The sequence below is a fragment of the Delphinapterus leucas genome, chromosome 20 (genome assembly GCF_059928025.1).
Source record: "Delphinapterus leucas isolate spDelLeu-1000000601 "Yukka" chromosome 20, BTC_Dleu_Yukka2, whole genome shotgun sequence".
In the NCBI taxonomy this organism is placed as follows: domain Eukaryota; kingdom Metazoa; phylum Chordata; class Mammalia; order Artiodactyla; family Monodontidae; genus Delphinapterus; species Delphinapterus leucas.
In genome coordinates this window covers 15,723,828-15,795,916 of record NC_143148.1, presented here as the reverse complement: position 1 = coordinate 15,795,916, position 72,089 = coordinate 15,723,828, and the positions used below count along the sequence as shown (strand labels likewise).

Sequence of the window (72,089 nt, the reverse complement as noted above, 5' to 3'; positions counted from 1 at the left end):
TTCCATGATTGCTCTTAACCTGTCATGGTGTTTTTAATTTGCTATACAATGTCATGCTCCCTAGAGTAAGGGATACCCTGGGGTGAGTACAAACTCTCACAGTCACCTGGGGGACCTGCCTTGCAACTTTGTGTGTGCGTACACACACGGCTGCTGGCTGCTGGGTTCTCCTCCTCTCCCCACCAGCCACTGGACCAACTCGTGCCCTGGCCAGAGGTGGAGAAGTCAAACAAGGCATCTCTCCTTCCCACGGGCTTGCTCCCTACAGGGTGATGCAACTTCCCTTCCAAGAAGAGCCAGAAACCTGGATCAGAGGTGGGCAGGACCCTCGCCCCTGCCGGGTCACCTGCTAAATGTGCCGTGGAGTGCCAACTGAGGAGGGGGTAGCTGCCACTCTGCCCTATCCTCAGAGGCCATGGGATGTGTGTGGTGGACCTTGACCCTCCCTACGCCCAGGCCCCCAGGAGGCAGAAGAATAGGCAGCTAAGAGCCTGTCTCAGGGAGGTGGAGAGTGGCGGGAGGAGAGAATGCACACGGTTCAGGCTCCAAGTCCCTGGCGCCTGCTCCATCGTCCCAGCCGACTTCACTTATAAAACACAAATTCAAAGATAACGTGAAGAATTACAAGATGGCAGCCACAGAGCATAAAACCTCATGCTTCTGAGGGGAATTCCCTGGAGGTCCAGTGGTTAGGACTCTGTGCTTTCCCTGCTGAGAACTCGGGTTTGATCCCCTGCTTGGGGAAGTAAGATACTGCAAGCCTCTCAGCCAAAGAACAAACAAACAAAAACCTACCACACTTATGAGTGTGGGGCTCTGTGCAACTGCACTGGACATATGTCTTGCTTTTAGGCTAGTCCTGTAGGAATGAGTCTCAGGACCTAGGAAAGCTGTTCTCTGATGCTGCCCCTGCAGGGATGGAGTCCAGAACACACCCTGTAACACTGACCTTGGTCAGGAAGCCCTAGGCAAGAAGCTGCTGCTGCCATCACTCAGGTCTCCTTTAGGAATGGGTTCATCCACTTGCAGGACAAAAGGGCTCAACTTCAGGATAAAGAACCAGCTGGGGGACGTAAGCCCTGCTGCCCTGTGTTAGCATGAACACTTACTGCTATAACAAAAAGGCACCAAAATTCTGTGGTTTAAAGAACACAGAACTTATATACCAACCAATCTCAACATGTGGACTTTATTTGGATCTTGATATGAACAAACAGTAAAAAAAAAAAAACCCAAACATTTTTAAGACAATTGGAAATTTGGACAATGATTGACTTTTCCCTCAACATTTTATGAAAAATTTCAAAGATACAGAAAGGGTGAAGAAACCTTCTAGTAAACATTCATGTCCCCATCACCTAGATTCTATAATAAATATTTTGCTACATTTGCTTTATCACAGAACTAGCCATCTATGCCTCTATCAATCCATCAAGCCACATCTTTTTTTTTTTTTTTTTGGTTGTGCTGCCCAGCATGTAGGATCTTAGTTCCCTGACCAGGGATCCAACCCACGCCCCCTGCAGTGGAAGCGCGGAGTCTTAAACACTGGACTGCCAGGGAGTCCCCCATATCATTTTTTGATCCATGTCAAAGTAGATTGCAGATATCAGTGTGTGCTTAACTAGACTGCTTGGATATTTTATTATGGTAAATAATTTAAAATTTTATAGCTGTTGTGGTTGTGTTTTTAAAAAATGAGTCTCTACACTTTAGAAATACATACTCAAATATTTTTTGGTGGAATGGTACGAGTTCTAATATATAAATGCCAAGTGACAAATGTAGCAGCTTAAAACAATAAACATTATTTCACAGTTTCTGTTGGTCAGGAGTCTGAGGGTGTTTTAGCTCAGCTACAGTCTCACAGCTCAGGATAGAGGTGGGCAGGAACCCACCAGGATTTACCTGTCATGAGTGGGGAGAGAGACTGATTCCAGCCAAGCAGCCTTCCAGAGTCCAGAACCAAGCTTTGGTATCTCTCTGCTGCCATCTTGTGGCAAGTCTGGAAAAACAGCTCCTCCCACCGCTACCTTCCCACACACCAATTCTTTTTGACGATGTTTTAGGACTTGCTTTTTAAAAACTTCTTACTTTTATCCACCCAGTTGCTGAATAGATCATGAGCTCAAGATGGTTTAAAATTCGTTAAGTGTGAATAGGAAGAAAAGTCTTCTTTCCTCTGAGGACTCTCTGCGTTCCTCTCCAGGGGAACCATTCTGTGTTGTTTCTTGTGTATCCTTACAGGGAAATTTTATGCATATAAAATAAATAAATAAACCCTCCAAATACAACAACAAAACCACAAAAATATACTCAGCCTCCCCCAGTCATAAAAGGATAATTTGTTCCTGAAATCAGCAAATTCATTCAGTAATACTTATTGATCCTGATTTGAACAAGCAATGTGTATATGTTTTCAACAAACAAAAAATTTAAAAATAATATGACCCAATGGGGAAATGTGAACACTGCCTGAAAACTTTATTATATGAAGGAATTAATGTTAATTGTTTAGGGGCGATATGGAGCTTAAAACCATATACAAGCCCCTGTGTCCCTGATTTTTTAAGTAAAAGGCTTTTGCTTTAGTCTCTCAGTCCTCCCTAGAGCCCCAAAAGGCTGACTCAAGAGTTAAAAATGATTAGGAGGGCTTCCCTGGTGGCGCAGTGGTTGAGAGTCCGCCTGCCGATGCAGGGGACACGGGTTCGTGCCCCTGTCCGGGAGGATCCCACATGCCGCGGAGCGGCTGGGCCCGTGAGCCATGGCCGCTGAGCCTGCGCGTCCGGAGCCTGTGCTCCGCAACGGGAGAGGCCACAGCAGTGAGAGGCCCGCGTACCGCCAAAAAATAAAAAAATTTAAAAAATGATTAGGAAATGTGAAGATGTAGAAATAAGAAATAGTTGTTGGGCTGGGAAACTGGTAACAATTTAGACTATAAATCAACCATGTAGCAGAGTCACTGAACTCCCAGTTTCCTGAAAGACAAAAGGTCTGACACACATTCCTAAGTTGTTCCTGTAAGGAACCAGACTCCCACCAGATGAAAACTGCTGGCCTCAAGAACTTAGACCCCAGACCGGTTGAAACCAGAAGACTGACGATGTGTAGAACTTCACCTTGATGCCAACCAATCAACAAATTTCAGTATCATAGCTCCAGTGTCTGAACAAAATATATTATTTCATTAATTCAGCTCTTTGATGAGCTTCATTTTAACAATTCTTGCTGCATTTTTAAATGCATCTAATAAGATTCAGAAGAATCTCTTTGGGTGCCAAAGCTTTGTTATATAAGATATTATTCCTATAATTCTTCCAACAATTTAATAGCTCCACTATGTTTTCTGGTCATACTTGTAGCTCCATTGCTTGTACTTCCTTTACAAATTTTTCAGTTTAATGTGTACTGATTAACAATGCATTTTAATAATCCTGTTAGTATGTTCAATCCTGTGAGTATAAAGTTAAATTTAAATAAAACTAAACTGGGACTTCCCTGGTAGCGCAGTGGTTAAGAATATGCCTGCCAGTGCAGGGGACACAGGTTCGAGCCCTGGTCGGGGAAGATCCCACATACCACGGAGCAACAAAGCCCCTGCGACACAGCTACTGAGCCTGTGCTCTAGAGCCCACGAGCCACAACTACTGAGCCTGCGTGCCACAACTACTGAGCCTGCGTGCCACAACTACTGGAGCTTGTGCTCTGCAACAAGAGAAGCCACCACAATGAGAAGCCCGCACTCACTGCAACTAGAGAAAGCCTGCGCACGGCAACGAAGACCCAATGCAGCCAAAAATAAATAAATAAATAAATAAATAAATAAATAAATAAATAAATAAAACTAAACTTTCATAAAATTATCTTTTTTTTTTTTTTTTTGGCCATGCCATGCAGCTTGCAGGATCTTGTTCCCCCTGACCAGGGATTGAACCTGCACCTTCAGCAGTGAAAGCATAAAGTCCTAACCACTGGCCCACCAGGGAATTCCCAGAATAAGTTTTTTGACTGATACCGTGCCACGCCAAATGTAAGTACAATAAAAATAATGCTGAGGTAAAAGAACCCTCCTTAAACAATGCAATCAAAACAGATTACCCCACCAGGTAAAGAACCTAGCTGAGGTTCTGGCTGAGGGTAGTGGAAATGCAGAATGGGTTGTGGAAGAAGGAAGATACCAATTATGACCTGGTGACCAGTTACAAAAATAAGGATTGTAGTGACTTTGCATATTTCCTGTTTGCCTATTATTTGTATATGCTAACTGTTTTCTTCTCTTTCCTTCATCCATTTTTATTTTATATGCAGGTTGTTGGAAGTTAATTTACAATTTGGCCTTAAACTAGTATTTAGTCAGAGTGACTGAATTTGAGTAGTAATATAGCCAGCGATGGATACAATGACTGGGTCTGTGCATCTCCTTATTTGGGATCTGTGCATCTTGGGTCTGTGCATCTCCTCATTTGGGGGAAAGGGTGAGAATTTCTTCATCTGTAAGGAGGACAACTGTATCTTGTTAGATACAACCATAAAGTTTTTCTTGTTTTTGCTGTTGTATAGAGGTTCACACCTGTGTAGAGGGTGCATATGGATGATAATTAGTCAAAGGGGTAGATTGTGTTGATTATTGATTTATTGCCGTTTAGCTCTAAATTTGCCCTTTTTTTTAACATCTTTATTGGAGTATAATTGCTTTACAATGGTGTGTTAGTTTCTGCTTTATAACAAAGTGAATCAGTTATACATATATATATATCCCCATATCCCCTCCCTCTTGTGTCTTCCTCCCTCCCTCCCTATCCCACCCCTCTAGGTGGTCACAAAGCACCGAGCTGATCTCCCTGTGCTATGCGGCTGCTTCCCACTAGCTATCTATTTTACGTTTGGTAGTGTATATATGTCCATGCCACTCTCTCACTTTGTCCCAGCTTACCCTTCCCCCTCCCCATATCCTCAAGTCCATTCTCTAGTAGGTCTGCGTCTTTATTCCCATCTTGCCCCTAGGTTCTTCATGACCACTTTTTTTTTTTTTTTAGATTCCATATGTATGGGTTAGTATATGGTATTTGTTTTTCTCTTTCTGACTTACTTCACTCCGTATGACAGACTCTAGGTCCATCCACCTCACTACAAATAACTCAATTTCGTTTCTTTTTATGGCTGAGTAATATTCCTAAATTTGCCCTTTTGTCTGCTTTGTGAAAACAAACATGGACCCATTAAACAAATATTTTTCCTTTGCCAGCTGGCATGATGATAAGCTTCATCCGTAGAGGTTGATGGAGAGAGACTGCAGAATGAAAAAGGGTTCTGCATCCTGGTTCTGGTGTGCTCGATTGCCAGGCTCCTGACAGTGTGCTTGGCTTCCCCAGTGCCCAGCTCCTACAGTGTGGGCAGTTTCTCCAGAGCCAGGGCCTGCACTACAGCGCATAGCAGCCACGCAGCACCTGGTGGCCTGCAGCTTTCTTTAGTACCTCCCTTGGGAGGTTTTATAGCAGAGTGCCTCGGGTGAGACACTTCCCCTTGAACACACTAGAGTGGATTTCCAGCAAGTTCCAAAGGGCAAATTTCCAGCAAGATCCCCAAGCACTTCTCTGCCATTTGGTGAGCCATAGCCATGCCCTCTCCAACAAGGTCTGGATCTCAGCCCCAGGAGGGCCTCTTCCTTGGGTGCTCTATATCAGACCTTGGGGAGCTGTGGAAATTGGATGGCCTCTAAGAGTTTTCCAAATTGGGACAATGGGGCTGGAATCCCCAGCATCAACTAGTAACTGGGGACAGGCATACCTCGTTTTATTGCGTTTCACTTTATTGGGCCTTGCAGATTTTGTGGTTTTTACTAAGTAAAGGTTTGTGGCAACCCTGTGTTGTCAGATGAAGGTTAGCATTTTTTAGCAATAAAGTATCTTTAAATTAAGGTATGTACTAAAAAAAAAGATATAATGTTCTCGCACACTTAATAAATTACAGTATAGTGTAAACATAACTTTCTTCTTTTAATTTTTTTTTTTTTTGCGGTACACGGGCCTCTCCACTGTTGTGGCCTCTCCCGTTGCCGAACACAGGCTCCGGACGCGCAGGCTCAGCGGCCATGGCTCATGGGCCCAGCCGCTCCGTGGCATGTGGGATCTTCCCGGGCCGGGGCACGAACCCGCGTCCCCCGCCTCGGCAGGCGGACTCTCAACTTCTGCGCCACCAGGGAAGCCCAATATTTATTTATTTATTTGGTCGCGCCGGTCTTAGTTGCAGCAGGCGGGCTCCTTAGTTATGGCATGTGAACTCTTAGCTGCGTCACGCATGTGGGATCTAGTTCCCTGACTAGGGATCGAATCCAGGCCCCCTGCATTGGGAGTGCGGAGTCTTAACCACTGCTCCACCAGGGAAGTCCCTAAACATAACTTTCATATGCACTGGGAAACCAAAAATTGGTGTGACTCACTTTATTGCTGTATTTATTATGGTGCTCTGGAACCAAGCTCACCATGTCTCTGATGTATGCATGCTATCTCTGGGAAGGGGATATTACATGGAAACCTTTACTTTATTTTATTTTGTTTTTCTTTTAAAAAAAATTTTAAATTTAGATATAATTGATATATAATGATTAGTTTAGGTGTACAACATAATGATTTGGTATTTGTATATATTGCAAAATGACCACCACAATAAATCTAGTTAACCTCAACACTACACATAGTTATAAATTGAAACCTGTCTTTAGCTGAGAGCATGCACTAGGAGGAACTCAGATGCAAGGCATTGCTAGCCAGTGCTCTAAGCAGATGAAGGATTGAGTGCCTTGGTCCTGAAACAGTGATCTGGGCAGCATATCAAAGCATCCATCCTCTGGACATATCATCAGGTGGGTGTGCTGTATGTCCATGTATGTTTAATTAAATTCTTTTTGCAATAGGGACTTCCCTCATGGTCCAGTGGTTAAGACTCTGTGCTCCCAATGCAGGGCGCATGGGTTTGAGCCCTGGTCAGGGAACTAAGATCCTGCATGCTGTGCAGCATAGCCAAAAACAAATCAATAAATAATAAATAAAAATTTTTTTGCAAGAATATAATTATAGAGAAATATACTGTGGCATGACATTTTCATTGAATTTTATACATTTGATAAAACCATTAAAAAAGTAATCTTCATTATATAGTCTTGTATGTATTTCCTTTTATAATGTGGCTCCAAGAAGTCTGCTGAATCAACATTTTTCTCAATATTTCCATTATTTATGTCTCCAGATCCAGCAGTGGAACTTGAACACATCTCTTCATTTCATCACTCTTTTTCTTCTAATAATAAAACCATCCATTCTAAGGATAGTTAATATCAGTTCAAATAACATGTACAGTTGGATTTTTTAGAAGTCTCATTTGATAATGTCCTTTCAAAAAATGCACTGAAAGTTGGTAACTGAAACTCAGTGGAACGTTTGTTTTGCTAGCAGCAGATAAAATTCTCTCAAATTTCACTTCATAACTAAGCAGAAGTGCCAGTATGAAGTTAACCTCAGAACTTTGACTAAAGGGGTGAACTTTTCTGCAAATTTCCAAAAAGCATATTAGTAGTCACCATTCCCTCCTTCCCTTCCTCCTCATACCCAGGAATGGTTGTGAACCTTGTGGTCAAAAATAAGATGATAGAGTAAAGTGCAGTGCCAAGAGCATCCAGTGGGGGAAAGAATGGTATTTTTTAAAATGGTGGGCTTCCCTGGTGGTGCAGTGGTTAAGAATCCACCTGCCAATGCAGGGGACAGGGATTCGAGCCCTGGTCCAGGAAGATTCCACATGCCATGGAGCAACTAAGCCCGTGCGCCACAACTACTTAGCCTGCGCTCTGGAGCCTGCGAGCCATAACTACTGAGCCCACGTGCCACAACTACTGAAGCCCGAGAGCCTAGAGCCCCTGCTCCGCAACAAGGGAATCCACTGCAGTGAGAAGCCCAGGCATCGCAATGAAGAGTAGCCCCCGCTCGCTGCAGCTAGAGAAAGCCCACGCGCAGCAACGAAGACCCAATGTAGCCAAAAATATAAATAAATAAAATAAATAAATTTATTTTAAAAAATGGTACTACTGGATATCCACATGCAAAAGAATTAAGTTGGACTCTCCCTCACACCATATACCAAAATTTTTTTTTTTTTTCTGCATTGGGTGTTCGTTGCTGCACACGGGCTTTCTCTAGTTGTGGTGAGCAGGGGGCTACTCTTCGTTGTGGTGCGTGGGCTTCTCATTGTAGAGCACGGGCTCCAGACGCACGGGCTTCAGTAGCTATGGTGTGCGGGCTCAGTAGTTGTGGCTTGCAGGCTCAGTAGTTGTGGCACACAGGCTCAGTAGTTGTGCCTCGCCGACTCTAGAGCACAGGCTCAGTAGTTGTGGCACACGGGCTTAGTTGCTCCACGGCATGTGGGGTTTTCCTGGACCACGGCTCGAACCTGTGTACCCTGCATTGGCAGGTGGATTCTTAATCACTGTGCCACCAGGGAAGCGCTGTGCAGTAGCCTTTTAAATCAGGTATGGAAAAAGAGGAGTTACAAACAAAAAAATACATTTTATATTTATCTTTGTAGTTATCTTTACCAGTGTTCTTTACTTCTTCCTGTGGATTTTAGTTACTGTCAAGTGTTTTTTCATTTCAGCTTGAAGCATTTCTTTTGTGGTTTTTGTAGGAAGGTCTGCTAGCAATGATCTCTTGGTTTTTATTTATATAGGAATATCTTAATTTCTCCTTTATTTAAAAGAAAATTTATTTATTAATTTATATTTTTTACTTTTTTTGGCTGTGTTGGATCTTTGTTGCTGTGTGCGGGCTTTCTCTAGTTGTGGCGAGCAGGGACGACTTCATTGCGGTGGCTTTGCTTGCTGCAGATCATGGGCTCTAGGTGTGCACGCTTCAGTAGTTGCAGCATGCAGGCTCAGTAGTTGCGGCGCATGGGCTTTAGGGCACATGGGCTTTAGTAGTTAATGCCCGTGGGCTCAGTAGTTGCAGCTCGCAGGCTCTAGAACACAGGCACAGTAGTTGTGGCACACAGGCATGTGGGATCTTCCTGAACCAGGGCTTGAACCCGTGTCCCTGGCACTGGCAGGCGGATTCTTAACCACTGTACCACCAGGGAAGCCCTCTCCTTTATTTTTGAAGGATAGTTTTGTCAGATATAGATTCTTTTTTTTTTTTTTTTTTTGTGGTATGCGGGCCTCTCACCATTGTGGCCTCTCCCGTTGCGGAGCGCAGGCTCAGCGGCCATGGCTCACGGGCCTAGCCGCTCCACGGCATGTGGGATCTTCCCGGACCTGGGCATGAACCCACGTCCCCTGCATTAGCAGGTGGACTCTCAACCACTGCACCACCAGGGAAGCCCATAGATTCTTTTTTTTCTTTCAGCACTGTGAATATGTCATCCCACTGCCTTCTGATCCTCATGATTTCTGTTGAAAAATAAGCTGTTTATCTTACTAAGGCCTCCTTATACATGCTTCTCTTTTTTGCATTCAAGATTCTCACTTTGTCTTAGGCTATATATACCAAAGAACTATCTGTCTTGCAATTTTGTAATAGCTAATGTTCAAAATGCCTGCTAGGATTTTATAAATTAGGTCTATATTTCTGATAGTGTGTGCATTTCTGATGCTTTTCCAAGATAATGTTAATGTTTCCTAAAGGCAGGATTTCTACTTTTACTTATGTATTTTGAAAAGAGAGTGAAAATTGGGTTTCCTTCAGCTTTTTCCTTGTTTCCTTATTCTGTATTTTGAAAACATGGAATGAATGAATTTTCCTTGTTTCCTTATTCTGTATTTTGAAAAATGCTAATTTACACTAGCATTTGTGAGCTTTTTTTTTTTTTTTTTTTTTTTTGCGGTATGCGGGCCTCTCACTGTTGTGGCCTCTCCCGTTGCGGAGCACAGGCTCCGGACACGCAGGCTCAGCGGCCATGGCTCACAGGCCTAGCCGCTCCGCGGCATGTGGGATCTTCCCGGACCGGGGCACAAACCCCTGTCGGCAGGCAGACTCTCAACCACTGCGCCACCAGGGAAGCCCTGTACTATATTTTCTACTTTTGTATATGTTTGAAGTTTTCCATAATAAAGACAGCATGAATTTTTAAAAACGTAGAAGCTAGAAATTTGCAAAAATGATAACATTTATATTTAAGGTACCACAAAAATATTTTTCCCTCTCATTTTCTATATTCTCTGTATTCTATTTGAGCATTTTTACTTTTTTATAAGGACAAAACAAAAACAAAAAACCAAAACCCCATTCTTACTAAGCTCTTTCATCCTTTTGATCCTAGCATTGCCACTTTCTTTGTTATGGCCATGAACTGACTGCAGTTTACAGATTATCTGAAAAAACACTGATTTTTTTCCTTTTCAGTCATACATTCTGAAATTTGTACATATGAAACTCTACCCTATCTTGCCCTTGTCCTTGAAATTAGGATTCTACACTTAAGAGGCCTTAGGCAAACTACTTAATCTCTCTGACTCTCAATTTCTTTATCTTAAAGTAGAAAATAAGCCAAATCAGAGGCATGAATGACAATGTAGGCAAACAGCAAGGCAGGGAACTAACACTTGGTGAATTTCAGGCATTGTACTAGGAATTTTATACACATTTATTCCTCTCAAAAACATCTCTTTTAAGGAAGAAAATATGACTACCTCAATATTAAATGAATAAAGGATATGAACATTCAATTATTCAATTAACAAACATTTATGACCACCTACTATATTTTAGGCAGCATGCTGGAAGCAATACCAATGGTCAGCAAATATGTGAACAAACGGTCATCTCTATTAGTCATAATCGAAGGAATGCAAGTGAAAACAAAAGCGACTTTTCCATTTTTCACCCATCAAATGGTGAACTTTCAGTAAATGTTTTCTTAGGGTTAGATGAATGTGGTGCTTTGGGATCTCTTCTTAAGTGGGCAGACGCATAGATGCACCATCTTCCTGAAGGCACTTGAGCAATGTGTTTAAAACGGGCTAACATGTATATTTACTTAAAAAAAAGTCCAACCAGGAGAATGAAGCACACCTAGTGACTGCAGTTTCCAAATACCATTTTGGAAAGTACCAAAATACCCAAAGGAAAAAGGATTCCTTGGAAAATGGCTACTTCAAGGTGGGAGCTAGGAAATGAACAAGACGAGCCTGGAACATCCTATTGTGGCAGACAGCAGGCAAGTGATCAAAGACTAGCAGGGTCATATCAAAAGGACACAGGAATCAAATGGAAGAGGATCCCACAAGCCACACATGGAACAATTTGAGCATCAATGAGAGTACAACTTAAATAGATTTAAACATACAGAATATGCTTCACGTACACACCCCTCTACACTCAGTGATTACCATGGCAGAATGTTAGGGAACCAACTCATTATTTTGCAAACCAATAAGAAGAAAGAAAGAAGCATCTACCCTGCCTTTCCTTATTGTAACATGGATAACCAAACAGTAGTTGAAAGGAAGTTTCTCTTTTTAAAAGTATTCTAGCTGATAAAGGAAGAAAGAATAATGTATCATCATTCTGTAATCCCTAATAAATTAATAGATTTACCAACTGAACATCAATGGCTGCTAACATCATAAAAAGAAAGACACCTAAATATTATGTCTCTCAATATTAACCACCTATAAGTAGTCTTAACAACAACAACGAAAATGGAAACTCAATCTGATCATGCCTCTAGACATCAACTACCAACTTATAGGAAATACCAAGGATAGAGGAGCAGGTTTAACTACCCATTGGGATGAGCCAGCAAAAACCAAGCTCTGAGAAACTCTCCAAGGCAAACAAACTAGTTTTGAAAAGTTAAGTTGCCCGGGGGGGGGGGTGGGGGGGTGGGGGGGTGGGGGGTGGGGGGTGGGGGTGGAGGGGTCCGGGGGAGGAGGATGAAGGAGAATGGATAGATTGAGACTTAAGAAACACAACAATCAACTGCAATTTGTGAACATTATTTGGATCCTAATAACTTTCAAAAAATTGACATTCATGAAACAATTAGAAATTGGAACACTGGCTATCAGATATGCAATGTTAAGTATTAAGGCAGTGCTGTCAATTTTTTTAAGGCGTGAAAATCTTTTCTAAATTTGTGATATATTTCAGAGGTACATATTAAAATTTTTATAGATGAAATGATATATCTGGGATTTACTTCAAAAATAACATGGAGGTGGGGGACGGGTGGAAATATGGATAAAACAAGCCTGGCCATGAGCTGATAATTATTGAAGCTGGTCATGGGGCACTGGGGGTACATTCTAAGAGTGTGAGGACAGAAAGTTTAAAAGAGAGAAGTATATACATTTTTTTTTGATGTTTGCTAGTAAAAAAAATATATATTATTTTGATCTAACATTTCCACTTTTAGAAATTCATCTTAAAGATATACATTACATATACAAAATAATGTATGTGCAAGGATATTTATTATAGGATTGTTGGAAAGAGCAAAAAATAAACTAAACTGATAAGGTTAAATAAATTATGAAACACACATATGAGAGAATACTATGCAGCTGTTAAAAAATAAGGCCATTATATATGTATTGACATGGTGCAATCTTCCAAGGTGTATGGATAAGCAAAACTAGCAATGTATAGAAATTTGCTACCATTTATGTAAAACATTCTTATAAAGAGTGTTATGTGTATGTCTACACTTAAGCAAATGGAGAAATCAGGAAGTATATGCAAGAACTTGATAACAGTGATTGCTACATAAAGGGCAACAGGGTAATGTGTGGAGGTTCACTTACGTGAATACAAAATTTAACTTTAAAATTTTTATCCTGTGCCTGTGTTTTAGCTATTCAAAGTGATTAATTTTTAATGTCATAGATTTGAGCCCCTCCAACTGTACATCCTAATCATTAAGCCACTTAAAGAAAAATGACATAAAGCACACTGCTTTGTAACCCTTTGTAGGCAGTGGCACATGCAGAAAATGCAGGTGCTTTTACTGAACACTCAGGATGACTGAGAAGATGGATAGCATCAGGGTGCAATGGGTCCTCTGGCCCAGACACTGACCCCAAGGGCTGAGGGGATGTGTTTTTTAAGATTACTCAGTCATTCACAAGCCCTGATCTGGATGTCCCTGGAGTTGGATCAAGGCTCTTTTCCCCATCACTGTCACATCCTGGAGTTACAACATCAAAATTCTAAAAACATATTTAATCCAGAATAGGTGCAGTTCCAGACATTCCATCTAAAATTAATTTTCATAGACTGGATTAAATTAGCTGGAATTTTATTTATATTTATCTTCACAAATGATAATTATTATCTACAATTTGTTTTTCAGGAGTTATTCTTGTTGAGTTTTTTATCATAAATTTTTTAGCCTTGAAGATGAATTGTAAAGCTTCTCTCAGGAATTATCTGTACTTTAAGGTTTTTGTATGTTAAACTGTTTTCTTGGGACTTCCCTGGTGGCGCAGTGGTTAAGAATCCGCCTGCCAATGCAGGGGACACGGGTTCGAGCCCTGGTCCGGGAAGATCCCACATGCCACGGAGCAACTAAGCCCGTGTGCCACAACTACTGAGCCCGTGTGCCACAACTACTGAAGCCTGCATGCCTAAAGCCCATGCTCCGCAACGAGAAGTCACCACAATGAGAAGCCTGTGCACCGCAACAAAGAGTAGCCCCCGCTCGCCACAACTACAGAAAGCCTGTGCACAGCAATGAAGACCCAACGCAGCCAAAAATAATTAAAACGAAACAAAACAAAAAAATTGTTTTCTCTAAAGGGACAGAGCTTTGATGACTTTTTATGTCCTTCCACAATCATTGATTGTTCAGAAATCCCACATCTTCTTGAACCAATTTTGATTATTTTTGTAAAAATCCATTCTCTCTAGATTTCTAAATATATTAAAGTCATGCATAGTTGCTACTTTTTAAAAAAATCCACCCCTTCCTCATTCATACTGCTAAATGTGTTTTTTTTTCTATATCAGAGTTGTCAATTGTCTATTATATTGTTAAATAACCTTCAGATTAAGTCTACTGTCGTTTCTGATTTTATATTTTTTGGCTGTGCCATGTGGCATGTAGGATCTTAGTTCCCTGAGCAGGGATCGAACCCATACCCCCTGCAGTGGAAGCTTGAAGTCTTAACCAGTGGACCACTAGAGAAGTCCCACTTTTTTCTTTTCTTTTTAATAATCGTTCTTACTGTTGACTTGGGTTTATGTGGTAATTTCCCCTAACTTTTAGGATTGACCATTCATTTAATGCGTTTAGTATGTGACTGGCAATGAGTAGGTGCTGGAGATCTATTTAGAGAACAAAGCCCCTACCTTTTTAAAAAATTTTTTTAAATTAATTTATTCATTTATTTATCTTTGGATGCATTGGGTCTTTGCTGCTGCACACGGGCTTTTGCTAGTTGTGGTGATTGGGGGCTACTCTTTGTTGCGGTGTGCGGGCTTCTCATTGCAGTGGCTTCTCGTTGCAGAGCATAGGCTCTAGGTGTGCGGGCTTCAGTTGTTGCAGCACGTGGGCTCAGTAGTTGTGGCACGCGGGCTCTAGAGCGCAGGCTCAGTAGTTGTGGCGCATGGGCTTAGTTGCTCCACGGCACGTGGGATCTTCCCAGATCAGGGCTCGAACCTGTATACCCTGCATTGGCAGGTGAACTCCTAACCACCACGCCACCAGGAAAGTCCCACGGGCCTCTCACTGTTGTGGCCTCTCCCGATGCAGAGCACAGGCTCCGGATGTGCAGGGTCAGCGGCCATGGCTCACGGGCCCAGCCACTCCACGGCACGTGGGATCTTCTCAGACCAGGGCACGAACCCACGTCCCCTGCATCGGCAGGCGGACTCCCAACCACTGCGCCACCAGGGAAGCCCCCAAAGCCCCTACCTTTAATCCTTGGGTTCTGACAGGAGTACAGCTTTGGTTACACTGAACTGGTTTTGATATGCAGAATTCACTGCCATTCATTTCTAGTTTGTAATTTTAGTTTGATTCTCTTGAAGTTATACTTGGAGGTGGTTTTAGATTCCTAAATGGGCAGATTTCTTTCAGCTGCTCTTCTGTTAATTTCTACTCTTCAAAATTTACAACCTTTTAAATGAAGATCTTCTCATAATACCTATACTTTACTACTGTTTTTCAGAATGAATTATCCTAACAAGTGGTTTTGAAGGCTTCGGATATTTGATACATTCATAAGGCCCTCCTCTCACATGAACTCCTTAACAGTAATACTGTTATTAATTAATGACAATAGTATTTATTGAGCATAGGCTTTATATAAAATATCTGACAATCTTCACATAAACTCTATTAGGTACATATAATTATCACTGCTTAAAAATAAGTAAACTGAGGAACACAGACATTGCATAATTTACCCAATGTTATACAGTCAGTAATTGCTGGAAGTGAGATAATGTTAAGTAAGGTACATGGCGAAAGGCACAGTCACAAAATGTTTTAATAGGGTCATTTTCTATTAGGAATTCTCAGAAGTTTAACATATTTTGAGTGGTAACAGGAGGCTCTTCTATATTCATATTAATTTTTTTTCAGTGTAAGATCTCTGATGCTTAGTAAACAGTGAGTGTGAGGCAAAAAGAATTCCCATGTTTATTGAATTTTCTTCTGGTATGAGTTACCTGATGTTCCATAATGGAGGTGACAAATGAAGGTTCTCTGACAATAATTACATTATGCATTATCTAATACTGAGTCAGGCATGAATTCCACATAAAGGCTTTCCTACATCCCTAACATTAAGGCTTTCTAGCCAGTATGAATTCTGTAGTGTTCAATGAGCTGTGAGCCAAGAATAAAGGCCTGCCCACATTCTCTACATTCATAAGGTTTGATACCAGGATGAATTCTCTGATGTTCAGTAAGCTGTGAACTACGAATAAAGGCCATTCCACATTCCCTACATTGATAGGGTTTCTCACAAGTGTGAATCCGCTGATGATGAGTCAGTTGTGAAACACGAATAAAGGCTTTCCCACATTCCTTACATTCGTAGGGTTTGTCGCCTGTATGAATTCTTTGATGCTGAATAAGGTACGAACTACGACTAAAGGCCTTCCCACAATCTTTACACTCATAGGGTCTGTCACCTGTATGAACTCTCTGATGTCGTGTAAGCTGTGCGTGCTGTCTAAAGGCCTTCCCGCATTCTTTACATTCGTAGGGTTTCTCCCCAGAATGAATTCTTTGATGTCGAGTAACTTCTGAGCTATGAATAAAGCCCTTGCCACACTCCTTACATTCATAGGGTTTCTCCCCAGTATGAATCCTCTGATGCACAGTAAGCTGTGAATGCTGTCTAAAGGCTTTCCCACATTCTTTACACTGATAGGGTCTAGCACCTGTATGAATTCTCCGATGAACAGTAAGTTGCGAGCCGCGAATAAAAGCCTTGCCACAGTCTTTACATACGTAGGGTTTCTCACCTGTATGAGTTCTATGATGCAGAATAAGTTGTGAGTGCTGTCTAAAGGTCTTTCCACATTCTTTACATTCATAGGGTTTGACACCAGTATGAAGTCTCTGATGTAGAATAAGTTCTGAAGTACGACCAAAGGTCTTCCCACACTCCTTACAGTCATAAGGTTTCTCACCTGTATGAATTCTCTGATGTTGAACAAGGTGAGAGGTACGACTGAAGGCTTTCCCACATTCCTTACATTCAAAGGGCTTTTCACCCGTATGAGTTTTCTGGTGTTGAATAAGGTGTGAGCCACGGCTAAATGCTTTCCCACATTCATTACATTCAATCAGTTTCTCACCAGTCTCATTGCTGGGATGTAGGGTGAGGGATGTATGATGCTCAAAAGCGGGCATGTTTCCATAGGTGATTTTCACTTGCTTGAAAGAGCACTCATGATTTACTTGTTGTTTTTCAAACTGGCTTTTGTATGCCCAGTCATCTCTAAAACTGGAGCCCTCAAAAGCACAGCATGTAAGGCTTTCCATCAGCTCCCAATCGAATGACTCTACTTCAAAGATATCTTTTTGTAGAAATTTATCACACCTGGACTCCAAGTCTGAAAAATAAAAAAAAAGTAAATACAACTTGTTCTCTTCTTCTAAGAGAAATTTAAAAATTCTACAGGAGACTAGAGAGACAAAATGAAAATAATAACTGTAATAGGTGAATTGCTTCTATAAGTCTCAAATATTGCTGTGCAATTTCTGAAAAGCACATGAAAGCACAAATATGATAAGAGCTCATATGGTGCCAGAAAGGGGCAAGAAAACAAATTAAGCCAGTGGTTCTCACGTTTGATAGAGATCAGAATCATCCAGGAAGCCTTGTAACAAAACAAATGTCCAAACAGCACCCCACACTGAATCAAAATCTACAGGAGTAGGGCCAAGACATGTGTATACATACATATCTACACATATTTTAAAAGTAATATATATATATTTTAATTGAAGATTCACATAATATAAAATTTCCCATTTAACCATTTTAAAGTGTACAATTCCATGGTTTGCAGTACATTCCCAGTGTCCTGCAATCATTGTCACTATCTTCTAATTCCAGAACACTCTCATCACCCCAAATGGAAACTCTGTGCTACAGACTCACAGACATAGAGGACAGACTTGTGGTTGCCAAGGGGGCGGGGGGGGGCGGGGGAGGGCTGGATTGGGAGTTTGGGACTAGAAGATGTGAACTATTATATATAGAATGCATCAACAACAAGGTCCTATTGTATAGCACAGCAAACCATATTCAATATCCGAATTAAACCATAATGGAAAAGAATATGAAAAAGAATGTGTGTGTGTGTATATATATGTATATATGTGTGTGTATATATATATATATATATATAATATATATGTAAATCACTTTGCTGTATAGCAGAAACTAACACAATATTGTAAATCAACTATACTTCAATTTAAAAAAAATAAAAAATAAACCCTGTGCCCATTAAGCAGCCACTCCCCATTCCTCATTCCTGCCAGCCCCTGGCAATCACTAATGGCAGAGAAACACTAATTCTGTCCCTGTGAATTTGCCTATTCAGGGCATTTCATACAAATAAGGCATCTATATTTTTAGCACTTTCTACCATATGATGCTGATGTCAGTCAAAATGAAAATCTCTGCTTAAACTTTTTCACAGCCTCCCCACTGCACTTAGAATAAATTCTAAATTCAATGCCATGGTTCACAGGTTCTTGGCAAAGCAGGTCCCTGCTTGTCTCTGTTGTCCTTCTGTTGCTCTATCTCCACCAAGGACAATGCATCTTCATATTGAATACTCTCCCCTTTCCTCCCTATGTAACAAACCACAGCCCTCCTTTGAGTATCTAGAATAAATGTAGGTCTTTTCCATCTTAGACCTCTCATCAGGTTCTTCTATCTATTGGGAATCCTGTCCTGGGCCCTTTGTATGGCTGCTTTTCTCTTTAGGTTTCAGATTAAAACTCATACTTTCAAAAAGCTCTCAGCCTGATAACCCTAAACGTATACTTTGATTCTCTTTCCCACAACGTGTCCTATTGTCATAACACTTTCATCAGTTGTACTTAAGAGTTTCATTTACTTACTCATCTGTTGATTTGTTTTTTTACCTCCCCAAAGGCAGAAATAAAGCCTTTTTCACTAGCCGTTGTCACCAAATCCTAGCACGTAGTAGCAATAACGGATTGCTTGATGAATAAATATTGGATTCTGGAGACAGACCAATGGAACTCAATAGAAAGGCCAGAAATAGACTAAAGTTTATATGGAAACTGAATTTATTATAAAGGTGGTATCTCAAAGGAGAAAAGAATAGTTTTTATAATAAATAATGTTGGGATTAGTCATTTGGAAAAAGATAAAATTAGATCCATATGTTATACCACCGTATACCAGAATAAACTCTGAATACAGTTTTAATGTTAAAAGAAAACAGAAGCCATACAAAAACTGGAAGGAAATGTGGTAGATTACTTTATAATCCAGGTATAGGGAAACCTTCTAAATAATGACTCAAAATCCAAAAGCATCAAAAGACTGATAAATTCCATTATGTAAAGGTGAAAAACAAAACAAAAAACTTGCACACGAACAAAAAACACCAAAAGCAAAGTCAAAAGACAAGTGACAGAGAAAATATTTGAAACTTATATCATAGATAATGGGATGATCTTCACAATTTATAAAAGACTCTTAAAAATTAAGAAATGCCCTTGAAAAGTAACATAACAATTACCAGCTGATCCAGCAATTTCATTCCTAGGTATATACCCCAAAGAAGTGAAAACAGGGAGTCAAACAGATACTTGTACACCAAGGCTCAGAGCAGCATTATTCACAATAGCCAAAAGACAGAAAGAACCCAAGTGTCCATCAACAGAGGAATGAATAAACAAAATGTGGTATATACATACAATGGAATGTTATTCAGTCTTAAAAAGGAATTAAATTCTGATAAATGAATGAACCTAAAACTACATATTGCATGACTACATTTACATGAGATACCTAGAATTGTCAAATTCATAGAGACAAAGTAGAAAAGATGTAACAAGGGGCAGGGCGGAGGGGAAAGTAGAGAGTTATTGTTTAATAGGTACAGAGTTTCTGTTTGGGATGATGAATAAGTTCTGGAAATGGATAGTGATAATGGCTGCACGACATTGTGAATATATATACAACCTGAAGGTGTTCCCAAATGGCCAAAGCTTTCCCAATAAGCAATTTGAACAGCAGAATAAACAATGATATTTTTGGACTATAACTCATAGAATACATAAATAAATAGCCCATACTGATAGAAACAAATCTTTGAATAAATAGATGAATGGGAAAGGGAGTAGGGAGAGCCCTTCCTTACAGAAGAATTCCAATTAATAAACGCAGAAGCAATAAGGGACATAGAAAATCAACACAAGGCAACACTATTGTATTGTTACAGACAAGATCCACCAATGGATACTAAAACCAGTGGGCAAAATGAGGAGAAACAGCATATAGTTGCAAAGTATCTCCCTCCAAGATAATTACCACTTACAGTCGTAAAGTACTAACTTTACAGGAGAGAAACATGAGAGACACCTTAACCAAGGTGATCAAGGTTAACACTACCAGTAAAAAGCCATATTACCATCAGGCAACCCCTGATATGATGCATAGAGAAGGACACAACATCACTTCTGTGGTATTCCTGTCAAAGATGCATAATCTCAATCTAACTGTGAGAAAATATCAAGCAAACACAAGTGAGAGACATTCTCCAAAAGAGTACTCATCAAAAGGATCAAAGTCATGAAAGACAGAGCAATTGTCACAGATTGGAGGATACTAAGGAGACAAAACAACTTAATGCAATGTGGGATCCCAGACTGGATCCTGGTATAGAAGGAGGACATCAGGGGAAAAACTGATAAAATTCTAATAAGATCTGTAGATTAGTTAATAGTATAACACCAATGTTAACTTCCTGGTTTTGATAACTGTACTATGGTTACATAAAATGTTAACATTTGGAAGCTGAGTGAAGGGTATATGGGAATTCTCTGTAATTTTGCAAATTTTCTATAAGTCTAAACTAGAATGATTTCAAAATATTTTTTAAAAAAACTTTACTAAAAAGAAAAAATTATATTTCAGTCGCGGGCCTCTCACTGTTGTGGCCTCTCCCGTTGTGGAGCACAGGCTCCGGACGCGCAGGCCCAGAGGCCATGGCTCACGGGCCCAGCCGCTCCGTGGCATGTGGGATCCTCCCGGACCGGGGCACGAACCCGTGTCCCCTGCATCGGCAGGCGGACTCTCAAACACTGCACCACCAGGGAAGCCCCCTAAGCACATTTCTTAAAGTCAAGTTAAAGACTATTCTATTACAAAGCAATAGGATGTACAACTTCAAAATTGCTTAAAGGTAGAAAGGGTAATAAAATGTGAGGAAGGGCTTCCCTAGTGGCGCAGTGGTTGAGAGTCCGCCTGCCGAAGCAGGGGACACGGGTTCGTGCCCCGGTCAGGGAAGATCCCACATGCCGCGGAGCGGCTGGGCCCGTGAGCCATGGCCGCTGAGCCTGCACGTCCGGAGCCTGTGCTCCGCAACGGGAGGGGCCACAACAGTGAGAGGCCCGCGTACTGCAAAAAAAAAAAAAAAAAAAAAGACAAAGAAAAAAATAATGTGAGCAAAACAGGAATAGCTAGAAATAAAGAGAATGAGGAACAGAAAATATAAGATAAAATGGGAGGAGTAAGAACAGACACATGAATGATCACAATGAGAATGGATTAAATTCTATTAAAGTCAAGGACTCTCAGATTGATTAAAAAAGGAAACTCTAATTCTGATTATAATGGACACTTAAAATGGCAATAATTTTTAAAAAAGGATAAGCAAAGATACACCATAATTTTTTAAACTAACAAAAACAGGGCATTTTATACTAATATCAGAAAAAATAGAATTCAAGGTTAAATGCCACTAAGTGGCAAAATGAAGGATGGACTGTACTGATAAAAATACAATTTGCAACAAGGATCTATATTTCATCTTTATAAAAATGTAATATGTAGTAGCAAAATATATAATACAATTAAGAGCTCTCAGAATTTGATAGTGGAAGTACAGAGAAAGTTAAAAGGACATACAGACTCTGAATCACATAATCAAAAGGGTTATAGTTAAAGAGGTGAATGCCCCATCCAAAGGACACTAGTTTTAAATATATGTGGAACATTTTCCAAAATTGGAACAACTTGACTTAATGACAACATTGGAAGAGAAAAGGCAGTGGAATGAGTTCTTCTTTGGGCTGAGAGAAGATTCTTGCCAACACAGAATTCCATACTCAGTGAAAATATCCTACAAGAAAAAAGGTAGAATAAAGACATTTTCATGTGGTCAAAAGCTGACAGAATTTGTCAACAGCAGACCTACACAAAAGGAAATATTAAGGGTGTTCTTCAGATAGAGAAAAAATGATCCCAGATGAAAATAAATGACAACAATACAGAGAAGTCATGAGGTAGTAACATAACTAAGTATTCAAAGGCTCCATTTCTGTCCAGCAAGTGCCAGTTACAAATACTTACTAACACTTTTTTAGTGGTCACTATTGCCTGGCATTGTTCTGGGCATCTTCACATACTAACTCATAAAAAAGCCACACTAACTACATGACTACATGAGGAAGGCACTTTTTTTTTTTTTTGCGGTACGCGGGCCTCTCACTGCTGTGGCCTCTCCCGTTGCGGAGCACAGGCTCCGGACGCACAGGCTCCGGACGCGCAGGCTCAGTGGCCATGGCTCACGGGCCTAGCTGCTCGGCGGCATGTGGGATCTTCCCGAACCCGTGTCCCCTGCATTGGCAGGCGGACTCTCAACCACTGCGCCACCAGGGAAGCCCCAGGAAGGCACTATTTTTAATCTCATTTTCAGAGGAGAAAACTGAAGCACAGAGAATTTAAGTAACTTACTTAAACTCACAGATCTAGTAAGTGGCAGAGCCAGGATTTGAACTCAGAAAACCTGATTCCAGGGACTTCCCTGGTGGTCCAGTGGTTAAGCATCCGCCTCCCAATGCAGGGGACGCAGGTTCAATCCCTGGTTGGGGAACTAAGATCCCACATGCTGCGTGGCAACTAAGCCCATGCACTGCAACTACTGAGCCCTCACACTCTGCAGCCCACACACCACAACTAGGGAGAAGCCTGCACGCCATAACGAAAGATCCCTCATGCCGCAACTAAGACCCGATGCAGCCAAATAAATTAAAAAAAAAAAAATCTGATTCCAGAGTATTCCCTCAGCCACTACACATCCTTACCTCTCAAAAGTTAAGAGAATAAATGAATTGCTGAATTAGGTGAAGTGAAAAGCTGTTTTAAGAAAATAAATACTCTTTAAGGAATGAAGACACTTGCAGAAAAAAGGATCCAAACTCCAGGTAAAATGGCTGCCACCGGAAAGGGGCACATTCCTTTTTGAAATGAGAAGAAAACATAAGAGAAGAAAGAACAGAGAGGAATTAATGGGGATAAAGGCAAGGTTCCCTTGGAAGCTGATGCTGGCAAGGTCTTTGTTCTTCATGGCTTCACGTCTCAGGCTTTTATTCCTCAGTTTTTGGTAGGGCTTTGAGGGAGTTTCCTGACAATAAGTTATTGTTATGAGTTGACTCACCTGCTGGGCCATTATTCCCAGTGACCTCACCCCATTGGATCAGCCCTCACTCACCTGGGCACCATGGTCCTGTCATATCATTTACAACCATCCAGGGTTCTTTCCCTTGCTCCAGTAAGGAGATGACATCGGGCTTAGAAAGGGAAAGTCCTGTTTATAGGAAAAGAAATGGGGCATGATCGTGCTGTTTCCAAATTCAAACCCAGTCTCTTGGTTGCTAAGGAAGAGAGGCAATTACATAAAGGAAGGTGTGAAGGTTGTCCAAAGGATGGGAAGGTGGAGGTGCCAATGGCACTACCCATTTCTACTTCAACAAAGCACAGAACAATTCCCTTGAAGACAGAGAACAGAAACTTAGCCAGAAACTTGTAAGTCTTCCCAGAAATTCACCATGAAGAAACCAGAAATTTTATTCTCCATTTGCCCTCTCCCTCTCCCCAATCCATTCCTCGCTACTCTTGGCCCTGCTATGTGCCTAGCTGTGCCCCAGACAGCTTACCTGTAAGGACTGTATTACCCTGGTCCTATCATATCTCATTGGGTTTGGTAGATGGAAAGCATCAATGGACAGGAAGACAGTTCAGGATATTTCTTGTCCCTCTCGCTCCCTCCTTTGACCCAGGAGTTCTGCAGGTAGCTACAGTGGCTACCAGCTGGCCCTTCTCCATGGCTCTAGCTCTCACTATCTTCTGGTGGCAGTGTTTCCTCTCTTTACCCCCTCCAGCCGAAGGTGGTAACAGCCTCCCACTGTTGTAGTCCCTGGGAGCCTTGTTTCCTGGCTGGTCCTGTATTATACAATGTCCTTACCTAGTGAGACCAAGTTACTGAAGTTCTCCAAAGTTACATCCTTGTACAAGTCCTTCTGGGCAGGTTCCAGGCACTTCCATTCTTCCTGAGAGAACTCTATGGCCACATCCCTAAATGTCACCAATCCCTGAAACAATAAACCCATGCACTATTAGTAAATGAAATGACTTTTAGTTTTTAAATTGATTACAAAAATTTTCAAAATACACAAAAGTACAGAGAATAGTATAATGAGCCCCCATGAATCCATCACTCTGCTTCAGTAACTTAACAAGACCTTGCAAATCTTGTTTTAGGTCTTCCTTTCCATTTTTTACCCCTGGTATATTTTGAGGCAAATCCCACATACCAAACATAGTATTTCACCCACAAATACTTTAGTATCTAATAGATTAGGCTTTTTAAAAAAGGCATAATAACCAGAATATCACTATCACACTTAATAAAATTAACAATAATTTCCTAATAACCAGATCAAGTTTCAGATTGCCCCAATTTTCTCAAAAGTGATTTTTGACAGTAGGCTTGTTCAAATCAGGATTCAAACAAAATCCACCCCTTGCAATTAGTTTATAGATTTCCTAAAGTCTCTCAAATCTCTTATAGCACCCACAGACCCTTTAAAAATTTTTATGGCTGTTTATCCATTAAACAAACATTTGAATCAGTAGCATTTCCCATATTCTGGATTTGGCTGATCATATCTTCATGGTATACTTTAACATGTTTCTCTACTTCCATATTTTTTAGGGGACATAAATATGTCAGAGGTCGTACTGTGTACTTCCTATAGCATCCCCTTAGGAAGCACATAATGACTGGTTTTCTCATTTTTAGTCAGGTTGAAATTCATGCAGCTGGGGGAAACCCCAGGAGAAAAATTAAAGTGTGCCGAATTTGAGAATACTCCTAGCTGCAAAACCTCTCTGAAGAAAGGCATCTTCTACCAGCTCCCTAAGGACTACCACATATTAAATTAAACCAGCCAAGATAATTTCATGGGAAAAGATTAGTCTTTTTAACAAATAGTGCTGGAATAAGTGGATATCCATATGCAAAGAATGAAGTTGGACCCCACATCACACTATATATAAAAATTAACTCAAAATAATTGTAGATCTAAATGTAAAAGCTAAAACCATAAAACTCTTAGAAGAAAACATAGGAGTATATCTTCACAGCCTTGGTCAGGCAGGGGTTTCTTAGATATGGCACCAGACACAAAAAAGAAACAAAAAGAACAAGAAGATAAAATAAACTTCATCAAAATTTAAAGCTTTTGTTTTGCAAATAATTTCATCAAGAAAGTGAAATTCCAACCCACAAAACTGGGAGAAAATATGTGCAAATTGTTTATCTGATAAGGGACTTGAATCCAGAATATATAAAAACTCTCACAACTCAGTAATAAAAAAGATAACCTAATTATGAACCAGCCAAAGAATTTGAAGAGATTTCTCCAAAGAAAATATACAAATGGCCAATAAGCACATGAAAAGATGTTCAACATCACTAATCATTAGGGAAATGCAAATCAAAACCACAATAAGATGCCACTTCACATCCACTGGGATGGCTATTATGAAAACAAAACAAAACAAAACTCCCAAAAAACACATATTGGTGAAGATGTGGAGAAACTGGAACTCTCTTACGTTGCTGGTAGGAATGTAAAATGGGGTAGCCACTTTGGAAAACGGTTTTGACAGTTCCTCAAAATGTTAAACATAGGGTTAACATGTTACCCAGAAATTCCACTCCTAAGTATACAGAAATGAAAACATATGTCTACCTAAAAACATTGGCATATACCAATGCTTATAGCAGCATTATTCATGATAGCCAAAAAGTAGAAGCAACTCAAATATCCAGACTGATGAACTGCTGAACCAAATGTGGTCTATACATATCCATGGAATATTGTTTGGTATAAAAATGAACAAAATACTGATACATGCTACATCACGGAAGCTTGAAAACATTATGTTAAGTGAAAAAAGTCACACACAAAAGATCAACTATTCAATGATTCCATTTATATTAAAAGTCCAGAAAAGGCAATTCCATAGAGACAAAGTAAATTAGTGGTTGCCGGGGATGAGGAGGGGAATTTGGGAGTGACGGCTAATGCAAACAGGATTTTTTTTGGCAGTTATGTAAATGTTTTAAAATGGTTTGTGCTGATGGTTGCACAGCTCTGCAAATATACTAGAAAACCACTGAACTATATACTTACATGGGTGTATTTCATTGTATGTGAATTATATATATGTACAATAAAGCTGTTAATGTTATTGAAGACTTTCATTAATGCTGGTTAAATCTATCAATATATACCACATTAGAAATTAAAAGAGATAAATTTTAAAAATTATTAATTTATTCAAATAACTAATAATAAACCTGTTACATGTTAACATAAATAACACACATTTTATGAAAAATAACTTTGTAAAAATAAAAAAAATTTAGTAGCACTGTTTACATTTTTGCAAATCTCTTTAATGACTGGCTGAATGAAAGAGTTAGATTTTCACATCTTCTGTATTCAATCTGTTGGCCAACTTAATTTAATTTAATTTTACTTTTTGGCTGCACCATGTGGCTTGCAGAATCTCAGTTCTCCACCCAGGGACGGAACCCAGGCCACAGCAGTGAAAGCCAGGAATCCTAACCACTAGGTCACCAGGGAACTCCCCAATCTGTTGGGATAACACATTTCATATAGCTTCTGGGAAACTCCAGTGTACACTCATTAGAGTTGTGAGTTAAAAAGGCAAATAATGTGTTAGTATTATTATTATAAAAGTAATTTTGACCCCTAGACCTCCTGAAAGGGTCTCAAAGTCTTCCTGGACCACACTTTAAGAACTGCTGACCTAGTGCTACACAATTTAATGTGAATAACTTGAAATCACATTGTGTTGAGCGAAAAAATATGGTAAAAAATATAGAGAATATGACACCTGTACATCAAATTTAAAAATGAAAAACTCAACAGTATACTGTTCAGCAGCATTCATATATGGTAAATTATAAGAATCAAAGTGCTAACGAACACAAAATTAAAAGTAGTCATTAACATTGGTGAGGTGGTAATACGGTATGTGAAGGGATGTGGAAAGGGATAAGGGTTGCTTAGATGGTACATTAAACAAATATATCAACCCATTTTATTATTCTTTATACCATATATATGTTATAGACACGTTTTTGTATGTATTTTTCAATACTGTGAAATGTTTTATGATTTTTAAAGAGGGGGTGATATTTTAAAATAGAAGAAAAAAAGGAAACTACTTGGATTAATGGAAAAGATCAAAGTTATCTTATCTTTGGCTCTATTCAACCATGGTTCTGATAAGGGCGGCTCTCAAATTTCTCTCAGGAGAATATATTTCTGCTCCATTGGTGCTCTGGTAAGAACACTGTGCACGTATGGGAACACTTGGAGAAGAGAGGGCCACAAAGGGAGGTGAGGCATCACTGCTCATTCTCTGCAATGGAGGAACTGGGAGCAGGTTACTGAATGGGGCTCAGCCAGACAGGGAAGTCTCAGGATAAAGAACACAGATGTTGATATTATTTCAAGGATAGAGGAAACTTCAACTTACCTGGGTCATGGCTTTTAGAACTACCTGTCCTGCTTGGATTTCTTTAGATTCTTCTCTTGAACAAGTGCAGAGTCCTGAAAAAAAAAAACAAACAAAACAGAGTAGGGGGAGAAGGGGCAAATCTCATAAACCGAGCTTGCCTCAGCACGCCTAATAGATGAGCTTAAAACAACTGTACTTCCAGGGTCCCTGCTCTGCTTCCTTTGCTCTCCCCTTGTCCCACCACACAACACTAATGCCAAGAACTACTGAGTTAACAAAACCCAGCCCCTTCCTAAACCATAAGGAAACTGAAAGATGGATTCAAGGCAGATGTGCTTCGGCACTGACATAGAATCCAAGCACGTTAGCAGGAGGGATTCTGGCCGGGACAGTCCCTACCTTGTTGATGCTAATGTACACCCTAGATGAGGCCTAGACAGCTCCCAGCTAGCTGTACCAAGCAGACCTTCCTTTGCAGCTGCAGCAAGGAGGATCACAACTCAGACTCACTCAGACTTTACCCCTTAAAGATGAGGACGGTACCTACAGGCTAGGAGCAGAGCATACCTGTGCAGGCCAAACCTTGTAAAAAAGACAACCCTTAAACAAAGTTTTCCAGCTTCTCTGGGTTCAACAGGCAGAACCGCTTGGGTACCTCCCCGGCTCCACATTCGCCTTCTAAGTTCAAAAAGGGCCACGCCATCCATATGAGAGGCTTCGTCAAAGCCTCCAGCCCCAGCTGGACTTATCACACAGGAGCAAAAAAACCCACAGTAATACAGGCATCTTACAAGCATACCTACACATCCAGAGTATTGACCTGAGTGGGAACTCAATTTCTAGAAGCTTCTTGGCCCAGCAATCCTTATTTTCCACATAAGCCCTCTCTACTGCTTTCCTGAAAAACATCACTTCCTCTCTGGCTGACAACTGCTGAGGCTGGTGGAGAACGGCCTACTTTAAGATAATGAGAACTCAGGGGTTTTTTAAGGAAGGTAGTAGGCTGGTTCTAATTACAGGTGCAAGGAGCACCCACGCTTTTTTTTTTTTTTTAATACTGTGATTTATCATCAGGTACTTTATTCTCTTGGCCACTTTGCAGTCATGCTAGAAGTTTCCAGAATCCTTAGTGCATATGGTGTGCAAGAGAGTCAAAAAGTAAGAAAAGAAAACTCCTCCCTGGAGAGTGAAGTCTAGAGAAATGCAGGCCAGAAAGGTGTAAGGAGTTATTCTAGAGGCTGCTGCCGCTAAGGCCATTGGTATCAACTGGATAGATCTCAATAGTACTAAGAAGAACCAAACTGATCAACAGATACGTGAGGAAGTCAGACGCACGGAATAGTAGGACATTTCACACACAAAGGACAAATAAACCAAGAGTTAATTTTGGCTACCAAACTGCAATTTGGTTTTCTAGGTCATTTTCCCCCAACTATTTAAAAAGAAACACTAGTGCTACACATATGCAACTTTAAGATGTTGTATTCTCCTATCAAGTTGCACTGAGAAGCAAGTTAAATAAGCCCCTCTTACTGCCGTCCACCTGCAGAGACGTCACATCCATTTTCTTTGATTTCCATTGGCAACAGCGGGAAATAATTCCAATAGTGAAGTAAGCAGCCAGACTGCCTTGCTGAGTTCCCATGGTGGGGAGGGGTGCCGTCAGAAGGAAGACTAGTTAAATCATTGGGGGCTGGTGTCAAGGAAAATTTCCTGTAAGTTACAGAATATGATTTGGGGCCTAAAATCAGAGGATATTAATAGGCAGAAAAGGGACAGAACAGCATTCTGAGCAAAGTGAAGAGCAGTGGCAAAAACAGTGGACCAAAAGTAGACGGCGTGTTTGGATTGCAGAGAATAACTGGGAACGACTTGTACAGTTTGGGGCAAGGATTAGACCAGTGCTGTCTTATAGAACCTTTGTGATGATGGAAATCGTCACATCTTGTACTGTCAATAATGTAGCCACTAGCCACATGTGGCTACTAAGCATTTGAAATGTGGCTAGTATGACCGAGGAACTGAATTTTTAATTTAATTTTAGTTAATCTGAATTTAAATCTAATTAATTCTAGAATCTAGAGGAAGATAATGCTTATGACATTAACTATGAGGACCAGGTCTCATCATCACCGTAAATAGTACGGGCCACAGTGGCTGAAGTATAAAGGTGACCAATGAATACTGACTGAATATATACAAGTTTGGTTTTCACCCATTAATGAATGGAAGGCTACTGAAGAATTTAAAAAAGGAAGTGAAAGGGCCAATATAGCCAGATTATTTTAGTGGAGAGGAGTAAAATTGGAGTCAGGGAGATCAGCTGAAAGGTGCCTGTACTTTCCCAAGCAAACAAAGGGCCTGACCCAAGATAGTGATAGTGGAAATGAGGATGAAGGGGATGAATTCAAGGTGTCAGAGAAGTAAAATCAACTGGTTCTGGCATCTGATTGGATATGGATGCAGAGAGAAAAAGGAGTCAGGAATTCTTTCATATTTACTGAGTTCCCAACTCAGTTGGCATGGTTCTATGTGTAAGGAAGATAGCAAATCCAGTCTGTCCCAGCAGATCTCACATTCTAATGGAAGGAGACAATAACAAATATTGATATACTGACATTGATATTCCTATTTATATGTAAAGGAGTCAAAGTTCTATAGAGGAAAATAAAAAGATTAAGGAGATGGGGAAATGAAGGGTGGTCTAAGAAGGCTTTTCATTGGGAATGTGACATCGACACAGAAATCTAGGGGAAGCACAGTCCTAGCAGAGGGACCAACAAATGCAAAGGCCTCTAGGCAAGAGCAGGCTTTAACAACAAAGAGGAAGGAGACTAGAGTGGCTGGAATGGGGTGAGTGAGAAAATGAGGGCCAGAGAGGAGGATGGAAGCTGGATCACACAGGGCTTGTGGGCCTTGTGTAAGAACGTTGGTTTTTACTCTTGAGTAAGACAGGAAGCCAATGAAACACTTCAAACCAAGGAATGGCATAATCTGATTTACATTTAAAAGGATCACTCATGGAAAATGGACTAAGAGGACAAGGGGGGGAAGCAGGGAAGTGGGGGGAACTGAGAAGGTTACTGCAGTAATCCTGGCAAGGGGTTGAGGGGCTTGCCTTAGGGTGGTATGGTCATGGGGGAGGTGACAAGAACAGATCAGATTCTAGATATTCTCTGTAGGAAGAGCTGACAGGATTTACTGATTTTAGGTATAAAAGAAAAAAAAGGAGGCCAAGATGATGCTAGGGTTTTTGGCTTGAGCAACTAGAGGTATGAAGTTGCCATTTTTTAACACAATGGACTGTGAGAGGAGCGGGTTTGGATAGACCAATTATGAATTCTGTTTTACCTTAATACTTGAGATGATTATTATATGTCTAAGTGGAAATGCCAGATGTCCGTTAGACATTCGATCTGGGAGTTCAGAGAAAGTCCAAATGTAGGAATATAAAATTGGAGGTTACTGATGTTCAGTTGATATTTGAAGCTCTGATACTAGGTAAGATTGCCTACAGAGTGATTAAAGGTAAGGAAGAAAAACGGTCCAAAGCCTGAGCCTGAGGGGCTCCAACGGTTAGAGAACAGGGAGATGAAAAGGAAAAAAGAAAGAAAGGAGTCTGAAAAGGAAACATCAGTGGAATAGAAGGAAAAAAAGAGAATTGGGCTTCACTGAAAGCCCAGTGAAGAAAGTATACCAAGAAGGAAGGTGAGAACTGTCAAATGCTACCAATAGGTCAAGTGGTATGAGGAACGAGAACTGTCCATTGGATCTGGCATTAGAGAGATCATTAGAAGTCTCAACAAAAGTGGATTCTCTAGAGTGGAGGACACAAAACCTTGGCTGGAGTGAGTTCAAGAGAAAATGGAAGGTGGGACTTCCCTGGTGGTGTAGTAGTTAAGAATCTGCCTGCCAATGCAGAGGACATGGGTTTGGAGCCCTGGTCTGGGAAGATCCCACATGGCGCGGAGCAACTAAGCCCGTGTGCCACAACTACTGAGCCTACACTCTACAGCCCGTGAGCCACAACTAATGAGCCAGCGTACCACAACTACTGAAGCCTGCCCGCCTAGAGCCTGTGCCCCGCAACAAAGAGAAGCCACCGCAGTGAGAAGCCCAAGCACTGCAACAAAGAGTAGCCCCCACTTGCTGCAACGAGGGAAAGCCTGCACGCAGCAACGAAGACCCAGCACAGCCAAAAATAAATAAATAAATAAATTTATAAGAGAAAATGGAAGGAAAGGAAGTGGAGACAGAAGAGCCATCCCTTTCAAGGAGTTTTGTTGAAAAGAGCAGAGAAATAGAGCTAGAAATGGATATGGAATCCAGGAACGGTTGTTTGTTTTGAATGTGGGAGAGATTACAGCATGGTTTATAGTGATGGGAATAACCCAGTAGAGAAAAATGAATAATGCAGGGACATAGGAGACAACTGCACAGGAGCAATGACCTTGAGCAAGAGAGAGGGGATGGAAACCAGCACCCAAGTATTGGGGGCTGAATTACAGAAGATCACAGGTAGTTCGTTCATAACTAGGGAAGGTAGAGTACATAAGTACAGGAATGATCCCCAGGATTCTAGGGTGAGGTGATGCAGTGCCATTCATATACACTTTCATTTAGTTTTAATTTTATAACTACCCTGTTAGTTAAATAAAGTTGATTTTATTTCTCACATTATACATAAGAGAAGCTAGAAGGCCTGAGAGGTTATGATATTGACCCAAGGCCACACTGAGTGGGATATGAACCCAAGTGTTGTATTTTATTGCCCATGAAAGTTTCCATCAGCATAAACTGCCTCCCTGTGGTTACTGCCATTAATGAGGGGAATGAACAATAAATTCCCCAATTAAGAGAGTTAGAAAAGGCCCAGTTAAGAGAGTTAGGGGTTAATGGGAGAAGGAAACTGAAACCTTTTGTAAGGGCTTTGTCACAGGAGACAATTCTGACAAGTAATAGTTTCTTTTAAGAATTATTAGACAAGAAGGCACCAGATACATTAGAAATCAGGAGGGAAAAGCCTAGGAGAACATCTCAGAATTCAGAGGAAAAAAAGACATAGAAGAAATGAATTCTGAAAACAAAGGTCAGAGACATGGAAGAGAGATCCAGGAGACCTAAAATATACGTAAAAGTGGAGAATAGAACAGCGGGAGGAAAAGTGAATAAAAGTTAATAATAAGAGTGTTTTCTGGAGGAAATAAAATACTTGAATCTTTATATTAGAAAGAATTCCTGAGAGCTTATAAAAATTCACAAAGGGCCACATCTGGATGCATCCTGGTAACAATCCTAAAATTTTCACTTACCAATAAGATATTATTCTTAAATGTCCATGGACTATTTAGAACGCACCACATAATACCAGCCATGTTCCCTCTGGAGGCTTTGTATATTCCTTCTGGAATGCTCCTCAACATAGTCATAGAGCTCACTTGCTCCCTCCACGAAGGTTTCTGCTTAAACTTCACCTCTATGACCAAACTATTAAAATATTACCCTTTGTCATTCACTTTAGCCTTCCCTGCTTTATTTTTCCTTCTAGCTCTCAGTGCTACTATACATTATGTTATATATTTGCTTGTCAATTATTTGACTCTTCCCACTAAACTTAAAAGCAGGGATCTTGTTGGTTTTGTTCATTATTAATTCCTCAGGACATAAAATACTACATGGGAGGCACTCAAACTCTCCAATGAATGTACAAGATCACAATGGAAACCTTAAGAGTTTATCAAAGTAGCAATTTCTCAGCCTATTTTTTGTGGTTGTACCATAAGCCAAAAAGAAGTTCTAACTTGATAAAATATTTAATATAAAAATAAAATATCTGTAAATGTACTTCAAATATAATGTTTTTATATTTTGTGAACACATAACATACAAGGCAGAAAAATACAAAGAAAAAACTTATATTTGAGATTTTAAAAACTCTAGCCCAAAATACTAAAATCAAAATGAAAAGGCAAATGATAAAATGGAAAAAAAAAAAAAAAGCCTTTAAGTCACAAGTCAGATAAACAACAAAAATTCTTATTGGATAGTGTTTTTAAAATTAAATTTTCAGGGCTTCCCTGGTGGCACAGTGGTTAAGAATCTGCCTGCCAATGCCAGGGACATGGGTTTGAGCGCTGGGCCGGGAAGATCCCACATGCCGCAGAGCAACTAAGCCCGTGCACCACAACTACTTAGCCTGCGCTCTAGAGCCTGCAAGCCACAACTACTGAAGCCCGTGTGCCTAGAGCCTGTGCTCCGCAACAAGAGAAGCCACTGCAATGAGAAGCCCGTGCACTGCAACAAAGAGTAGCCCCTGCTCGCTGCAACTAGAGAAAGCCCGCACGCAGCAACAAGGACCCAACTCAGCCAAAAATAAATAAATAAATAAATATTTTAAAAATTAAATTTTCAGAAAAAAGCAATAATTTTAGATAAATGAGCAGAGGATATGCATGGGCAACTCACTAAAGTGGCTCCTCAACCTATCAAGAGTTTTAAAACTTCACTAGTAATGAAGGGAATATACGTTAAAGCAATAAGGAAATAACATTTTACAGTTATCAATTTGGCAAATTTTTAAAAGACTGACGACACGTCACAAGAGCATGATGTGACGAAATGGACACACACAGTAGATTATAGCTGGTATAAACTTGCAACAAGGCAATGTTAGCAGAAATTAAACCATGTATATCCTCTGATGAAGTAATTCTATATCTGAGACTCTATCCAAAAGATGAATGTCGGGTGTATGATGGAGAGACTGCTGACGACGGAAACAACTTGGAGAGAATTTAAGTATCCTACAAAATACAGTGTATCCATACAATGGAAACATTGTTGCCATAAAAACATATCTTTGCTGATGTTAAGATGTTAAACAACTTTGGGTGAATAAGGTAGATAATAAAACAGTATATGTAATCTTATTTTTATAGGAAAAATATATACATGCGTATATACATGCATATGTGTATGCATAGAAAATGGATTGAAAGGATTTTCAATTAAATTTTTACATTTGTCTCTAGGTGTATAATTATGGGGGAATCTGTTTTTCTGTATATATATATATATATATATTTTTTTTTTTTTCCGGTACTTGGGCCTCTCACTGTTGTGGCCTCTCCCATTGCGGAGCACAGGCTCCGGACGTGCAGGCTCAGCGGCCATGGCTCACGGGCCCAGCCGCTCCGCGGCATGTGGGATCCTCCCGGACCGGGGCACGAACCCGTGTCCCCTGCATCGGCAGGCGGACTCTCAACCACTGCGCCACCAGGGAAGCCCATTCTGTATTTTTTTTTCTTTTCTTTTTTTTTTTTTGGCCATACCACGCTGCATGTAGGATCTTAGTTCCCTGACCAGGGATGGAACCTGCGCCCCCTGCATTGGAAGCATGGGGTCTCAACCACTGAACCGTCAGGGAAGTCCCTGTTTTCCTGTGTTTTCAAGTTTTCCCTTAAGCATATGTTTTATCATCATAAATAACACAATTAATTCCTTCCTCCTCATGGGGCAGGATAGATTATAAAAGAAAATACGAATGGAGTGATACAAGTGACAGTGAAGCGCCTCTGGGAACTTGTATGCTGAAGGAGCTTAATCTTCTCCATAGTTCTAGAGCCTTTGAGGAGTGTGTTCTCAAACAGTAACCGACTTCCCACAGAGGAGGTGAGCTTTCATATAAAAGGCTTTCTGTTTCCTTAGTCTCCTCACTCACCTGTGCACAGGCCTCTTGTTAACCTCTTTCCACAGTCCAGGATGTCTTCCTTGCTCCAAAAAGAATTCACACCTAATTTACAGAAGCAACTTCCTATACACAGAAAAAGAAATGGGTCTTAGCCAGTGTGGTAGACATTACTAATTTAATTACTAATGTCTCACCATTATCCAGTTTTTCAAGTATCCAGTCTTCCACATAATCCAGACCACATAATTCTCTAATCTTTCTATTGCTGATGTGGTGGCCAAGGAGGCTGTGTGTTTCAGATGGTACAGCTACAGGATGGTGGAGTCTCCTTTAGTCTGGGACCCTGCCTATGCTGGTGCATAATGAGCAAAAATTAAAAAGTTATTTTGCAAACCACTGAGATTTGGGGGTTGTTTGCTACCACAGCATAACAACCTGTCCTAACTAATATGCTAATTCAGCTATACTCTGACTAAATAAAAATTCAGACTTGGGGCCTTGGTCAATACAAGAAAGAATAATTTTTAAAAAGTCAGAGGAAACTTCAGAAATAACAGAGCAGAGCTGTGCATTTCCAACTCTATACATCTCAAAGGGATTTTTCACAAACCCACAATGTGAAACAAAAGGCCCTGAAAAGGCAGATTATGAGTTATGGGACAAGTTGTTCTTGATCCAGCAAAATCATGCTCCTTTAGATCTCTATCATCAAATCTTTGTACAAATCCTTCTAAGCAAAGTTCTGCCATCTACACACCACCCAGTGAAGCTTGCAGTTACATTCCTGGATTTTCCCTGTCCCTAAACTGACAGACATTCTTATTCTTCAGAGGGTATGGATCCCACATCACACAAGGCTTGGGCCGGGGGAGTGAGAGAACTTGACAGCTCATGAGAAGTAGATATATATAGATATCTTCACCTTAACATTAGTAATCTGTTCCTGAAAAAGCAATCATTCTGAGTAAAAACTCTAACCAGGAGCCTCTCTCCCAATATTTAAAATGTGAAAAATATAATGAGTCACATTTTAACACAAAGCCCCCAAATAATTTCCTAAACATAATGAAACACAAGAAACACCTACATATAAATAATAAACTATTGTATTAAGATGAAAATTTCTGGGAATCCCCTGGTTGTGCAGTGGTTAAGAATCCGCCTGCCAATGCAGGGGACACGGGTATGAACCCCGGTCTGGGAAGATCCCACATGCCACGGAGCAACTAAGCCTGTGCACCACAACTAATGAGCCTGCGCTCTAGAGCCCGTGAGCCAAAACTACTGAGCCTGCGCGCCACAACTACTGAAGCCCGCGAGGCTAGAGCCCGTGCTTCACAACAAGAGAAGCCACTGCAATGAGAGGCCTACACGCCGCAACGAAGAGTAGCCCCCGCTTGCCCCTACTACAGAAGGCCCGCACGCAGCAATGGAGACCCAACGCAGACAAAAAGAAAAAAAAAAGATGAAAATTTCTTAAAACATCACTTCCTGATCACCAGTTATTATAGATATTAATAATTAGTTGCTTTGTGTACAGTAACATGGCCTCCTTTAGCACCATGAACATCTGCACATCCCTTTTGTTGACAGGCCAATCTATACGTTTGTCAAAGTATTTACATGACTCTGATATTTAACTAAGTGAATTTCTGATGTAACTTGAAACTTTTCCTATATGTCATATTTTTAAATGTTGTATTGAGCTTTATGGATGTAAACATCCAGTCTAAACATCAACCCAAAATCAGTACACTGAGAGGTATGTACATTCTCGGGCAATGTTCAAGATTCTGAGTCAGACAACAGCATATTAAATAAATTAAAGATTTCTATAAAACAGCAATTCTCAGTACTCACAAATTTAGTAGTAATTAAGTAGTTAATAACATAGAAAATGTTCAAGATATGGTTAGATTACAAAACAACTGGGCATCATGTGGTCTTATTTGTAAAATACATGTATATATTAACATAGACAATATAGACAGACAAATCAGACTGAACATATCTGGGAAGTTTTATCCTTAAAGATTACTTTGGTTATTTCTGGGTTGTGATCTTCACTTTTCTTAGTCTTGCTTAAGTGTAGTTTTTCAATAACCACGCATTACTTTTTAAATGCATATTTTAAAGTTCTGTTAAGTATAAGCTACTCCCAAATGGCAGATGAAAAAGGAAATACTTTATTTTAAACAATCTTCCTTTGAACATGAAATAATAGCTCAGGATATTCTAAAAACAGTTCTTTTTCACAGAATGGCTTTTGTTGTTTTTGCTTGTCAGCTCCCAATTTTTGCAAACTTCTTGATTTGGTAACTACATTTATGTGTGCTGGAGACCTGCCTGGAAGAGAACTAAAAGTCATTCAGGCCAAGTCCTGTGTATAAGTGATGCTTCCTTTCAGCTCTTCTCGCCAGATAGGTTTATTATGTTTCTGCACCTGCCCTATTTGCCTCAGTGTTCTCTGAACAGCTATAGAATCATCCTGCTCCACTGGTCATACTTTGTATTTCTTTTGAACACTTTTTTTTTTTAAGACTTTTTTGATGTGGACCATTTTTAAAGTCTTTATTGAATTTGTTACAATAGTACTTCTGTTTTATGTTTTGGTTTTTTTTGGCCATGAGGCATGTGGGATCTTAGCTCCCCAACCAGGGATCGAACTTGTACCCCCTGCATTGGAAGGTGAAGTCTTAACCACTGGACTTCCAGGGAAGTCCCCATACTTTGGATTTCTGATGATTAGAATGAAAATTGCAGGAAATATAGGTGACTCAGTTCACCTCCATAGAGTTCTTATGGGATCAGTTTGACTGAGATATGACATGACATGACAATGACAGCTCTGGTCATACAAATATCTTCCTCTTATGAACTCTCATAGCATACTATCAGGGTAAACTAGTGCCCTTTTTCATCCTTTACTTTGGACATTTGTATACAAGTTTTATCTCCCCCATTACATTATTTGTAATTTAAAAACAGAGATTCTCACTTTTTAAAAGTACTTTGTCTCCCTGAGTTCTAGATTAGGATTTTGCATATTTGCAAATTCTTAATAAATGTCTAATACCTGACCCAAAGGAATTCATTATGAAAATACATGAAGTTGTATGCACAAGAGTACTTTTGGGACAATTTCACAATTAAAATATAGAAATATAAATGCTCTCTAGTAGTCAGTAAAGCGAATAAATTAAGGTGCATCTCGATAATGAAATACTACATAGTGACTTTAAAATATAATTGTTACACAGTCAATGCATTATTAAATGAGGCAGGCAGGTTACAGAATTTATATAAGAGATACCACTCTATAAAATCCCACAGAAAGGGCTTCCCTGGTGGCGCAGTGGTTGAGAGTCCACCTGCCAATGCAGGGGACACGGGTTTGTGCCCCGGTCTGGGAAGATCCCACATGCCGCGGAGTGGCTGGGCCCGTGAGCCATGGCCGCTGAGCCTGCGCGTCCGGAGCCTGTGCTCCGCAACGGGAGAGGCCACAACAGTGAGAGATCCGCGTACCATAAAAAAAATTAAAAAATAAAAAAAAAATAAATAAAAATCCCACGGAAAAATACCTGAAATATATCCATCGAATATTAAGAATATTTATCTTTAGATGAATTACATTTTAAGCAAAATTTCTAATTTTTGCATTAAGCTTATACATTTCATAATAAAAAACATAACAGTACTTTCCACTTAAACAAATATAAATAACTAGAGTTGTAGCTGACATTTATTTTCCTGGCAGCAGAAAAATTATGAGCAATCGAGCCAATGTCTACAACACAAGTAGGGACAAAAAAGGAAATTAGTATGATTGAAACAAATTACAACTAAAAGTTCTTTAACAGTCCTTTAACATATTCTCTGGTGCACTGAAACAGCTTCATTATCAAAAACATCCTGTGAATGACCAATTTTCAAGACAGTGCAATTTCCAGTTTAAGTGAGATAGTGAGCACAAAGCAGAATGCATGGTGTCAGATACGTAGCCAGTTTCTTCTCCATTCAATTACCCATTAAAAAATTTGGGAATGGGATCCTTGCAAAATTTGAATACTTTTTTTTTTTTTTTTTTTTGCGGTATGCGGGCCTCTCACTGCTGTGGCCTCTCCCGTTGCGGAGCACCGGCTCTGGACGCGCAGGCTCAGCGGCCATGGCTCATGGGCCCAGCCACTCCGCGGCATGCGGGATCCTCCCGGACCGGGGCACGAACCCGCGTCCCCCGCATCGGCAGGCGGACTCTCAACCACTGCGCCACCAGGGAAGCCCTGAATACTTTTTTATTCATCATTTTCAGTGTTGTATTATTACAGTATTTTCCTTGTTCTGGTTAACTCTCTGTAAGCATATGTTTATTAGCTGAATAATATTCCATCATATGAATGTAATATGTGATAGAAACTTCCTCTTTTAACTCCCTGTTGTTGGGCACAAATTTCGCACAACATCTCAAAGGTTATTATTACCGGGCACTACTGTCTTTGATTGCAGTTCTAAATTTTTAAGGGTCATGAATCTCTTTGAAAATCTTATGAAATCATAAGCCTTCTTTCAAGAAAAAAATCAAATAAATAAGTATCTGCAAGGACTTCCCTGGTGGTCCAGTGGCTGAGACTCCGTGCTCCCAATGCAGGAGGCCCGGGTTCAATCCCTGGTCTGGGATGCATGCCACAACTAAGAGTTCATATGCCACAACTAAGAGGCCCGAATGGCATAACTAAGATGCCACAACTATGAGCCTGCAAGCCGCAGTGAGGATCCCGCGTGCTGCAACTAAGACCCAGCACAGCCAAAATAAATAAATAAATAAGTATTTTTAAAAAAAGTATCTGCAAAAGCTGCATAAAATTTCATGGCGTCTGCAGAGCCCTGAAGTCTAAGGGTGGGAGCCTGGACCTTCTTTAAAAACCCTGCTGTAACCACTTATTTACAAACACCAAGTACTACTAGCTAATATTCTTTTTTTTTGTTTTTTCCATAACTTATCAAAAGAACAACATGGATTTGGCTGGAAACAAATTTAAGACCCAAAACCTAAAATGTCCCATATCAAATTAGATCTGGTTACTGAAACAAACTTTTATCCCAGATTTGTGAATCTAGACTTCTGATATAGGTCCCAGTCACATTTTTACTCCTAAAAGCCAGAACAGCAGAAGGCCTTGTTCATCAACCCAGACTGTGAAAATCAAAAATATTAATAACAAGTGTTACATGATCCAGGGTATCTGTGTACAATTATGCAGGGGCCATTGCTCATGAATCAACAAATCACAACCCTCCAAAAGATGTAGAACTATGCCAACAGAACCCTTTGCTGCATAAATGGTATAAAGGAGAAACTGAATAATTTGACAATAAAAAAAGGAACATCAGGAAACTAGCTGTACTAGACATTAAAATGTACTGTAAAGTCTCTATAATTAAAACAGTGTGGTAGTAGTGCATAAATAGACAAACCAACCAGTGGAACAGAACAGAAGGCCTAGAAATAGAACCAAGTATCAATATGTATGGACATTTAGTATATGATAGAGATGGCATTTCAAATCAGTGGGGCAAAGATAAAATTCTTAATAAATGGTGCTGGGAAAACTGGATAGCCATTTAGAAAATATAAAATTAAATCCATACCCCATTCCATACACAAAATTAAACTCCAAATGGATAGGGTGCTAGATGTAAAAGAAACCATACAGTTATTAGAAGATAACACATGTAAATTCCCCTTTAATCCTGAGATTGAGAAAGGCTTTCTAACTCCAGAAGCAATAAAGGAAAACATTGGTAATTTGACTACATAAAAATAAAAATATTCAACGACAAAGAACACCATAAACAAAGTCAAAAGACAACTGTCAAACTGGAAGAAAATACTTGCACCATACACCACAGATGAGGAACTAATATTCCTAATGTGTAAAGAATTCTTAAACATTGTGACAAAGCACCAAAAACAAAAACAAACAAACAACAAACAAAAAAAACCCCGTGAAAGTAAACAGGAAAAAGAGATGGACAATTCACGCAAAAAAAAGACGTAAAAAAGGCCCTTGAGGATATGTATGAAAAGATGTCTATCAACATAGTACTGGAAGTCCTAGCCAGAGCAGTTGCACAAAAAAAAGAAATAAAATGCATCCAAATTGGAAAGGAAGAAGTAAACTTATCTCTGTTCACAGATGACATAATCTTATATATAGAAAACCCTAGAGATTACACACACACACACACACACACACACACACACAAACCCTGTTAGAACTAAGAAATGAATTCAGCAAAGTTGCAGGATACAAAATCAACACACAAAAATCAGTTGAATTTCTATATAGACTAACAATGAACAATCAGAAAAGAAAATTTAAAAAAACAAATCCATTTATGATAGTATCAAAAAGAACAAAATACTTAGGAATAAACTTAACTAAGGAAGCAAAAGACTTAACACATTGATAACTACAAAGATTGCTGAAAGAAATGAAAGAAGACATAAATAAATGGAAAGATATCCTGTGTTCAAGACTTGGAATACTTAATATTGTTAAGATGCTGTCATGGACTTAGAATTGTGTGTGTCCTCCCCGCCCCATTCATATGTTGGAAGCCCTAACCCCTAATGTCACTGTATTTGGAGATAGGGCCATTATGGAAGTAATTACATTTAAATGACATCATAAGGGTGGGGGCCTGTTATGATAGCAGTAGTGTCCCTATAAGAAAAGACACCAGAGAGCTCACTCTCTCTCTGCCATGCGAGGACTCAGTGAGAAGGTGGCACCTTGATCTCAGACTTCCAACCTCCATAATTGTGAGAAAATAAATTTCTGTTGTTTAATCCACCCAGTCTATGGTATTTTGTTATGGAAGCTTGAGCTGACCAAGACAGATGGCAATACTACCTAAAGTAACATACAGATTCAATGCAATCCTTATGAAAACCCCAATGATTTTTTGAAAAAATGGAAAAATCCATCCTAAAATTCACACAGAATCTCAAGGGACCCCAAATAGCCAAAACAATCTTACTCTCACACTTCTTGATTTCAAAACTTACTACAAAACTTACCAAAGATGGTAATCAAAACAGTGTGGTGGGCTTCCCTGGTGGCGGAGTGGTTGAGAGTCAGCCTGCCGATGCAGGGGACGCGGGTTCGTGCCCCCGGTCCAGGAAGATCCCACATGCCGTGGAGCAGCTAGGCCCGTGAGCCATGGCCGCTGAGCCTGCGCGTCCGGAGCCTGTGCTCCGCAATGGGAGAGGCCACAACAGTGAGAGGCCCGCGTGCCGCAGAAGAACAAAACAAAACAAAAAACAAACAAACAAAAAAAACAAACAGTGTGGTACTAACAAAAAGACAGATATCTAGACCAATGAAATAGAAATCCTCACATATATGGTCAAATAATTTTCAGCAATGGAGTCAAGAATATTTGATAGGGGAAAGGACAGTCTTTTCAACAAATGGTGCTGGGAAAACTGGATATCCATATGCAAAAGAATAAAGTTGGACCTGTACCTAATACTACACTAAAAAATTAACTCAAAATGGATCAAAGATCTAAACATAAGAGCTAAAACTATAAAACTCTTAGAAGAAAACATAGGGGAAAATCTTCATAACACTAGATTTAGCAATTATTTCTTGGATATGACAACGAAAGCACAGGCAACAAAAGAAGAAAACGTGTTGTAGACTTCATCAAAATAAAAAACTTTTGTGCATCAAAGGATACTGTCAACAGAGTGAAAGTACAATCCATGGAATGGGAATATTTGCAAATTATGTGTTTGATAAGGGATTACTATTCAGAGTATATAAAGAACTCCTAGAACACAACAACAAAAAACAAACAAACCCCGGTGGCCTCGTGGTTAGGATTCCAGGCTTTCACTGCCATGGCCCAGGTTCAATCCCTGGTCGGGGAACTGAGATCCTGCACGCTGCACAGTGCAGCCAAAAGAAAAGGGGGGGAGGGGCAAAGGACATTTCTCCAAAGATATACAAATGGCCAACAAACAACGTGAAAAGATTTCCTACATCACTAATAAAGGAATGCAAATCAAAACCATAATGAGATACCACTTCACACTCATTAGGATGGCTATTATAAAAAAAGCAGAAAATAACAAGCATTGGCAAGGATGTAGAGAAATCAGAACCCTTGTTCACTGCCAGTGGGAATGTAAAATAGTGCAGCTGTTGTAGAAAATGGTATGGTGATTCCTCAAAAAATTAAACATACCATGTGATCCAGCAATTCAACTTCTGGATATATACTCCAAAGAAGTGAAAGCAGGGACATGAACAGATATTCGTAAACCCATGTTCAGAGCAGCATTATTCACAATAGCGAAAAGGTGTTAGCAACCCAAGTGCCCAATGATAAATTAATAAACAGAATGTGGTATATATGTACAATGGAAAATTATTCAGACTTAAAAAGGAAGGAAATTCTGACATATGCTACAACATGGATGAATCCTGAAGATATTGTGCTCAGTGAAATAAGTCAGTCATAAAAGGACAAACACTGTATGATTCCACTTATGTGAGGTACCTAGAATATTCTAATTCATAGAGATAAAAAGCAGAATGGTGGTTTCGAGGGGCTGGAGGAAGGGGCGAAGGGAATTATTGTTTGATGGGTACAGAGTTTCGGTTTTTGAAGATGAAAAAAGTTCTGGAGATGAATGGTGGTGATGGCTGCACAATGCAAATGGAGTTAATGTTACTGAACAGCATAATTAAAATGGTAAATTTTATGTTATGTATATTTAACCATAAAAACCCCCAACAAACTGAGATTGGTTGGTTACCTGTAATGGGTGATTGGGCACAGTGTGGAAAGAATGGCGGAATGGAACTGGGAGAGAAGGAATGATGGAGGAGTAACTGAGTAGATCTTCTGGTCTAATTCTAACTTTCAGAACCATGTTAATGTTTCACATACTCAAAAAATAATTAAAATCAACCAGGATGTGTGTTTGGGAGCCCCAAATCAAATACAAACAGTAACAAATGAACCTATGTATATTACAAATGAGTAATATTACCATACAGATGGGTGTAGGGAAAACTGTATTTTTATTTATTTTATTTTTTGGGGGGCGGTACTGTATTTTTACTATGAACTGTAAGACTAAATACAAAAAGAACTATATGGGGTTTGGGGATATGTGTTAGAACTACTTTCTACTCAAGACTGAGCAAATAAATAAATGTACTGTGGTTAATGAGAGCCGAGTTTTTCACTCTCAGAGAAAGGAGTTACAGAAAAGGAAATGGAGATGGCTAGAAGAAGCCCTGTTGTATTGAACTGGAATTGGAGATATATGAAATCATAGATTATCTGTATAGGTATACATACAGATAGATACAGATGTGTGGGTACAGATGCATATATTTCATATCTGAGAAAGTCAAGAAGCAAAGATATCCCAGTAGCAATAAGCACATCTAATCTCGGTTTCTAAATATAATTTTCTAATAAAAGGAGCCAGTGATCCCTGGGAAATTTGCTGATTCCAGGACTAAGGCTGGGAAAGTACAGTATCAACCTGGAACATCCTGCGGTGCAGGAAAATAAGGAAGTACTAAAAATAAATAAATAAATAAATAAAGGGGATATGTTGAAAGGATACAGGAGCCAATCCAAAGGGTTTCCCAGTGGCCAAATATGGGACAATTCGAGCAATAAAATAGTGATAGTGATGGATTATAACCTATAGTATTAAAAAATCCAGACTATACTTATACAAGTTAGTAAATAAATTAAATGGGGAGAAGGAAAATCTATTTGTAACAGAATTATAATTAATAACTGTAGAAGGAATAACAGAATCCGAAAAAAAAAAATCACCGTTTGGCAAATACCTGGTAATAAATTTTCAGGCAGGAATTATCAATGGATGTAGTAGGTGGAAGTAGGATGAAAAACAGCATAACTTTATAGACCTAAAGTATTTCTCCTTGAGACACATTAATTATAATGGAAAGAGTGACTTTGCAGTGGAGAAACCTGGCAAATAAAGTTAACACCACCAATAATGAGACAAATTAATCTCATGTGTCTCCTGATAAGATGCACTGAGAATACATCAATTCTGGGGTAGTCTTGCCTCAACTGCATAATCCAAATTTAATTATGAGGAAGTATCAGACAACCTCAAATTGAGGAACATTCTACATTGCAGAATTTACAAAATAAACGGCCAGTTCACCTCAAAAGTGTCAAGGTCATGAAAGACAAAGATTGAGTAACCGTTCCAGATAAAAGAAGACTAAGGAGAGTTACCAACTTAATTGCAACATATGATCCTGGATTGGATCCTTGTCCAGAAACGGGACATTAAGGGACACTGATGAAATCTGAATAAGGTTTGTAGATTGGTTATCAGCGTTAATCTCCTGGCTTTGACAGAGAAGCTGGGTTAAGAGTATTTGGGAATTCTATTTTTGCAACAGTTTTAAGTCTAAAGCTAATTAAAAATGAAAAGTTTAAAAACATTTAGATTAACATTAGGTGTGTAGGGAGTATGGAAGGTATGGGCCTTTCAGTTCACCTCCATAGCACTCGGTAATTTATTCCAATGGCAAACACTGGACACCAGTTCACTTGGGGGTGGGTGGTGGTGTGTGTCTTTGTTAGGCAAAAAGTTTCAGAAGAAGGAAGGAAAAGCACGTGTTAAAAAAAAAAAGCCCCAAATGGGGTCATGTGCCCCCATAACAGCAAACAAGACAATTCCAGTTTCAATCTCTCTCAAGAAAATGTGCTCCTAAATAAAAACTGAACAAACAAACAAAAGAAAATGTGCTCTTTAAACAATCAATCTGAAATTTCCTGATTAGCACTAGTGAGGTAATCTGCATGATAAGACCCCTGCCATTCCCTTCCCCTAAAAGATGTCCCGGCCTAAAACAATCCTTTCTTTTCTTTTGCTAACTTCCTTGCACCACTTTCCTACTGCCTATAAAAACCTTCCATTTTGTACCAAAATGGAGTATCTCTCTACTTAGAGTATCTCTCTACTTGGTAGATGGGATGCTGGCTGATTCATGAATTGTTGAATAAAGCCAATTAATCTTCACATTTATTTGGCTAAATTTTTTTTTTTAACACACATCACGAATAATAAGAAGGGTTTCAGGGAAAGAAGAAAAACTGATACACGGAGAACTTGGCTTTTGGATGTTCAATAATAATTCTTTCCTTCTCTTCTCAATACGTCTCTTGGAGAAGAGTCAAGCAAAAGCAATCATGAGGGACCAGGGCATTTTTAAAGGGTCATCACCCGACCCTCCCACACAGGGGAGGGAGAGCAGAGAAGACTGGACATCATGCCCAATTTCGGTGTTACAGGGAAAGGCTGAGGCTATCACTGTCCCGGGCCAAAATCTGTCAGAGTACTGGAGTCACAGGCACCTCACACCCACACACTTGGTGCTGAACAAATGGTCAATGTCACACAAACACATAGCCACTCTTAGGACACACAATGAAACACGATCATAGACACCTCCACAGCCTTATACACAGCCACAATCTCACACCCACTAAGGCACACACAGTCGCACAATCTACTCACCACCATGACACACAAAGACACATTCAGAATTGTGCATTTTTAGCCCGCTCGCGCCAGCGCGCAAAAATCCAAGGCTCTCTGGACACGCCCTGTCCCCGCCCCGGACTCCCAGACCCCTCACCTTCTGCCTCCCCGTGGTCGCGTCCGGGGCCCTGAGAAGCTAACGACCTCGCCACGACGTCAAGAGAGACGTAACGCTGGGCCGCTGTGGACTCTGGGAAATGTAGTCCAGAGCCAGACCAGCTACAGAGAAGATGGCGTCCTCATAACCTCAGAGTATGGGCTTGGCCCGTTTGACGCTGCCTTCGGGAGGCTTCAAAGACGGGGTGGGGTTCCGGCTCCAAACCTTCCACCAGGCTTGAGCTGATATTCCTCCAAGGCAAAAGTACTCACCCTGAGAGCATCATAATCACAGGAAGAGGCCGCCAAGTTCGCGTGGGAAAGACAGACGGAGAGACATAGAATGTCGACCAGCAAAGCCTTAAGGGAAATGTAGTCCAAGGCTGGAAAAGCGGCGTTGCTGTAGATAGACGGTAATCAGATACCAGCCTGCGCTTGGCCGCGGTGACCGTGCGGGCCTCATCGCGGAGATTTCTGGGAGTGCTCACTCGGCCTCGGAGTGCGCAGGCGCAGCGCACCGAGTGGACATTTTGGTCTTTGTCCGCGGGTCAGTCCGGCCCCTGGATCCACGTGGCGCGAAAATAGGAGGTGGGATGTGGGTGTCTTGGGCCGATGGGGTCTGGGAGGTTGAAGAAAAGGATTCTAGATTTATTGGGGTGCGGCGCGAGGGTGGGGAGTGGGTTTAAGAGCTTCTGGCCTACATGTAGGGTGGGGGTGGGGGCCTCTGAGGAGGGTTCGAGCGTGCATGACCCTGAGTTTGACCGCAAGTTTGATCGGATGTTTGAGATTGAGGGAGAAACTGTGGGTGCAGCATTGTGTATGGTTGTTTCTAAGAGAGAGAGATGTAGGAAACCAGCATTGAGAAAATAACATCCGAGCGGCACTTCCCGTGTCGAAAGTGCTGATAATAACGGTGCCGTCTTCCTGGAACATCTAATTTACTTGAAGATTTGAAGGGTGATATAAAAGCTAAGTGGTAAATACTTTTTAAATGGACTTTTGTATAAAAGCGCGTTTGTTTTTAATTGGGGTAGAATGCAAATCACCGTGTTTTTTTTAAACAAAAATATTTCAAAGGAAATTTTTGTTATGGGGAGCCTGCTTCAAACGGTCTCAAATCTTCTGATCTTTGGGGTACTTTAATAGGTCTCCTGTTAATTTAGAGTAAATATCAGTCTTACATGTTGAGAAGCAGTGTCAAATAGTGCAGAAGGCCGAGGACTGGGGAGTCAAGGGTTTGGGGTTCTAGGTTCGGCACGGTTATCCTCGTTCTTTGAAAAAAACTTAGTTCCTTCAGTGTTTATACATGAGTCTGGACTAGTTAGTTGTCCTAACTCCTAAACGCGTGGAGGTGTTCCCAGGTTGTATGGATTTTGTGAAGTAACGAAAAAGTAAGAATCCACCTTCAGTTATCCTTCACGTGATTGTAAATAATTGGGGACCAAATCAATATCTACAAATTAGTAGCCTTCAGATAGACAAACCACAGCCAGTTAGAAGGTATAATAGAAGAAAACCATTATTTACAAGAACAGTTTTTTAAAAATTGAGGAATAAACTTAAGAAATGTGCAAAACTATTGGAAAAGAACTTTAAAATACTGCTAAAGGGCATAACATAAGATGTGAACAAATATACAGTGTTTTTCAATAGGAAGACGTCTTAAAGAAGTGTGTGCAAATTTAATTTAAGTAAATTTATTAATTTAATGTTATCCCAATAAAAGTATCCAGTTTTTTTTTTTTTTTGGACCTAGGTAAGCTGATTCTGCACTTCATATGGAAAAATAGACAAGCTAGAATAGCTAGTAAAACTATGAAAAAGGAAAGCAGTTGGGGTGTGGGGAGGTGGGAGCCCAACAGTAACATTTTACTTTTTTTTTTTTGCCACTCCCCTGGGCTTTTGTGATGTTAGTTCCCCAACCAGGTATTGAACAGGCACCCTCAGCAGTGAAAGCGCAGAGTCCTAACCACTGGACCACCAGGGAATTCCCCCAACAGTAACATTTTAAATCCTCAGAAATTAAAATAGTATTGGTATTAGCAGGAAGCAGGCCTATGAAGGGCAATTCAGCAGTATGTATAATAACTACAAATGTATTTTCTTTTTGACTTATTTTACAGATGGAAATTCATTCTTCAAATATACCTGAATTTACATGAAGTTGTACAGGTACAAGGTTGTTCATTGCAGCAGTGTTTCACATAGGAAAAGATTAGAAACAATTCATGCCCATCAGTAGGAGATTGGTTCAATAAAATTATGATGTATGTATACAACAGAATAATTTGCAGCTCTATAAAAGAATGAGGAGGAAGCTTTCTGTATACTGACACTGAAATAACTCCAGAAATGTATTAAGTGAAAAATGCAAGATGCAGAATATATGGTATGCTTCATTTAGAGTAAGAAAGGGGAGAGATAAGAATATATACTTGTATTTGTTTCCTTTAAGAAACAAGATCCACAAGAAACTAGTAAGAGTGGCTACCTCTGTTGGGGGTAGAGGTACTGGCATAGATAGGACAAGGGCAAATAGCTTTCTATGTTTTGTTTTGTTTTTTTTCCCCTAACGATATGAATTTAGTATATATTCAAAAGTCAAAGTACTTTTTTTTTAAAAGTAGGCCATAGAACCAGACTCTTTCCTCTGCCACTTTGTACCTTGGTGACCTTAGGCAGGTAATCCCTTGTGCCTCAGGTTCTCATCCAGTATTATAGAGAAAATAATAGTATCTGATTCACAGAGTAGTTGTGTAGATGGCGGAGTTCTAAAGAATAGTGCCTTATTACTTAGTAGTACTGGATAAACTTTAAGTAGTACTATTGTTACTATCTACAGAATAATACTTCTTCAGAAATAATGCCATTTGCAACAAGGTGGATGGACCTGGAGATTATCATACTAAGTGAGGTTAAGTCAGACAGAGAAAGACAAATATGATAGGCAGAATCTTTAGAAAATGATACAAATGAACTTATTTGCAAAGCAAACACTCAGAATGAATTTATGGTTACCAGAGGAAAAGAGTGTGTGTGTGTGGGGGGGGGGTAGACTGGGAATTTGGGATTGACATGTACACAGTACTATATTTAAAATAGATAACCAACAAGGACCTACTGTATAGCACAGGGAACTCAGATCAATATAATAACCTAAATAGGAAAAGAATTTGAAAAAGAGTGGATACTTGTATGGGTGTAACTAAATCACTTTGCCATACACCTGTAACTAGCACATTGTTAATCAACTATGTTCCAATATAAAATAAAAATTTTTAGAAAATTCAGAAAGGGACAAAAAATTTCCTCAGAAACAGTACATTCATTCTTACTGTTTCTGGTAAAATTTTCTGAAAGATTCAGATATGTAGATGCTCTTTTTTAATTTCAATGTTTAAGCATTTTTTTTTTTTGACATTTTCTTTTGTAACGGGAATGAGGAAGTTAGAGTTCTTTGTTCAGGTTACATTCATCCTTAGAAATTCATCACTGCCTCCTTCATGAGATTTGTTCTTTGATTTCTATGATGGTTACTTTCTCATGGTTCTAATTCAGAGCCTCTGATGATGTTCTTTAAAAATCCTAATTGTGACCTGTTTTGGGTCAGACTACATCAGAGGTGATCTTCAAATTGCATAACATCAGGACAGAAATATATGACTGGTCCACCATTAGTGATTGTATTTTCCCCTTTATGACCAAAGTGTAATCTGTATGGTTTCATAATTTGGCACAGTACAAATGTCCATTGCCCATCAATCATTTAATGAATGGTTTTAACACCAATAAATAATCCTTAGCTGAATCAATAATTTCTTCAAGGTTGCAAAGTGATTTTCTAGTTTTTTCATTTCTTTTACATTTATTTGATTGCTACCTCAAATTGTGTCAAATTTATCCTGGCTTTTTCTTTAAGCATCATTTTAAAGTTGTGCTCTAATAACTGCAGCTAGTTTTCTTTTTGATAGTCATACTGTCACAGTTTTAGTCAGTGGACATTCCTTCATGCTAACTCCAGTCTCATTTTAACTTGCCCCCATTTAACTTTGAAAGCTATCTTGCACTCCAGGCCCATCTTGTACCTTCCCTCCCAGACTTGGAATTAGCTATTTCTTCAAGGAGCTCTGGTTCCTTTTACTGGAGAGTGGTATTGGAGACCAAGATCTGGGTGCTGGATGTTCGTTCTCCCCCCCATCCCCTCCCCTACCTCCCCTCCCCCATCCCCTCCCCTCTTTCAGCTTCACTGGCTTCATTGCTGTGCGTGGGCTTTTTCCAGTTGCTGAGAGCAGGGGCCACTCCTCGCCGTGGTGCGTGGGCCTCCCATCGTGGTGACCTCTCCTGTTGCAGAGCAGGGGCTCCAGGCGCGCGGACCTCAGTAGTTGTGGCGTGTGGGCTCAGCAGTTGTGGCTTGTGGCCTCCAGAGCGCAGGCCTCTCACTGCTGTGGCCTCTCCCGTTGCGGAGCACAGGCTCCGGACACGCAGGCTCAGCGGCCATGGCTCCTGGGCCCAGCCGCTCTGCGACATGTGGGATCCTCCCGGACTGGGGCACGAACCCGTGTCCCCTGCATCAGCAGGCGGACTCAACCACTGTGCCACCAGGGAAGCCCCTAATTGTATTTTATAGTAAAAATTTTGGAACAGGTTAAAATAAGTATAGGATTATTTGCTTTATCCTCCACTATAAAAAAAAATGGTTTCAAAAATAACAATGTTGATAGTAGTAACCATAAACATACTGTATCATGTGAAAATTTTCTTTGTAGCTATTTTTGTCCTTAGAATGCATCCCAGGAAAGATGTGTAGTCAAAGTTCTCTGTTCTAAAGTCATTTGAAATAAATCCTTTCTTTGAGGAATTATGTTACCAAGTTAATGTACAGTTGAGTTCATTTGTTTCAGTTTGTTTTCAAGTTCAGGGATTGCTTTTTCAAAAAATCAATTTGATCATATAAAAAGTAAATAATGCATTTCGGTGATTCAACAAAAACTGTATCTCATAGAAATATCTCATTCTGCTCCCCCCCCCATCACATTCCTCTCTGTCCCAATTAAATATAGTTTCTTGTTTTTTTGTTTCTTTATCCTTCAAGTAGATTTTTTTTTGTTTGTTGGGCCATTAGTGTATGTTTATTCTTCCCTCCTATCCCCCACTGTCCTTACGTAAAAGATGTACATCTGTGTTCCTCACTTTCTTCACTTAACAATACGTCCTGGAGATATCCTTTATTAATCATTATATATATATTTTTCTTTTTAACTGCCTTATAAATAAGATGCCATTGTGTGCATGTACCGTAGTTGATTCTGCTCTTGGACATTTGGGTTGTTTCCAGTCTTTTGCTGTTACTGCAGTAATGAATAATTTTTCATCTGTGTCATTTTGTACTTATGCAAGATTATCTCTAAAGTAGATTGCTACAAGTAGAATTGCACATAGGGCTAAGTACTTTCATTTCCATTAGCAATCTACAAGAACACCTTTCCTCCTAGAACCTTATCATCACAATGTAGAGTTACATATTTTTTTTTGCCAAAGGAATGAGTGAAAATTGGTATCTCAGTGTAGGTTTAATTTACATCTCTATTATGGGTGAGGTTGAGTATCTTCCATATGTTTAAGGGCCACATGTACTTATCTGGGAACTCTGTTCATATCCTTTTTCTCCTTTTACTATGGGGTGTCTCTTTCCTCTAGGAGCTGTTAAATTACATTAGAAAGGTTAGCCCTATGTGAAATGAGTTGCAGTTTTTTTTCCAAGTTTTAAATTTGTGTTTTGATATTGTTCACATTGGTTTGTTTTTTTAAACCGTGTGGAATCGGGGAGTTTTTATTTTTATGTAATAGATTTATCAGTCTTTCCATTTATGGTCATAGAAAGCCTTTCCCACTCCAAGTTTCACCTATACTTTCAAATCCTTAAAAGATTATAATTTCTATGGGTTTTCATATCCTCGTGTATGATATTTAGGTTTGCATCCAGGTTTATGTTTTTCCAATAGGCTACCCAGTTCTTCCAACACCATTTATTAAAACGCCTTAACTCTACTATTTTAAGATTCCATTTTGATCATATACTAAATTCTCGTGTTTTTGGTCTATTTCTGGACTTTATATTCTCATCCATCTTCCAGCCTATATTCGTGTACCAATATTTATCTTTTTAGTATGGATGCTTTATAATTTTGTTTTAATATCTATTATAGCTACTCTTATTGCTTGTTTTTTTTTCAGTTTCCTAATTCTTGTTTATTTGTCTGTGTAAACTTTAGAATCAGCTTGTCTAATTCTAGAAGAAAACTTACTGATATTGCATTAAATTTTGTAAAATAACTTAGCAAAAGGGACATTAGATCTTTATAATATTAAATATTCTTGTCTATGTACATGATATGTGTTGTATATATTCCAGTTTACTTTTGGGTCTTCTAGAGTGGTTTTTGTTTGTTTGTTTGTTTGTTTGCGGTAAGTGGGCCTCTCACTGTCGTGGCCTCTCCCGTTGCGGAGCAGACTCGAGACGCGCAGGTTCAGCGGCCATAGCTCATGGGCCTAGCTGCTCCGCGGCATGTGGGATCTTCCCAGACCGGGGCACGAACCCGTGTCCCCTGCATCGGCAGGCGGACTCTCAACCACTGCGCCACCAGGGAAGCCCTAGAGTGTTTTAATATTTTCTTCATATAGGTTTTAGACACTTTTTACTAAGTTTATTTCTAAGTACTTTATTTTTTATATTGCTGTTATGAATGGAGTCATTGTGCTATATATAAAGCTTGTTGATTTCTTTTTTATATATATAAATTTATTTATTTATTTTTGGCTGTGTTGGGTCTTCGTTACTGTTTGCGGGCTTTCTCTAGTTGCGGTGATGGGGGCTACTCTTCGTTGCGGTGCGAGGGCTTCTCATTGTGGTGGCTTCTCTTGTTGCGGAGCATGACCTCTAGGCGCATGGGCTTCAATAGTTGAGGCACGCAGGCTCTAGAGCGCAGGCTTAGTAGTTGTGCACGGGCTTAGTTGCTCCGTGGCATGTGGGATCTTCCCGGACCAGGGTTCAAACCCGTGTCCCCTGCATTGGCAGGCGGATTCTTAACCACTGCACCACTAGGGAAGTCCCAAAGTTTGTTGATTTCTATAAGTTAATTTTATTCCCTGCTTAATTTACCGAATTATTGTTTATAATTATATTTTTAAATGAGGCAGTGGGCATCCTTATCTTTATTTAGAGTTTAATAGAAATGCCTTCAATATTTTTGCATTAGATAAGATGCTGGCTTTCGTGGTCAGATATAGATTATGATTACCTATATATGTATAAATTACCCATGCTGCCTGGGTCTCTGGGGATGTGAGTAGAAACAAAACGTTTAAGGCTGAGACCACTGTTATGCCTTAGATACAACAACCAGGAAAGATCACATTAATCAAGGAAATAAAAATCCCTCTAAACTCTGATAGCTGCAGTCTTAAAAAAAAGTCAAATATAACAAAAATAAGATGTCCACTGCTATTTTCTTTCCATTTCCTCCTTTTGGGTGACCATTTCTTAAATCAGTTTCTCCATTTATCTTTTGTGTTCTTTTTATAGCTTTGCTTGCTTCTTAAAGTTTTTATGTCTTTTTTAAAAAATTAATTTTGTTACATTGTGTTTCATTTTTTATCTACTTGTGGCAGTATTTTCAGGTGAGTTTAACTGTTGGAAAATTATGGTGTTCATTGCCACTGTTTTCTTTAAAGCATCCTTGTATGGACACAGACAAAATATCTTGTGTTTCTCATGTTTGTATGAGGTAGATATTCATAGACAAGTACCAGGAAAAAGGAAACATAGTAGCATTCTATACTTCAAAGCTCATGTGCCTCTTCTAGTGTTTAAAAGCAGAGGGCTTCCACACCTTCTCTGGCTAGATGACCCTAACCTGGTTGAGGCCGACTTTTATCTCCATCTCTCTGTTTCCCATAAATCTTCATAGTACTTGCCTTCCAGGATGATGCATTTGCTTTTTTTTTTTTTTTTTTTTTTTAATGCGGTACGCGGGCCTCTCACTGTTGTGGCCTCTCCCGTTGCGGAACACAGACTCCGGACGCACAGGCTCAGCGGCCATGGCTCACGGGCATAGCTGCTCCGCAGCATGTGGGATCTTCCCGGACCGGGGCACGAACCCGTGTCCCTTGCATCGGCAGGTGGACTCTCAACCACTGCACCACCAGGGAAGCCCTGCTTTATATTTTTTAATATATAAATTTATTTATTATTTTATTTTTGGCTGTGTTGGGTCTTCGTTGCTGTGCATGGGCTTTCTCTAGTTGTGGCAAGCGGGGGCTACTTTTTGTTGTGGTGCACAGGCTTCTCACTATGGTGGCTTCTCTTGTTGCGGAGCAAGGGCTCTAGGCGCAGGGGCTTCAGTAGTTGTGGCGAGGGGGCTCTAGAGCGCAGGCTCAGTAGTTGTGGCGCATGGGCTTAGTTGCTCCGCAGTATGTGGGATCTTCCCGGACCAGGGCTCGAACCCATATCCCCTGCATTGGCAGGAGGATTCTCAACCACTGCACCACCAGGGAAGCCCCCAAGTACTTTATAAGCCTGCTGTTTCTGCTTCCCCTGCAGTCTCTTTCTGTTTAATCTAGGTCTTGCTTTCATTAGTTCCGTCTTAGGGTAAGGTCTACTCGTTCTGTAAGGAAATACTAGCTGCAGATTTCTGAACTCTTTAAGTCCTGAGAATCTCCCTCAGCGTTTTGAGTTCTTCCTAGGCTTCTTTGTAACTTCTTTAGGCCTCCTGTTTGGGTTTCCCTTTGGCAGAGGTACATGGAGTTTGGGGGTTTGTCTTTTCTTTTGTGGCTAGTCTTGTTCATGATTAGACTTCATTACAACAGTTCTCACTCAGGGTGAATCCCTCATTCTGAGAATGAATATTTGCTAGTTATTTCTGAGATCTGTTACCTCAAAGACTTCTCGCTATTATCTAGTCTTTCTTGCTACACCTATTACACTATTGTGGTTCCTATACCACTTCGGCTATTTTGGGTTTTTGGTCCGCACTTACAAATAATTTAGAGTTAACATAAATTTTCTCTACTAGTTTCACTACAGATGTAGTGTATGGATTAGCTTCTTGCCCCCTTGTTCCACTCTCCCCATTACCCCACTATTTTTGATGTTTTATATGGTTTTCAGGAAAAGTATTTGAAAGATTGAAGCTAAACAGCCACCATGCTCCTGTGAAACCTTTCCTTGTGTCCTTGACCTTTGGTGTTCCTAGGATTCCATCCTTGACCATCTTCACGGACTGTGTATGTTCTCTATAAGCAGTCACAGTAGTATTCCACCTGTCTTCAACAGCAGTGATATTCTGACAACTGACAAATTCCCATTTCCATTCTAGGCTGTTCTGAGCTCCTAATTTATATATGCAGTTGTGTAATGGATATACTTGCCTGCATGATCCTCAGAAACCTGACACTCTGAATGTCCAGAAGATCAAACTTGATCTCCTTTTGCAGGCTGTTTCTAGGCAACTTGCTCTCTCATGTTTATCTCTGTGTATATTACTGTTTAAAGCAGGCTCTAAGCCTTCCATCTGCCACACCCCAGTACAAGCTGGTGACCAAGCTTTTTCAACGCATAGTAGATAGAGTGTATAAGTAGTAACTTAGGATTTTGCTTTTTTTTTTTTAATGATTTCAACTTTATAGAAAAGTTGCATGTACCCTTTCTAGAGAAGGGTATATGTGCAGAAAAGTCCCATATACCCTTTACCGAAATTCACCAATCATTTACTTTTTTATTGCTTTATTTTTCCTTCTCTTATTCTCCAAATATGTGTGTACATTTTTTTTCTGAACTATTTGAGACTAAGTTGTATACATGCTCCCTTTATCTGCAAATACTTCAGCATAAATTTTCTAAGAATAAGGACATTCTTATACATAACCATGGTACAGTAATCAAAATCAGAAAATGTAATGTCAATACTATTGTTTAATTCAAAATCCATATTCAAATTTTGTCCATTGTCCCAATAATGTTCTTAAAAACATTTTTTTTGAATGTGTGGATGAACATATATTTACAGGACATTTTTAGTATATAGTTTCTTTCAGAGGATATTGCTAACAAAGTAAATATTAGGACTCCAGGAAAACTTCAGTTTTTATTCCTGAATACTGTCAAGAACAACTTTATCCATGTGGCTTAGTTCTGTTAGGTGTATGTTGTTATAGTCATAGATATGAGTATTGAATTTCATCCAGGAATAAGGGCCACAGTTAAAATCCACTTAGCCTACATAGGAATGTGGTGCTAGAGAACAGTAGCAGCCAGTCATGTAAGGTATGAACAGCTTTTCCTATGTAGGTCAAATTTTCAAAATACATTCCCTCTTTCTTCCTCCATTTCTGGATGTGTGGAGCCTTAAAAGGTTGAATGAGTGTATGGCTTTGAAATTCAGGACCCAAATAGTCCCTTTGCTCATATAGTTGTGTGTGCTTTAATCTCTAAGACAAAAAGTCATTACTTTGTTCTTTTTCACAGGGTCGCTTCCTTGTGCATTCCTGGAGACTGCACCTTCCTCATCCTTCAGAAGGCCAGGAGGCCCCAGGGCTCAGCCTGAGTTCTAGGACAGAACTTTGGCTCCAGCATTAACATTCTAGTGCTGTGTCATTTCCCCAATAGCAGGTTATAAGCTGGCCAAGCTGTATGTGATCCTCTGTTGAAGCAAGAAGACGAACTGTGGATGGTGGAGAAAGAAGTGTAAAGGAAATTTGTCCAGGTGAGTGCATCACAACCAGGCAGGTCACAGTTGTTCAGTCGGCATTGCCACCTCTGAAATGCTTTTAAGGATGTTTTCTTACAGGCCCTAGTCTTAGAATATCACTTGATATGAATTCTTTAGAAACCTGAAGGACATTTCCAGTCATTTTTTCTTTTAGTAGTCTACTCCTTTAATCAGATGCTAGAGGACCAGGTTCCCCTCTTACCTTTATTCTGCATGTCAGCACTTAGCACTTCATTTGTACTGCCTCTGTGTCATTGTTCTCTCTTTCATGATGCCTTCAGTCTCATATCCCCTGATGTGTATAGACTCCTTTGTGCATTCTTTTATATGTCTTAAGTCTTTATATATTATCTGATATTTAGGTTCCTTTTTATTACTTACCAATTTCTCTAATTCTTTTAGTGGTTAAATGCCTCAGCATTATATTTTACATCTGTAATCACACTTCCTGTTGTCTTCTTATCCAACGCCCCCATTATACATCAACAAACTCCTGCCTCACTCCCTTCTGCCCCCCTGTACCTCTTTCAGAAGTTTTTGCCTTAGAAGTCAGTTCTGCCTGTCTGCTGTGTGTGTGTGTATGGATGTATGAGTCTGTATTTGTTTTTTAGTTTAACGTGAATTTGTAAAAATTTTTGAACATCAGGTATACAGTGAAAAAGTCTGCTGTTCTGACCCTGAGTCCTGTAGTTCTTTTTCAAAGATGCAGTCACTTTTAAGAGTTTCACATGTATCCTTCTTGAGGTAGTCTACGAATAAACCAGCATATATTATGTATCTGTGCTGCAAATATGAATATATATAAGCCCTCAGTTTTCCTTTTCATGTAAATGGTGGTATGTATTGTGTACCTAGTTTTCTTTTTTTCTGTATTAACATTTAATTTGTTTAACCTGTCTCGTACTAATGGACATTTAGGTTGTTTCCAGGCTTATGCAATTGAAGATGTAAGTGCATATACTTGTTTATATTGCTTTGCAGAGATGTGCAGATATAGTTACATCATAATTTACTCTAAGTGGAAGTGCTGGGTCAAAGTTATGTTTTTTTATAGATTTGATAGAAATAGGCACATTGTTCTCAAGAGAAGTAAACCAATTTACATTTCTACCAACGTAGTATATTCGTATATTCAATAAGTATTTACTGAATGATTTGAATTTGGCATCAGTTCAGTTACTAGGGAAATGTCAGTGATCAAAGCAGTAAAAAATTCTTCTCTCTCTTTTTTTTTTTTTTTTTTTGGCGGTACGCGGGCCTCTCACTGTTGTGGCCTCTCCCGTTGCGGAGCACAGGCTCAGCGTCCATGGCTCACGGGCCCAGCCGCTCCATAGCATGTGGGATCTTCCCGGAGCGGGGCACGAACCCGTGTCCCCTGCATCGGCAGGCAGACTCTCAACCACTGCGCCACCAGAGAAGCCCAAAAATTCCTCCCTCTTGAGGCCTATATTCAAATTGGGGAAGACAGACTATGAATAAATAGGTAAAAGATATATTCTATCAGTTGGTGGTGAGTCCTATGCAGAAGAGTAAAGCAAGGAAAACTGGCATAGAGAGGGCAAGTTGAGGGGTTATAATTTTAAAGAAGTTGGTCAAGGAAAGGTCTCATTAAGAGGATGGCATTTAAGAGTATGAGAGTGGGGAGTACAGTATTTGGTGGAAGAGCGTTCGGCCAAAAGGAACAAAATCTTAAAAACCCTGAGGCTGAAGCGTGCTGTTCAAGAAATAATGATCAGGGCAGTGGGCTGGAGCAGAGTGAACAAAGGAAATAAGAATAGGTTTGGTTAGGTTAACAGGCCAAATCATAGACTTTGGCCTTTATTCTGAGTGATTTTGGGAGACCATCAAAGGGTTTTGAGGTAAATCACCAAATTGTATGAAGCCAGTAGTCAAGCAATAAATATTGTTAAATACCATAATTCATTTATCCCTTGTGGCTCAAGCCACCATTAGATGCTTTGCAAGTTGGCAAGGTATCAAAGCTGAGTGTATTCAAGTTTGCTGACATATGGAGGAAGAGTTACTCTACTCCTCTCTGCTTAATAACCATTCCCTAAACATTGGTTCTTCTCTCCTTGTCAGATAGAACTGCTTTCCTTTTTTTTTCCCCTGCTCCTCCCAGGCATGTGAACCTGAAGGAATTCTGGGTTCTTTTTTTTTAATATTTATTATTTATTTGGTTGTGCCAGTTCTTAGTTGTGGCTTGGTAGCTTCTTAGTTGTGGCTCACCGGCTCCTTAGTTGCAGCTCGTTTCCTCCTTAGTTGCGGCACTGCTTGTGAGCTCCTTAGTTGGCAGCTTGCCGGCTCTTTAGTTGTGGCATGTGAACTCTTAGTTGCGGCATGCATGTGGGATCTAGTTCCCTGACCAGGGATCGAACCCAGGCCCCCTGCGTTGGGAGCTTGGAGTCTTAACTACTGCACCACCAGGGACGTCCCAGAACTGCTTTCCTTTAAAAGCCTGTTAGGATAATTGAGATTGTAATATGCTCTACCACCCCAAAAAAATACTCTAATAAAAATGAAATATTTGGGGAAAAAAGCGGGGGGATTTGAGGTGAGGAGTGAAAAGATCAGAATTACAGTTTGGCTGCTATAAAGAAAACATGGTAGAGGGGATTAATGGGAGGCTATTGCAGTAATCTAGGTAGTAATTGTACTTAGTGACACACAGTCAGATTCTTAAGATATTTTAAAGAAACAGCTGACAAGATTGACTTATTTTATGTTGGTTATGAGAGAAAGAGGAGTTGTTGATGACTCTTTAACTAGAAGAGGATGAGTTACCATTTACTGAGATAGGAAGACTTCAGGAATTTTGGGAGATCAAGAGTTTTCTTTTGGACTCGTTAATTGTGACATATCTACTGGTCCATCATCTAAGTGCATATTCAGGTAGACAGTTGGATGCACAAGTCAGGAATTTAGAGAGATAGAAACTTGTGATGACTTCTGTTTTGCTGTACTAATAAGCTGCTTTATTCAGTGATGGCGTCTCTGCATTTCCTTGCTCAGTGTTAACTTTTCTTACCACCCAGGGATGCCAGAGTGTCCACCAAGTCTCCTGCATCCAGCCTACATTCCTGGATTCTGTTGTTAGAAACAAGGAGGTAGTGATAATGGCCCTTGAAGCTGTGCCTTTTGTTTTTGGAGAGCATTGTGCATGAGAGCTCTTCCTAAAAACAGCAATGGCAGCTGCCCACTCATATCCTTTCTCATAAGACATTAGAATTATAGCTACTTCCTACTCTTATCAACAATGCCGTTTTCCCTTTTTTTCCTCTTTACCTTTCTCCTTCACAGGCATAAAGTGAGCAGAGATGTCTTTATCATTTTAGAAGAAAGCATCTATTTATGTTACGTTTGAGTCCCTCCTCTAGGAATTCTCTCCCACTTCAGCTTGATTGGTGCTTTGATGGCCTGAGATGTTGCTTTTTCTGTCTTAAGTGTTTCCTTATCTTTTGAGCCCCCCCCCCCATCCTCTTACTGGAGGTGGCTTCTGGAACTTTGTATTCTGCCTTTCCTCCTTCCCTTTATAAACTGATTCCTAGAAAGTGACTCATTCATTCTGAAGTTAGAAGTAATTCTTTCTATAAATATCAATTTTTATTTTGGCACCTCCAGGCTTTTTAGACCTTGCCCACCATGATTTTACCTGTTTACGGGATAAACAACTATCCAATTGACTTCACTTTCATTGTGTCAGACCGTGAAATCATTAATATCCTACCCAAATTAGAGATTTCAGCTCATTATTTCAGGTCCAGACGTTACTTCAAACCATTTTCAAATTAGGTCTGGATTATTTCTTTTCTTATGGTCCTTGTGATATGGTCAGTCAAACCTTTTAAAAGATATACTTTGTTCTAATCAAGAGAGGGCATATTAACCATGTGAATATAAATGTGAACATATTTCCTTTCTATAAAATTATTTGAATCTTGGCCTTTGATTATGAAATACCCTACCTATTTAGTTCCTGCTTATTTAAACCTGTTACTTCCTCTTTTTTTGATCTCCTTTCTGATTGTCCATCCTGCTTCACATTTTCCACAGAAATTCAAAAGTCCTTAGTAAATACCATCTTAAGTGTTTTTTTGTTTGTTTGTTTTTATGTCTGGATATCTTATGAACTTGTTGAAAGGAAGGCCCATGTTTTATATTTTCTGTTTGCAGTTTTGATTACACATGTGTAACTTGTTAAATAATCTGAATTATTATTGTGGAAGATTTGTTTTTTTAATCAATTCTTAACATCTTCAAACACCATAAAACACTGAAAGAAGAGTACAGTGATCTCCTCTATACCCACCACACAGATTCAGTAGTTAGTATTTTGCCATGTTTGATGTATCTGTATCCCAGTGCATGTGTATTGTGTGCACTACAGCACACAAACAGCATGACATTTCACTCCTAAAAAATTAAGTAAGCATTTTCTAAAAATACTGGCATCCCTCTATATAACAAAAATACCGTTACCACACATTAGATGATTAGTCATAATGTGCTAATATTGTGTAATAGTCCGTATTCAGATTCCCCAGTTATCTCCAAAATACTTTCTGTAGCTTTTTTTTTTTTTTTTTGGCTTCTTCGAGCCTTGTGGGTTCTCAGTTCCCTGACCAGGGATTGAACCCAGGCCACAGCAGTGAAAGCGCCAGATCCTAACCACTAGACGACCAGGGAGCTCCCTCTATAGCTTTTTTTTAAATACCAGAATCCAGTCAAGGTTTAAACTTTGGGTTTGGTTGTTGTCTTTTTAGTCTTTAAACTCTAAACTGTCCTCCCCTCCTTTTTTCCCCCTTGGTAATGCCCCCTATATTTAAAAAATACTTGCTATCAGCCATCCAAAGAAAAGAGTGGAGCTGTTACTGCAATCCAACATCTCAGATTATAGTTAGCATGTTAAGACTTAGCTACATACAAATTTGGGTTTAAAAATATTTCATATGAAACACTTATTTTAAGAAAAGTGAATGTGATTGTGATTAGTAGTTAAGGGAAAGATATTTAGAAGTAAGAGACAAGATTGGAGAAGTCTTTTTAAGAGCATGTTACTGGAGCTGCTTCCAGGAGGTTCTGTGAATTCTAAGAAGTGTAAAAAATAGGAGGGGATCAGGCTAAGCCAAAGGATATAAGGAACATAATATATGTAATTGTGACTCACTGATTGCATATTTAACATGCTTGGCAGGCTTTTCCTCAGGGCCTCTGAACTTACTTAACTACTGCTTAGAATGCTGTTCCTCCAGATCACTCTCTCTTCCTTCATGTCTTGAATCTTGCCTTCTCAGAGGCCTCTCCATCTGAAATTGAAACTCTATCCCTTCCCTAATTTTACCCCATATCACTTAAAACGTGTTAACAAACCATCTCCTTCATTTGTTTACTATTTGTCTCTGTCCACTAGAATATAAACTTGATGGGTGCAGAAAATTTTGTCTGTTTTATTCAGTAGTGTTTATCCCTGGAGCTTAGAACTGTGCCAGGCACATAGTAGGAAAGAAGAAGGTATTTGTGGAATGAATAATGAGAAATGTTTTGAGCATCAGGTTCTCAAAGTTTTTTGGTCTTAGGAACTCTTCACATTTTTTTTTTCTTTTTCTTACATAACAGCTTTATTAAGATATAATTCAGCTAACTAGATCTACCCTTTTAGGGTATACAGTTCAGTAGTTTTTCATATATTCACAAAGTCATGCAGTCATCACCATTACCACATTTTCATCACCACAGAAGGAAACCCAATACCCAATAGCAATAAAATTTACAGTCCTAAAACTTGAGGACCCGCAAAGAGCTTTGGTTTATTATGTGGACTTTTGTGATGTTTACTTTATTTAACAAAAAATTGAAACTTTTAGATACATTTATTAATTTAAAAAAACCCCATCACATATAAACTTACATTGTTTCTTAATAAAAATAACAATTTTCCAAAATAAAAAAATTTAGTGAGAAGAGTGGCATTGTTTTGCATGTTTGTAAATATCTTTATTGTCTGGCTTAATAGGAGATAGCAGAATCTGCTATTGTAACCTGTTGTTTTGGTTGAAGTATATTAAAAAATTGTGGCTTCACACAGATGTAGTTAGAAAAGGGAGAAGTATTTTAGTAGCCTTTTCAGATAATTGTAAATATTCTTTGGTACTATACCAACACTTGACAAGTGATCATTTTTTTAAGATTAGCCATAATGTGAAATTTGAAACACATTTTTTTGTTCTCTTACATAAAATCCATTGGTTTGTCTTAAACTTTGAATGGATCTCTTACCCATGCATGATTTTGTAATATGCATTTGTCTGTTGAATTATGGAGATCTTTAAAATGTTGATGTATCTCACTATACAATATCAAAACATCACAGTTTGTTAACATCACCAGTCTCATTAGAAAAGTTTTTTAAGTATTGGGAAGCTATCAGTCTCATGGTGGAGGATTTGTGGTTTTCCAAAATTCTAATTTTTGTTTGAAAACTTGAATTCTATCATTGGCAACATATACTGCCAGTTGTTTTCCTTGAGATGATGTCTTACTTTGTTCTGTCTGAAGGAAGTTCCTGGCAAACAATACCCAAGGCTTAATAACCATAGTTTGTAAGGCATTTATTAATTTATTTAAAGCAAATTAGTGGTGCTCCATAAAATAAAGTAAAAAATGGTGCTTCATGAGAAAAGTGGCTAGGTTTAGCTCACAACTTAGATGATTTGCCCAAGTGCTTTTCCTTGCTTGGTTTCCTATATTTAGCACAGATTCCCTTGGACTTTCTTCAGAATAGTTCAAAGCCCTCTCAATACTTGTTTCTGCATGGTCAAATGCATTGGGAAGTCTCCTTCCATTTTTCCCCTTAGAGATATTACTTCTAGAATTTTTGTTTTCCTGCTTCAGTCTAGACTGGCTGTACTCTGACTTGATAGTCAGCTTTTACCTTATAGCTTTTCATCACCATTATCATAGAAATTTTCTTCACTTTTTCCCCTATTCATCCCCTCTTTTTTGGATTCTATATCTGTTGCCTTCTCTGTCTATTAATTTTGGTGGAACACATCTTCTAGTACCATCCTGGGAGAAAAGGTGCATTTTTGGGCATTTGCATATCTGAAAAATGGATTTATTTGACTGTCTTATTAGATTGATAGGCTAAGCTTAAAATTTTTCTCTCAGAATTTTCTCTCTAGCTTCCTGTCTTTCTGTTGGGAAATTTTATTCTGATTCCTTTTTCTTTGAATGATACATGTTCTTTTTTCTGAGAGCATTTATGGCCTCTTCTGTTTTGAAATGTCACAGTGATGTGTCTAGGTATGCATCTTTATTATTCATTGTGTGGGGTACCAAGTGGGCCTTTTAAGAATTCTAGAGAGGACTTCCCTGGAGGTCCAGTGGTTGAGACTCCGCACTTCCACTGCAGGGCACAGAGGTTCGATATTTGGTCGGGGAACTAAGATCCTACATTCTGCGTGGTGTGGCCAAAAAAGGAAAGAAAGAAAAAAAAGAGGGGAAAAAAGTCTCTAGAGGGAATTCCCTGGCATTCCAGTGGTTAGGACTCAGCGCTTTCACTGCTGGGGGCCGGGTTGGATGCCTGGTTTTAGGGAACTAAGATCCTGCAAGCTGAGGCGTTCCCCCCCAAAAAAACAAACAAAACTTCTACTAGGAAATGACACTTGTCACCTGTGCTCATATTAACAGTATGACCCCTCTGTGCTTAGGAGACTCTGTTATTGGTGAATGGTAATACAGTCTACTTTACCACCTTCCCCCTCACCACCCCCTCAACCCCAGTCTTAATTTGTAAGGGAACTTTTTCTTTCTGCTTCTTGCTTACAGAATCCTGTTATTGTTTCACTGATAAAATATCTTCTCATAACTGTGATTGGTTTTTAGGGTTTTGTTGTTTGCTGTGCCTTACCTTTATTTCCTTAGACTTGCTTTTTTCTCTCAATGTTGATCTGTCACGTTAGTGGGGTTCCTCTAATGTGTGTGGAACACTGGCTGCACAGTCATACTTAAGAATGATTCACTAAAACGTAAGCTCTTTCATGCCTGGGTGCTTCTAGTCATCTGGTAGGCTTTAGTGGGTGAAAAATAGAATGCCTCATGGACTCAGGGTCTCCTCCTGCAGAAGCGTTATACTGCCTTACTCTCATGAACTCAGGTGTGGCCAGGTACTTCATTTCAGCAAAAAAAAAAAAAAAAAAGAGTACAAGCAACAAGTATCATCTTAGATGGTGGGCATCCTGTTTAAGTTTTTCACTGGCCTTTCAGTTTGTCCAGAAAAGGGTCCTTTCATATCCTGCTCACAGGTTGCCAACAATTTCTGGCATCAGCTGCATAATGGAACTGGAGGTTTCACCATATTACATATAGATCCCATTGATTTCAGTATAGCACCTGTCATCTCATTTGTTGAGTGTCCCTGAGACTAGAGCTGCTCTGATTAAATTTCTGCAAAGAATAACTTCCATTTCTTACAGAGGAGTGGTCCTTTGTCCTCCTGACTGACAGTAGAGGTCCAGCTGCAACTCACACAACCTTTTTTTTTTTTAACCCAGCAACAATCCTTCATTCCTTGTTTTGAGATACTTGATTTCCCTTCATTTCCTGAATCTTTCTGATATTTTGTGGCACAAATTTGCTTGCTTGACATTGGCATCCTCTTCTGGAATACCTTTATGTTATTCGAACTTCCTCAGCTCTTCTGTGTGTTGAAAATCTTCCATGTACTTTATGTTATCAGAAATTTTGTTAATACTTGTGTGTATTGATGTCTCCTATCATATTCTTTTTTCTTGTGAGTTTGTACCATTTTCCCTTTTCTTGTCATTTTAATGGAGTTTTAGAAGGAAGCAGTTGATTTTTCCTTTTTCCATTTCTTAGGAATCCCAGGTAGACTTTCTTAATTTTATGTGGTCACCTCTTTATCCTGTTTGTTAATTCCTCATTTTTTGTTACATTCAATTTGCTGGATTATGAAATAAGAAAGATTATTTTTCAAGAATAATCTAAGCTTTATGTACATATGAATGTTAATTTTCAACCAGGGGTCCTCTATAAAGGTTTCCTTCTCAAAATTTAGTTGGAGACATTGGTCATGAGGATTCTTTCATACTGTTGAGGTGGGCTACCCGAGTTCATCCCCAAAAGCACAATCTGAAATTTTATTACTAGTAATGGGAAAATTCATAAATAATGATGATAACATAAAGCTAACATTTATTGAGTGCTTACCATGTGCCAGCCACAGTTCTAAGCACATTGACTCCTTTAAATGATGATTCTTTGTACTCCATTTTAGAAGAAGCCTGAGAAGATGATGAGCAGATAGAGAGGCAACAAGACTTGGGAGGCAAGTTGCATCCAGCTCCAGTAAAGTACAGACTGAGGAAAAAAGCAGTGAATATAAGAAAATTGGAAAAATACTTCCTCTGATCTCAAACCTTATATCTTTTAAGGCAACACCTTTTTCAACTTAACCTAGAAAGAGTTTGAAACACAATTTAGACTTAGTTGTGTAGGAAAGAATCATCAATTAGTTTGGAAATCCTGCCACAGCTTACTCCTTGAGGTAATAACCCCCTTTAGGTGTAAATCAGTGTGGAAATGCCTTCATTTAAAAAATTTTGAACCCCATATGATATCAGAGCATTCATACTGGAGAGAAAACCTATGAATTTACTGAATGTGGTAAAACTTTCACTCACATGTTGCACCTCATAAATGTAGAAGTCAGGCTGGAGAGAAACCCTGTGCTTCTAAGGAATATTGAAAAACCTTTAGCTAGATAACAAATCTCATTGAGTAGAAGAAAATTCATACTGGAGAGAAACCAGTGAATGTAACAAAACTTCATTTGAGTATTAGAAAATTTAGAGTTGAAGAGAAAGCTTTGAAGGTACTAAGTATGATAAAGTTTTCTCTTGAACCTTATCTCTTACGCTGCATTTGAAAGGTCATACACAGAGAAGCCCTACAAATGTAAGAAATGTGGAAATACCTTCAGCTAAAAGTAAATTCTTATTCATCAAAAAATTCATACTGGAGAGAAATCTTGTGAATGTGGGAAAGCTTCCATTCAGATGTCACACCTCAGTCAGCAGAGAATTTGTAGTGGGGAAAACCCCTTTGCCTGTAAGGTATGTGGGAAAGTCTTCAGCCACAAATCAACTCTCACTGAGCATGAGCATTTTCATAATAGAGAGAAACCTTTTGAATGTAATGAATGTGGAAAAGCATTCAGCCAAAAGCAGTATGTTATTAAACATCAAAATACCCATACTGGAGAGAAGCTTTTTGAATGTAATGAATGTGGAAAATCTTTCAGCCAGAAGGAAAACCTTCTTACCCATCAGAAAATTCACACTGGAGAGAAACCTTTTGAGTGTAAGGATTGTGGGAAAGCTTTCATTCAGAAGTCGAACCTCATCAGACACCAGAGAACTCACACAGGAGAGAAGCCCTTTGTATGTAAGGAGTGTGGGAAAACTTTCAGTGGCAAATCAAACCTTACTGAGCATGAGAAAATTCATATTGGAGAGAAACCCTTTAAGTGTAGTGAATGTGGAACAGCTTTTGGTCAGAAGAAGTACCTCATAAAACATCAAAATATTCACACTGGAGAGAAACCCTATGAATGTAATGAATGTGGAAAAGCCTTCTCTCAGCGAACGTCACTTATTGTACATGTGAGAATTCATTCAGGTGATAAGCCTTATGAATGCAATGTATGTGGAAAAGCCTTCTCTCAAAGTTCATCTCTTACGGTGCATGTGAGAAGCCATACAGGTGAGAAACCCTATGGTTGTAATGAGTGTGGGAAAGCTTTCTCTCAATTCTCAACCCTTGCTCTACATTTGAGAATACACACAGGTAAGAAGCCTTATCAATGTAGTGAATGTGGGAAAGCTTTCAGCCAGAAATCACACCATATTAGACACCAGAAAATTCATACTCATTAAAAACCTATGGATACATGAAAGGTGTTCATCAGGAATTTACATCTCATAACATATCAGAAATAATCATTCTGAAGGAAAGCATCACAAATGAGAGAAACAAAAGCTAAAAACTTAAAGGATACCAGAGAATTCATCTTGAAGAGAAAGACATTTGTATGATAATATCCAGCAAAAAAAAAAAAACATACAGCACAGGTAATGCTGAAACTTTAGATGCATTTCCACTAAAATTGGGAATGGAAAACATGTTTAACATTGCCGTCTGCATGGATCTGGAGATCTTCACCAATGTAAAAAAAAAAAAAAGGTTGCAAGTATTAGGAAGAGACCTTTATGGTATTGATTTAGCAGAACAGAAGAGATTCTGGAAACACCTATGCATTTATTAGAATTTATAATATAGAAATGGCATCAGGAGATGAGAATATAATGGGACTATTTAAAAAATGATTTGGAGGTAATTTGTTCTCCAAGGGACAAAAGAAAAATACGAACTATACACAAAGGTAAGATCCAAGGGGGTTAGGTTAAAAATAGTAATATGATAAAGCTATATACTAAAAGGGTTATGACCTTGGGAGTTGGGAAACATTCCTTATAGCAAATTGAAAAACACCTAGCAATTCTACTCTGAGTTTGTATGCTCAGGAAATGTGTACCAGGCTATACTGTGGCATGATATGTAGTAGTCATAAATTGGAAACAACTTAAATGCCCATCAGCAACAAAATGGAAAGTACTTATGATGGAATACTGTATATCTGTAAAATGTAATAAATGAGATCTATATGTATTACAGAGAAAGATCTCAAAAATCACGTTGAGAGGGAAAGATAAAGTTGCAGAATGACATATATTACGATGACAGTTTTGTAAATTTGAATAAAACTTCCCTCAAAATTTCAGTGCTATATATTGGTAATGGATACATATATGTATGTATGTTTTTTAAATGTTTTTGAAATGGTTTGGAAGGATACAGACCAAACTCTTGATAGTGGTTGCCTGTGAAGAGTGGAGAAGGGAAGGGGGAATGCGTGTGGTAGATGGGGGGGATTGGATTGGTTAGAGGGGACTTCAGTTTTATATATAAACGTCCATTTCTCTTTAAAAAAAAAAAAAAAGACTGCAAGAAAATATATTGAAATACTGGTTAATTCTGGATTGTGGTATATGGATATCTTGTCTTATTTTTTGTACTTTTCTGTATTTTTAAATTTTCTCAAAATTAACAAGAATGGGGGTGAGGATGGGAACACTGTACCTATAGAAATCATGTTCTAATGGATTCATTCGCAATCAGCTACTAAACTTTTTATAGAAAATATTTCTAAAATTTTATCAATGAGTGGATGGACTTGCTCTCTATGTAGTATGAAATTATCTATTTTATTAAAATTAAAAATGACAGCATAATCCAAATCTGTTTTAATTTATTTTTACATGATATAGTATACACTATATGGTCTACACGTTTCTAACACTTTTGTGACATCATTTGAGCTTAGGAATTTTTAAGAACATTTAGTTTAAATAAGGATACACACACAGACTTCATATAATTTGTGTTTTTCAGATAAACTGACTTTGGAATGACCATTTTCCTGTCCTGTAAATTTCCATGGGAACAGCATATGCATTAAAAGTAAAGGTTTTGATTCTTTTTTTTTTTTTTTTGCGGTATGCGGGCCTCTCACTGTTGTGGCCTCTCCTGTTGCGGAGCACAGGCTCCGGACGCGCAGGCTCAGCGGCCATGGCTCACGGGCCCAGCCGCTCCGCGGCATTGGTATCTTCCCAGACCGGGGCATCGGCAGGCAGACTCTCAACCACTGCGCCACCAGGGAAGCCCCAGAATCCTCATTTTAGTATGTCAGTAGGCAGATGACCTGAACTTCCTAATAAGTACATCTGTCTTACTCTATCCTAATAGATACAAGTGACCAGATTATTGGAAACCTGAATCATTATTAGTCAAGATTTATAAGATAAATTGTGGTTACTCCCACATTGCCCACGTTGCCAGGATACATATTAATAGCTACCTTATATCATACCCAAACCATGTGAGGGACCATTAAACATCTTTATCCTTGCCCCAAGCCCAACAAAATCTCAAGTATCCTAATTTTCAGTGATAACCTTTCATCAACTGTTTCAGGTATTCCTTAGTTATATCTGTCATTTAAGCAATACTATCTCTGCTTTCCTTGCTTACATACTGCATATATGTATTTCACGTTTAAGGTGTTCTGTGTTTAAAAGAGCCAACACAAGTTATTTTATGAAAAACCTGACTTTGTAATTTTACTATTTACCACTGGTGCATAACAAACACCATATTGTCATACAAGGCAGTAATAACAACATAACCTGGCATTTATTTAGCTCTACTTTTTTTTTTTCCCAGTGTTTTCATCTAAATTTTTAAACTTCAGTGTACATTAGAATCATCTAGAGGGTTTATTGCTGGGTCCCATTTCAAGAGTTCCTGATTCAGTAAATCTGGCATGATGGGGGCTGAGAATTTGAATTTCTAACAGGTTCCCAGGTGCTGCTGCTGTGCCAGGGGCCACACTTTGAGAACTGATGGTCTTCACAGCAGCTCCACTGGGTAGTAGAGTATTATTTCTCCATTTTATATCTAGAAAAAATGAGAGGTAAGTGACAAGCTTAGTGTTTTATATCTATTTAGTGGTGAGCTAAGACTATAAAGCAAGTTAACGGCTTTTTGTGACAACTTCAGTGTAATAGATGGGAGAGATGGCGCTTGCAAACTTCGGCGAATAATTTGCCTACTTACCTGTTGGATGCCATTTAGTAGATACGTAATGAATATCAAAACAATATGCTGCTGCCCTCTTAAGATCTTACTAGTGCTCTTGTGTGTGCTGGGGAGGCAGGGGAAGTGTACGATATGGCTGAAGATACAGCCATGTAGCATATAATGTAAGGGTCATAGGCCACTGCGTCAAAGACTTGATTTATTAAGCACCATGAGAATCTGCCAAAGGAGACTTGAGTGTGGCAGTATGACTGACATTTTGACAAGATCATTTGATGTTTTGTGAAGAGTGGGTTGAAATGGGAGCAAAAGTAGAGAGGCAGAGTGGCCATTTTAGAGGCTGAGTAATCAATCACTGAAGCGAGGTAACAGGTTAGGATAGAGATGTTGCATTGGAGATTGATGGAAATGGGTAGTTGTGAGATTTACTTGGAGGTGAGCTGACAGGACTTATGAGGTACATGATAACAGGAAGACATCAAGTACAATGCCAACTTTTAACTTCTACAGCTAGCTGATTAAGATATTAGGGGCCATGGAGAAGCAGTTTGGGAGGAAATAGAATCAGGAATTGGTTTGAGAGGGACTTCCCTGGTGGTCCAGTGGTTAAGACTTCCAATGCAG

The 72,089-nt window shown here is 39.4% G+C and overlaps 2 protein-coding genes across 7 annotated transcripts; one reads left to right on the top strand and one right to left on the bottom strand.

Moving 5' to 3' along the window:
• Positions 1 to 15,245: 15,245 nt before the first annotated feature.
• ZNF565 (zinc finger protein 565) lies at positions 15,246 to 46,931 on the bottom strand. 2 transcript variants are annotated; one of them, XM_022586357.2, is made up of 6 exons: positions 42,325 to 46,931; positions 35,274 to 35,366; positions 27,572 to 27,645; positions 23,958 to 24,084; positions 23,205 to 23,300; positions 15,246 to 17,051 (listed from the first exon to the last, which is right to left on the bottom strand). In XM_022586357.2, the coding sequence occupies exons 1-6, from the start codon at positions 42,437 to 42,439 to the stop codon at positions 15,781 to 15,783; spliced, it is 1,776 nt and encodes a 591-aa protein (XP_022442065.2). In that variant the 5' UTR covers positions 42,440 to 46,931; the 3' UTR covers positions 15,246 to 15,780. The 2 variants fall into 2 exon arrangements, with proteins under 2 accessions (XP_022442065.2, XP_089758385.1); XM_089902259.1 differs by lacking the exons at positions 27,572 to 27,645; positions 35,274 to 35,366; positions 42,325 to 46,931 and having other exon boundaries at positions 23,958 to 27,564.
• Positions 46,932 to 47,074: 143 nt separating this feature from the next.
• Positions 47,075 to 70,099, top strand: ZNF146 (zinc finger protein 146). 5 transcript variants are annotated; one of them, XM_022586412.3, is made up of 4 exons: positions 47,075 to 47,550; positions 49,086 to 49,134; positions 57,485 to 57,722; positions 67,024 to 70,099. In XM_022586412.3, exon 4 carries the CDS (start codon positions 67,805 to 67,807, stop codon positions 68,681 to 68,683), a length of 879 nt encoding a protein of 292 aa, XP_022442120.1. In that variant the 5' UTR covers positions 47,075 to 47,550; positions 49,086 to 49,134; positions 57,485 to 57,722; positions 67,024 to 67,804; the 3' UTR covers positions 68,684 to 70,099. The 5 variants fall into 5 exon arrangements, with proteins under 5 accessions (XP_022442120.1, XP_089758462.1, XP_089758461.1 ...); XM_089902336.1 differs by having other exon boundaries at positions 49,086 to 49,229; XM_089902337.1 differs by lacking the exon at positions 47,075 to 47,550 and adding an exon at positions 47,669 to 47,938.
• Positions 70,100 to 72,089: the final 1,990 nt, after the last annotated feature.

Bases quoted from the DNA above. Each gene is read 5' to 3' on its own strand.
- ZNF565 (XM_022586357.2), bottom strand. From the start codon at position 42,439: ATGTGGGATCTTCCTGGACCGGGGGCACGAACCCGCGTCCCCTGCATC. The intron at 35,367-42,324 runs GTAAGTTTTGTA...TTCTGTGTATAG, and splicing joins TGTTTTGATTACCATCTTTG to GAAGTTGCTTCTGTAAATTA. The intron at 24,085-27,571 runs GTAAGTTGAAGT...TTATTGTTTCAG, and splicing joins TTCTAAAAGCCATGACCCAG to GGATTGGTGACATTTAGGGA.
- ZNF146 (XM_022586412.3), top strand. From the start codon at position 67,805: ATGTCACACCTCAGTCAGCAGAGAATTTGTAGTGGGGAAAACCCCTTT.